Source organism: Lissotriton helveticus, chromosome 6 (assembly GCF_964261635.1).
Source record: "Lissotriton helveticus chromosome 6, aLisHel1.1, whole genome shotgun sequence".
NCBI classification, from domain to species: Eukaryota; Metazoa; Chordata; class Amphibia; order Caudata; family Salamandridae; genus Lissotriton; species Lissotriton helveticus.
The window spans coordinates 499,083,012-499,155,100 of NC_136067.1; the positions used below are offsets into that span (position 1 = coordinate 499,083,012).

The 72,089-nt window shown below is 46.2% G+C and overlaps 1 pseudogene; it reads left to right on the forward strand.

Annotated features, from left to right (window-relative positions):
- Nucleotides 1-4,051: 4,051 nt before the first annotated feature.
- LOC144762366 (beta-glucuronidase-like) lies at nucleotides 4,052-55,095 on the forward strand (annotated as a pseudogene).
- The last annotated feature ends 16,994 nt before the right edge of the window (nucleotides 55,096-72,089 follow it).

Here is a 72,089-nt window from a genome sequence, read left to right on the forward strand (position 1 = left end):
TCTCGGAGCTCCTTTTTAACTCCATCAAACGAGCGACGTTCTTGTTGGACCTTCAAAGTGAAATCTGGAAAGAACCAGATCACAGCATTATCTATCCGCAGGTCTCCATTTTGGCGAGCCGCCTGAAAAATGGCGTCCCGGTCCCTAAAGTTGAAGATTCCAGTGATGATAGTCCTCGGGGGGCCTCCTGGGCGAGGCGGGGGGACCGGTGCCTGGTGGGCACGCTCGATGACAAAGAATTTGGATAGCCGCTTCGGTTGAAGGTGTTTTAGGATGAGGTCCTCCAAGAATAGGTCAATGCTTGGCCCTTCCATTTTCTCTGGAACACCTACCACCCGTATATTGTTCCTTCGGGCCCTCCCTTCCTGGTCCTCCAGCCGTGCTGTTGTGAGCTTCTGCTGGTGGCTTAGATGCTGGACCTGCTGCTGCTGCTGTTTGGTGGCGCGTTGGAGCTCCTCAATGTCTGTGGCGTTTCGAGTGGCTTTCTCCGACGTCTTGTTGAGGTCCACCCGTTGCAATGCCAGCTCGATGGCCACCTTGTCGATTTTTGACTCCAGCGTTGTGCCCAGAGTCTTTATTGCCTGCATAATGGTGGTCGGGGACGGTTCCAACCCCTCAGCTACCTTCCTGGGGGTGCTGCCACCCCCTCTGCCCGTCGGAGCCGTGTATTTGTCAATCGTGTTGGCCTGGGTGGCAGTGGAGGAGTTGGGTTTAGTGACGTTTTTTGATTGAAGCCCAGGGGCACCAGCAGTGCCACCCCGTGTTCCTGAGCCCTCAGCATCGCCCCTCGTAATCCGGCTCTGCGCTCCCGGCACCATCTTGTCAGGCCCCTGTCGCCAACTGGCAGCACCACACTAGCTCAGTGCGGGGTGACCACACGCCACTTAACACTTCCGGGACCCTGCAGTCTTCTCCGCCTCAGCCGTCGGCCCGGGGGCTTCAGGACCCCCCCCGCTCCAACGTTTATCAACCTCCGTTGCAGGATCTACTCTGTCCCGGCAGGTTTCAGGGCCAGGATGTAGTCCCTAAGCCGGCCGGTATTGCCACCTGGAGTATGTCGGGCCCCAGACGTGCTCGGTGCCCGCACTCGTCGTCTCCACCAGCCAAGGGCACTCCAGATGCTATCTTCCCCCTGTGGGTTGGGTGTGGGGGGCTTCCGCCAGCAAGCGCCTTCTGTGCCCTTCAGGCCCCCGCACGCTGTTTCCCGCCCAGCCGGAATCTTCCAATCTCTAGAGCCGCTCTACCCCCGCTGTACTCACTGCGGGACTTCCACAATGCCAGGTGATCCTCCGGGGCCTCAGGGGTGAGTTCTGGACCTGAGGGGCCCCTCCTGTTCACGGCTTGCCCTGGCCGTCGTCAAACTCGTCCGCGCGTTGTCGATACGCAAGGCCGGGATGCACTCGTGGTTCGCCCTGCTCTAGGCCTCTGCAAGGCCCCGTTCGCCGGACCTCGCCGCTCTGGTGTTCGGGGGCGGAGGGAGCTGCGAGAAAGAAGAGGCAGCAGGATTTTGAGCGGATTTCTGGGGCTTTCTGCCAACCCCCGGACGAGCTACGGGACTACGCGGCCATCTTAGCCGCCATCAGGCCACGCCCCCCGACACTTTGAACTTTTAGGCGTCAGTTTTTACCTGAAACTTTAAAATTCATAACTTTGGTTCTACTGGATTGGACTTTTGTTGTCAAATTATTTATTAAAATATTCTATATTTTTCTAAATTGGTGTGGGAATTTTCTTGCGTTGTGTTTCCACTATATTGCTGTTTGGGTGCTGCATAAATACTTTGCATATTGCCTCCAGGTTAAGCCTGACTGCTTTGTGCAAAGCTACCAGATGGTTAAGCATAGGTTAATTTAGTGACATTTCTGAATCACCCTGACAGGGATAGTGGCTGTTCCTTAAGCAGGGTTAACACCCTAATCACCCAGCAACCCAATTTCTCACATTCATCATTTATGGCGTTGTCTGTTACCTGTTTTTATATCAGCTGTGTCTTCAATAAAAATTGCACTTTTCATAATAGCTCTACCGTATTGCTTGTCTATTGAGCCAGAGTCATTAACAGCAATCCTGGTTAGCACTCAAATAACGTGGTTAGGATAATCAAACCGAGATCATATACTTTTAACTGTCATGCTGTTAGCTTCTCGAAGTAAGTCATAGTCCTATGTATGAATAATATCATTGACGACACAGATGCGTCAGAAATAGTGGGCTGGGGACAGCATAAAATTTAACCAGAGGGAATTCTACAGGAAAGGAAATTGAATCATATATCAACAGTTTGATTATTGTTAATTTCTAATAATGTGTCAACTACCACAGAATGAATCATTTTTGCACTTATGTCAACTAGGTTATGCACATTAGGGACATAAGGCTAACTAAATCAAAAGACAGATTAGATAACTTTGTTGGGAACTTCCCCTTGGCCCGTCGTGGTCATGAGGATAGAATTTGTGAGCTGTGATGTTGTAGAGGAAAGAAAAACATGTCATGTACTGTCTCTGCAGCAATTAGACAAGCCGGACCCCTTTCCAGTATAATCCATTCCCTCACTGGGTCATTTTGATGGCTGAGGTGTTTAGAGATCTTGTTAGGAAAGTAATATTTTATGGTCTGCGTTTTCAAAACATGGGGGCCTATTACGATTGCGGTTTTTCCGCATCCTCCGGGCCGGCGGAAGCCACCGCTGGCCCGGAGGATGAGGAAAAACCGCAGCGGACCCACCAAAGACCCACCGCCACATTAGGATGGCTGGTGGGTCCTGGTTTCCGTCTGCAGCTTTTCCGCCGCGGTTGGCTTACAACCGCGGCGGAAAAGCTCTAATATGGTGGCGGTGTCTCTCAGACACCGCCAGCCATATTAGGATGGGCTTTAAAAAATGTTTTTCCGCGGCGGGTTTTCCGCCATGGAAAAGCATGTGGAACTTCACTGAAGGGGCCTGTTGTGGGCCCCCTGGGTGAAGGGGGGATGGGGGGTGCACATGGGGAGTACCTATGGTACCCCCCTGCATTTGTATGCAGAAATCGGCAGGCACCGCACGGTGCCTGCCGCTTTCTGCATACAAATGCAATGTATGCATTTTTACCATTGCGGCGGGTGCAGCTTGAAGCCGCACCCGCCGCAATGGTAAAAATAGAGAATGTGACCGCCAGGGTAGCGGTCACATCCTAATTGGACAGGAGGGAACTCCGCAGGCCATGCGGAGGTTCCCTCCTCCTCTATGGTGCGGACGGACTCAAGTCCATCTGCGATCATAATGGGCCCCTTAATTTGGCATTATCGATGGGAGAACCTGTTTTGATGCTCTAGTGCTTATTGTCCGGATATTTCCAAGCACTGTGCGCCAAAAAACAATTTGAATCATGATTTCGGACATTAAATAAAAAATATCTCCATGTATTCAATGATTTGCTTTAAGCCTCACTAAACAACATAAGCAAAATAGCTGAAAGGAATCCCTACTCTCTTTTTCTACCCTGTCATCCTATAGGCAAATTTGTATCATCCGCTTACTACAACTAAATGGATGGTGGGCAGGGCAACGGCGGGGCTAAAGTTTGATTTTGCCGATGAAAAGCGAACTGGTGACTGACAATATACAGCTCAGCAGGATACCCAGAAACACTAAATAATTGCCTGAAGATTCAGACATTGCCCTGCATAGGTGCACAAGCCCTTCAAGCTTATCTAAAAGTACATGTAGTGCTTAAAGATACCAGCAGCATATTTTTGGCGGCTGAAATATTACAGTAGCATGCTCTATGTCAGCCCACAATGATAAATGGAAGGAAAACAACAAGCTTGATTAAGCCAATGAAGAGTGACCTGGCATCTGGCGATGTTCAACTCAGTTGGATCCACCCGAAACACAAACCAATTGCTTCAATAATTAGATAATGTCCCGCATAACAACATTATCTCTCCAAGCTTCTTTAAAAGTGCATAAACTTCAGTAGCAGGAATTTGGAGGCCAAACGGTCATGGGAATAGGGTGCTCATCAGCCCTGGAGCTACATGGAAGGCAAGGAGGGAAAGAGTAGGCAACAATATGATACAGCCAATGCAGAGTGAACTGGAGAAGCTCAGCTGCATTCTCAGTGTTGGGACTGGAAGGCCTCTTGCATGGTGAGCAGACATATTGCTATGCCCTGCGTACCTGACTGCATGTATCTGGTATCCTAGTTTTTGATTTTGAGCCTAGTTTCACACTAATCTAGTGTCTGCTCATAAGCCTGGACCTGTGACTTGATATGAGTGTGGTCCTGGGTGTGTAGTGGGACCTGAAAGGGCACACAAAGCGTGCCCTCATTATACTACTGTCACTGTCATGTGGAGCAGTGATGGCAGTGCACAGTGTTTTCTGAATCCATGGTTCTGTTCAGACATTTTTATCTGTGTCACTGGCTTGGAGGTCTGCTGGCTCACTCGTGTAATGATTCATCTCTATGCACTAACCCAGAATCTAGCACTAACATAAAGGTAAGTGATCATAACCGATTGAGAAAAACAAAAAAACATGATCCAACAATAGAACAAGCAGCAAAGGAGAGGCAAACGATTTCAAACCATTAAGACACGGAAACACAAGAAATCTCTTTCCTTCTCTCTAAACTGAGATGTAAACTTTCTTAAATCAGAAGATATGTAAGTTCAAAGAAGCATGGATTAATGATGTCAAAGTTAGCATTAATTGCTCTCAGCGACGGTTTTATATGCAGGAATTCATTCTCGTTGCTGCTGTAAACTTAGGGCCTCTTATGAGAAGAAGAGTTTGTTACCGTCCCATTAAATCTTCTTTTTTGTTTTTGCTGACAAAATGACCTTTCATAAATCTATGTTTGGAGGAAGATTTTTGTATTGGCTTGAAACAATGAGCACTTTGAATGTTTAAATGTGTGCCATCTGGAATGTTTAAGACATTAGGAGTACTCAACCTTAAAAAAGCAGTAGAAGAATTTCCTTCAGTTTATTCTGGTAGGCCATACATTGTTAGAATATTAGATTACTCCCCTATTTGTCTTTTAAGAGTTGCTACTTCAGATTAACCCCTTCGATGCGCCCATCGGCCAACGGCCGTCGCAAGCACTACCTCTGTAGTGCTGCGCACATCCGTTGACCGACACGGCCCAGCCCACTCATTTAAACCGCCGCACCTCGGCGGAATTTCTGCCACGGTTAAGCGGTTAAAGATGATCAACTTTAAGTGATTGAGTCTTCTATATCACTATTCTCTGTTCTACATGAGAGACTTTTTTTTATCCTTTGATTCATCTTTTTCATGAATGGTCGGAGAACCATTATTTCATATAAAAGAAATTCCATAGATAAGCCTGGCGTAGTTTTCACTGAAGGAGGCAAATCTTTTGTATGCCTCATTTTCTCAGAATTGGATTCATTAGATGATGTATATAAAGAACAAAAACATTGATACAACAGAAGAAGGAAGTCCTGAAGCAGCTGCATTATCAATGCCAGCATTAGAGGGCTTGTAATCTTTAGTAGATTGTAAAGATTTAGCTACAACATTAAGGCACACTTTTGCAATTCAGATTATATCTTCTGAATGTTCCTTATCTGCCAATAAGAGAAAACTCTCAGCTTAAAATTTATGTCATAAGAAACATATAGTGAAAAGCCCAGACCCTCAATTGTAGGTTTGCATACATCGCTCAGATTAATCAAATGCAAGTAAGATTGGTAAAACATCACAAAGTTTAACTATATATAAGAATTTCTCACCACACATATCCTTGTAGGATGTGTTTATACTGTAGGCCGAACTCGAGGCAAAGAGGCACAGAGTTAAAAATGTTTTTTTTTTTTTCTTTTTTTTACAACTTTAAAGGGAAAGGGCCAAGTCTCACACATCTCCCCCCCAGCCAAAAGCCAGGGTAGACCGATCATTCCCTTGATGGGCTTCCCTGCTTGGGGCGGAAAAAGGTGGACGCAGGCCCAATACCACCATGACATTCTCGCTAATCCAACCACCCCACTGGTGTTCCTAGTGGGATGCGGCCAGGACAGACCTCCAATCCAGATGTCTCTGGCCCTTACTCTCTCTCAGAGTGGGGGGCAGTCGCCCCAGGCCCGTGGTACCTTTTTCCACTCTCCTCCTCAACCTAGGGTCTAAACCCTTAAGTTGAATTGGTGACAGGGGCGAGACCTACCTCTCCCTGCACCCCCTCCCAGGGTTCCGCACCCTCCCACCTGGAGTAGTACCCCTGAGAGTCACAACCGGGGGAACTCTGAATACAGAGATTCCTCCCGCCAGGTCAGGCAACCCCTGAACCTGGCCACCCAACCCAGGATCTGAACCCCGTGGCTGGACCGGTGCCAGAGGAGAGTCCTTCCTCCCTCTGCACCCCCTTCCAGGGTTCCGCACCCTCCTCCCCGGATAGGTACCCCTGGAAGTCACAACCGGGGGAACTCTGAATACAGAGATTCCTCCCGCCAGGTCAGGCAACCCCTGAACCTGGCCACCCAACCCAGGATCTTTAACCCCGTGGCTGGACCAGTGCCAGAGGAGAGTCCTTCCTCCCTCTGCACCCCCTTCCAGGGTTCCGCACCCTCCTCCCCGGATAGGTACCCCTGGAAGTCACACTGGTAGGGTCCATAGTTACTGGTACCCCACCCTCCAGGTCAGGCAATCCCTGCACCTGAAACCCCAGTCCAGGTTCTACACCCCGTGACTGGTCCAAACCCCGAACCTCGGGTACGCTGCCACCATGGAAGTACCTGGCACACATGATTTCAAGGTCTTCAGCTCTGTCTCTGTTTAGCTGAAGCCTGTGCACCAGCTTCACTTCCTTCATTGCAAGGCTCACACTCTCCCTTTTCTGCTCTAACCTCTTTGACGACACCCCCCCCCTTCCAAGGTTCTCTGGTGTGACCGCCTCCCTGGGTGTGACCTGCCCCTCCTGTCCCCATCCCCTCTCCCCTCTGGGTGGGCTCCTACCCGTGCCCCAAAGTGGTACGGAGTTCCTTCTTCCCTCCACCCAACAGGCACCCCCATCCCCTGACACAACACTCCAGTGCCAGGTGAGGACTCAGATAATTCAGGAAAAAGGTTCTAGGATGTGGCGACAGAATGAGGTCCAACAGGCCCTGATACACTCACAGGCTAGACAGTGGAGGGGTCAATTACTAAGGCTTGCACACACAATAATTGTGCAGCCCAATTGCTGTGCACCCTGTCCCAATGGAGGGTGCTGCATGGTCACAGGTCCTGGATCCCACCGCTCGACACCAATATGTTGGAACTGGGGTCACCAGTCCCCTGGGGTAGCATGGCACGAGCGGGTAGGCATCCGAAAGCACATGTGTTAAGCGATCATGCAGCACACACTCACACTGAGACAGAAACCTGGGCACGCAATAAATGACTCCACTCCAGAGCTTGTATAAAAACAAGTGATTTGTATTAAGATAAATAATCAGATAGATAGAGCAGGATCAGGGAAATCATAAATTCATTTAAAATACATGTGTCTCAAGACTTGCAATCAATATTGGATGAATAAATATCCGTTCTGCAATAAATATTAAATATTGGATCAATAAATAGTTAAATACATTTTTAGTGGGACACAGGCCCGACCTACGCCTTGCTTCTTGATCAGTACCTGAAAGGAATACATCTCAAAGTCATAAGAACAACACTGCATTAAGCATCAATATCCATTTCCTCAGGTAAACAAAGGGACAGTTCCATAACAGAAACATCTCCCCGCTGTAGGAATAAACAATTCGTTAAGTGTAGTTCAAACATTTCCTTAAATATGAAACATTTCATTTGCCACAAAAGTATGTGGACGTAACTCTCCTCCTGTAATAGGAATTAAACATTTCATTAAGAATAATTATTCCATATAACAAGGTTGGGCATCCCTTTGGGAGAACTTCTCATGGGGCCCAGCTAACCATTGCATTAGCCAGCACTAACTAGGAGAAAACATTGCAATCTAGGTAACCATCCCCTTGTGCAGGTTTAACTGTATCAGGGCTACACCAACATTCCATCAGGGAAGTAGAAATCCCTACATTGAGCAGGTGTAAGTAGATCTCTGTTATAGCAGGGGTATGAGACCCTTCCCTGGGCAGGAGTAAACATTGTCTCAAATGAGGTCAACACCTTTCATTAGGCGTAAAGTATTTCTTTAGGCATCACACACCATCCTATTACCTGATGCCTGAACAGGCAGGGCCTTCCCCCTATTAATCAGGAGCTTACAGGTAAAACATTTCCTGCAATAGAGATAATCAGTTTAGCAGAAGTAAAACCCTTCACTGAGGGTAAAACATTTCATTAACCATTTCCTTAGGCAGGAATGAAACTCCTATGGCAGGAATAAAAACACGCCACTGCGGATAAAACATCTCATTAGGCAGTGTAACTATATCCTTATAGCATTAACGTTCCCCTACTCAGCAATCAACAGTTAACAACTCTTCAAGGCAGAGAACCATTTTTAACAGGCAAGCCTGAGCTTAGAAGACTTGGTTTATGCATGTAAAGCCTTTTAGTAAATGTAAACATTTCTTTAAAGCAAGGAGCACCTCACTCCATAACTGTGGGCATGTGCTCCACCTTTCAACCAACATGAATAAATGTTTCATTAGTCAGCAGACACAGTTCATTATGCAGCTGTTGGCGTTTCCACCCCAGGCCAGGATCAACATTCTAATTCCTACATTAAGCAGGCATAAACCTCTCAGCACCCAAGAGTAATCCTGTAAATAAGTAGAGGTTATAACACTGGGGCAGGGGTGTAATAAAACTTCTATAGTTCAGAATAATCCTGGTTCCAAGCAGGAATAACCACTTCAAAACTCTTCCCCAATCATAGGTAACATCCCCCTAATCAGGAGTAAACATTACAGGGAAGGAATTAGGCATAGGCATTTCATTAAGTAACTTATAAATAGAACATTACTCATTGCTAGAGAGCAACATCTCATTAAGTAAGCACAGGCCTTGCTTTAGATTAGTAAAACATTTCTGTTAATTAAGGTGAACATTTCAATAAGCAATTCAGTAAAGCATTCTCAATGAGCATTTTACTATGCCTTGGACTCCCCTATGCAGGGCTAAGCCATCGCAGATGAACTCAGTATGTCTTTAGGCCTACGCCGGAACCAGGGCCCAAACTGTTCATGAATGGCAAGCCTGTCCTCAGGCATAAACAGTAACTTAATGGCCTCCACGTCACTAGAGGCACATAGGGGCCAACAGGTGGGCACTTAAGGTCAAAAATACAGCGTTTCTCTGGGGCCTACAAGAGAGCGCTTGGAGGCACAATTACAGCGCTTCTATGGGACATTCAAGAAAGCGCTTGGAGTGAACTTACAGCGCTTCCCTGGGCACTACCTCAGTTCCTCACATGACAGCGCTTGGCCACAGGCAATGCTGGGGACAGCGCTTCAGCAGGCAATCAGGTTTAGATAATAGCACCCTGCAGGTACAGCACTTCACAAGGCAGCAACCCCCTTCAGTACCTCAGCACTCTTCACAGGGACAGCAAAGGAGCGTTGGGGGAGCAGGGAGTCAGCGCTTCAGAAGGCAGCAACTTCTAGAGCCACAGAAGTTCTTGGTGACACAGCGCTTCAGGGGGATAGCGCTTTTCAGGATTCACAGCGCTACGATATAGCAGGCAATTCACAGCAGAGGTAGCGCTTGGCAGACAGTTCATTCCAGGTAGCGCTGCTGAAGGGCACCACAGAATATAGCGCTTCAGGCAGGAATCACGCCCAGGATTCTAGTGCTTCACAGACAGCAGGGTGCAGGGCTATAGCGCTTTGGCCCACACGAGGTGGGGGCAAGACCAGCAGGTCTAATAACATTCAGTTCAGGGTGCTGCTGTTCAGGCAAATATAGCGCTTCAGAAGGCAGCAACCCCCTCCATTACTTCAGCGCTCTTCACAGGGTCAGCAAGGGCAGCGCTAGATATACAGGACAGGTGACACCCCAGTAGCAGGTTAGCAAGGGAGACCCCAGGTGACATCAGGAAACGCAGGGTCAGTACCGCGCCAATACCTGTTAGCTTCTTCAAAAGTCCTGTGATGATTTAATTTCCTCTTAGCGCTTTAGGTTTCTTGCGCCCTTGTAAATAGAGGCTTAGTTTCTTGTTGGCGTGATGTTTCTTGCGCCCTTGTAAATAGAAGCTTAGTTTCTTGTTGGCGTGATGTTCCTTACGCCCTTAGTTTTGTTGCTTGGTTTCTTGTTCCTTGAAGGGGGGAATAGTTTGGTGGCTGGTGTTCCAAGTTCTTCTCAGCCAATCCCTTCAAGTGGTCCCTGGGGGTTCCCTGCCGCGGGGTTAGGTCAGTGGGGGGGGTACAGGATGCCTCAATACTTGTAAAGCAGCACACTAGGCCCTGTCATTCCAGTATCATAAGACCCTGCCCTGACCCCCACTGCCTATCCTCCTGCGTAGGTACTTCCCCAGGTCTCCCCTTAGTCCCTCTGACAGGAAAGTTTACCTTCCTTTCCTTATACAGTGCCAGTTGACAGTTGGCAGTGGCAGTTGGTGTCACCTCACCTGTTCCAGAAGGTTCCAGGGGGTTCTAGGAGGTTCCACCATTCTACCTGTGGGCAGGCTGGCAGGCTAAGTTGATACATTGTTTGGAGGGTTCCAGCCAGGCCCTAGCCACTAGAATGCGCCCACTAAACCCCGCTGCAGCAGCAGTGGTCAGTGGCAGCCATGTTAGGGGTATAAGACACCTGCATCTTAACATCAGTTTCACAGTACACAGGGCTTTCCTCACTACACAAGGCCTATACATTGTTGTTACCATGAGGGCATTCTGATTTAAAAGGGAAATAAAAAGGCGAAAAATTTTGGGGAAAGGGCCAAGTCTCACAAACACAAAATGGCGGAATCAGATGAAGGAGAGTCAAGTTAAAATCTAACAACTCATGCAGAAACTTGGAAGGAATGTAATAATTCATATTTGTGATCTATTTTTCCTGGGTAAACAGGAATCATCTTTTCTGTGAATGGTCGGTAAACCATGATTTCATATAAAAGAAATTCCATAGAAAAGTCTGGTGTAGTTTTCACTGAAGGTGGTAAATCTTCTGTATGCCTCGTTTTTTCTCAGAATTGGATTCATTAGATGATGTATAAAAAGAACAACAACATTGATACAACAGAAGAAGTGTTAGATCTAGGGGTCTCTAGTTGGCAATGGTATTCACCTTTGTCCAAATAGGGATCCTTACTTCTAAGTCAGGATAAGGGAATTACACTCCTTAATAACCCCTGCTCAGCCCATTGGTAACTTGGCACGAGCAGACATGCTTATCTCAGAGGCAGTGTGTTAAGCATTTGTGAATATTCACAGTAATACAGTGAAAACACTACAGATGGACACAACACAGGTTTTATGGAATTAAGTATTCTTTATATAGACTTAACACAAGATCACAGACAACAAAAATCCACAATACTACACTTAAGATTGCGTTAAAGATGCTAAAAGTTACTTAATTCAAGTTGATGATGAATGCGACAAAGTTCTCAACAAAGTACCTGGATGCGTAACACAAAATAAACAAAAGGCTCGCAAAATAGGAGATGCGTCGGTTCCGTTATCCAGGGGAAATGATGCGTAGTGCCTCAATGCTTGCGCAGAGTAGGGGATGCGTCGTGATCCTTACCAGTGCGGAAGTGATGCATAGATTCTCGGCCTGCGGGCCCTTTGCGGTGCGCAAGATGGTGCCTTGATGCGATGTGAAGATCCGGTTGCGATGCGAGAAGATGGCGCCCTTGATGCGGCGAAGCGATGACAATGCATAGACGCCCTGGCAGCCTTGCGACGACTCTGTACTTTGGAGCAGCGACAGGCCCTGCGACACGCTCTCCGGTGATGCGACGGCGACTCTCTCGATGGCGTCATGCTTCTCAGGTGATGCGACCGCAGGCAGCTTCGATGAACACACGCTTCCAGGGAGATGCGGCGAAGGCTCGCTTCTCCGGCGATGCGACAATTTCAGCTGCGGCGGCGACATGCTTCCTCTCGATGCGTCGCGCTTCCAGCTCCCAGCGACACGCAAATGTCTGGAGCTGAGAATTCCCAGCAAGGAAATTCAGAGGGGAGGTGAAGGTGAAGTGCACTGTACTAGGGGCTAGCAGGTAAATCAAATAACCCAATCATGGAATAACCAATTAGTACATCAATTTAACATAGGGAGCACTTGCACTGTGGCCCTGAATGGAAGTGGCACAGTGCCCAAAGCATATAACCAGCAAAAACATATCAAAACAGAGGAGGAAATCTGTCAAAATGGAAGGGAGACTCACGCCAATGATGCCAGATCTAACAAGAAGGAAGACCTTAAGCAGCTGCATTATCAATGCCAGCATCAGAGGGCTTGTAATCTTTAGTGGATTGTACAGATTTAGCTACAACATTAAGGCACACTTCTGCAATTCAGTCTATATCTTCTGAATGTTCCTTATCTGCCAATAAGAGAAAACCCTCAGCTTAAAATTTATGTAATAAGAAACATATAGTGAAAAGCCGAGACCCTCAATTGTTGGTTTACATACATCGCTCAGATTAATCACATGCAAGTAAGATTGATAAAACATCACAAAGTTGAACTATATATAAGAATTTCTCAGCACACATATCCTTTTAGGATGTTGTAGTAAGCAGAGTAAACTTCTCAAGTTGTTTAGAAAATGTATTGCTTAGTAAACAGGTACTACGCAGCAGTCACAGCAGTTCCCAGCAATCACACAACTGACAAGGAGCTACATTCCAACATAGAATCTAGAACGTACATCGTATGGGGTTCTAACTATGGATGCTGGGAGAACAAAGTATCAACATAGCAAACTACTACATTATCTTCTCCTTCCAGAAGTTTAAGAAAAAAACTAAACTAGCAAGATAACCAATAAGTAGAGTTGAAAAATAAAAACAAAATACTAAAAAGAAAACCCTATAAAAAGAAAACTAGCAAGAAAAGGAACAAGTAACAATAGCAGGTAAAATATACAATAAATAACGTTACTGAAATCTCAGTGGAATATTGCAATATCGCTTGCTACTATGAGGAGGAACTAAGCAACTTTCATTCTTTCTTATGGAAGCTGAATCTAAACAATCATTCTTGACAGAGTTACCATGAAACCCATCGACACTTTTTTCAAGCACCTGCTGATTCTTCAACTTAACCTCTCTGGCAATGTTCAACCAGTTCTTGTTATGAACCCTAATGACATTGACAAATACCTTGTCAACAATAACAGGTTCTGAAAACCTAATTTGTCCCTTCCGTGTGTGGATAGGACTTTTAATGCGTACCACATCACCCACACAGATTTTTGAGAAACAGCTTTCTTCCTCTCATCAAAATTGTTTATCTGCTATTCTTGAGCCTTGTTAACATTCAACCTGACAAACTCATCCACATCACCAATAACATTCATCTTGACCCGTTTAGACATCCAACCTGCGCGAATTTTTTGTGGAAGGCTTTCTCCCTCTTAAAAGTTTGAAGGGCCAAATTCTAGGGGAAGAATGTGGAGTCGTGCGGAAAAACCAAAGCATGGAACGTACTGCATTTTGCATTACACACCTGCTGGCAATAGCCTATTGGACACAATTGTTGAAAACTCTATTCATACGCTTAACCAACCCGTTAGCTTGGGGATGGTAAAGCAAACTCTTGTGATGCACAATTCCCCCTTGTTTTCAGAAAATTTTGAAACTCAGCACTGATGAATTGTACACCGTTGTCTGAAATGATAGAAGACGGAAACCCATCTCTTGAGAAAACATCTATTAGAAAATAAATGATGTTCTTAGAGGTAAAACCGAACTTCAGGCCATTTTGTGTAACAGTCGATAGTGACCAAAGCAAACTTAGAAGACACAGGAAGTATATTGAAAGGGCCAATAAGATCAATACAATTGTTTTCCCACGGTCTACTCAGGAAATCAACAGGTTGCATGGGAGGAGTCCTCACTTTGAAGCCTTTTTCTGCACTTCCGCAAACCACACTTTTATCAATAAACTCATCAACTCCCATGTCCATCTGTGGCCACAAAATAACTCTCTCAATCTGCGTTTGGTTAAGATTTTTCCTAAATGCCCTTCATGCGTACCATACAACAAACGCGTCCTTAGACTTTCAGGAGGTACCAACCTCTCTCCCTGTAAAATAATACCATCTTCTACTGTGAGTTCTTGAGAAACTTTCACAAAAGTTTGAAACTTATAAGTAACATTTTTTTTAAGCCACCCTTTTTTGACATAATTCACGACCTATACAAGAAAATCATCTCTCGCTAACTCTCTACTCCATTCAGATTCACTCACTGCGCACATATCTTGTACATCAATCGCGGCAACAAAACAATCATCTTGATCATCATCTTTTTCCAATTCTGAGTTTGACTCTGACACCGGGAGAAAGGGACAGAAAATCGACTCTAACATTCTTAGTCCAGGTAAACACACAACATCTAAATTGTACTGCAACAATTTATTTGAAAGTCTAGCAAATCTAGGTGTGTGCGCTTTAAATTTCTTGCCTGACAGGATGGAAACTAAAGGACTATGACCTGTCCTCAAAACAGAATGGTTTACCTACTAAAGAGATTGAATTTCCAGATAGCCCACCAACAGGCCAACAATTCTTTCTCTATAACTGAAAAGTTTGTATCTGCTCCCCTCAGTACCCTGGAGGCATAACCCACCGTGTTTTCTGTGTCACCATTGACTTGAGTGAGAATAGCTCCCAACCCGAAACCACTGGCATCAACAGTGATGGTACATTTTTTGTTTGGATCGAATGGCTTGAGGAATCTGTCACCAACCAACTGTGATTTGATCCAATCAAAAACCTCTTGACAGCTCTTGTCCCATCTGAAAGGAACCCTCTTCTTCAACATGCTTGTTAAAGGTTGGACTTTTGATGCTTAATCTTTGAGAAATCTTGAGTAGAATTCACAAAGACCAATGAAAGACTTCAACCGTGTCTTTTCAGTAGGTGGACATGCGTCCACAATTGCCTTAACTAAACCTGGTCTTGGCTCCACACCGTGTTGCGACACCACATGGTTCAGATATTTCACTTTCTCCTTGAGGAACAAACACTTCTCATTTTTAAGAACAACCCCTTTGTCCTGCATGATTCCCAAAACCTGTTTAAGAGACTTGTCATGGCTATCTCTAGTCTCACCAAAAATCAAGACATCATCTTGGAAAACTGCAACTCCCGGGACACACTTCAACATATGACTCATCAACCTTTGAAAAACAGCTGACAATGACGCTAGGCCAAACGGCACTCTTCAATATTGATATATTCTACTAGGTGACACAAAAGCTGTTAAATGTCTTAAAGAAGGATCTAATAGCACTTGGTGGTATGCAGAAGAAAGATCCAATTTTGTGAACCATTTAGACCCTTTGGTCAATGCCAATAACTCAGTTATTTTTGGAAAAGATGTGAGTCAATCCAAACTTTCTTATTTAAATTGTGTAAATCCACACAGACATGCAATTCCCCGTTTTTCTTTCTTGCCACAACCAAGGGTGAAAGCCACAAAGAAGATTCAATTGGCTCAATAAATCCTTTTATACACAATTCATAAAGTTATTTTTCCAAACCCTCTCTAACACTAAAAGGCACACTCCTTAATTTGTGTTTCACGGGGATAGCACCATCCTTCACTTTTATCTCATGTGTAAACACTTTATTTTTCTAAAACCCCCACCGAAATCCGTCGGGTATTCGTGAATCAGGTTTTCAGTGTGATCCAATGAATCAACTACACTAATTTGTTCTTTCGCACAAGGTCTGAGAACCATTTGAAACAAACCCTGGTAAAACCAGCCTAAAATAGACAACCCTTTGATAGCAACATATACCTTGCCTAGGATTTTTCAATGAAACCAGCTAATTGAATTTTGTGCCCCTCATAGGAACCTGGTGTCCTGTCAGGGGGGTTGTAAAGAACGATCACACCAAGTTTCTGCAAATAACTCTTGAGTAATCATAGTTATTCTTGTGCCTGAATCGACCAATAACTGTGAGTTTCTTATCTCCCACTTCAATCTTAACATAAGGATCAACACAATTGGAAGCATCTCCAGTAATGACTTGACCGTCATTCAGGACCATACCCATTTCTCTCAAGTAATCTTAGATATTTTACATATTTCCACATTCATTATTGTCATAGTCAGATACGTTTGCCACACCAACAGAACTGCTCTGACCTTTGTTTGGCTGCCCATTACCAGCATGTCTAGCACTTTGACATATTTTGGCAAAATGGCTAAATTTGGCACAATTTTTGCGAGGTCTTAAACCCCTCTTGAAGTTTTTTGAACCCCAACACTCCAGCTTATTGTCCAGTCGACTATTCTATCCCGACTGGACAATGCTAGTTCTTTGCTACTGGGGCCAATCAGGCTGAAATTATCCAGATGCAGCGTGTCCAACATGCTGCGGACAGAACCTTGTTGGGGCTCCCTCGGTTCTGTCCTATTGCTGACACCATCCGGAAATTTTACTGGCTTCCCATGGCGGAGCGGATCCAATTTAAGACTTTATGTCTTTCCTTTAAGATACTGAAGCTCGCTACGCCTAGCCTGCTCTGTAACTTGCTTACCCCCTATACTCCCCCCCACTCGCTGCGTTCCTTAGGGCAGCATTTGGTCATTGTTCCCGATGTAAAACGCTGTCAAGCGGGTGGACGGTCCTTCCGTTGCTTGGCGGCTAAACTATGGAACTCCCTGCCGGTTCAAATACGTGGTTTGGAGGGTCTGTTGGATTTTAGAAAAGCTATCAAAACCTATCTCTTTCCATTAATATAGCTCTCTGGTCTTCATTTTTTTGTTAGAGCAATCCTTCTGTAGTGATCAGGTCCGTTCTCTGATGCCTCAAGCACCGGGATGCCCCTTTGCTGGGGCAGCTGTAGTTAATATAAGCTCCGATAACATAACATAACATAACATAACATAACATAAAATTTTTGGCCCGGCAAAATTAGTTTCCTTTAGAATGAGAAGTATTCCCACACCTATAACACAAATCAGTTTGTTTGAAAAACACTCTTTTATCCGTACGTGGCACCTGGACAGTTTTAAAGTCTTTGACTCTGACAGCTCCTACAGTCTCTTCAGTCTTCTTTTCCAACTCTTTAACTGATACTTTTGACAGTTTAATACTTTTTTCGTATGAACAGTTTCCTCTAATCCAGGATTACCCATAGAAAGTAGCTTCTGTTGAATAGACTTGTCAGCACACTTGCAAACGTACTGATCCCTAATTAACTGATCAGTAAAAGCCTCAAATTGACAATCTGCACTCAATCGTCTGAGCACAGAGACAAATGTGTCCACATATTCTCCAGGCAACTGTTCTCTCTTGAAGAATTCTTGACTAATGATGACTAAACTGACTTGTACATCAAATCATAACTCGAGTTTCCGAACAGTCTCCATATACTCGTCAATGTTTTCTTCGTCTTGACCTCTGACCAAAGGTGGTAAATGTTTGAAAATCAACATTCCTTCGAACCCTAAACAGGGCAATAGCAAACATTTCTTCCTTTCAGGGCGGTATCCAGAAGCACCTATGGCCCCCAGATAAGTAACAAAAGCATCATACAATTTTTCCACACAATAGGTGGGTTTCCTGGTGTCCCTAGGAAAGACGGAGGAGCAGCAACTGATTGCATGCTGATATTTGTCTTGGAAGAACAAAAAAAACTATCCAAAACTGGTTCAATTTGTCAGTTCTCAACTGAACACAACAGCAGTAGGTGAAGTAAATAGCACCGTTATAATACGAGAACTCTGTGACACTCACCTGTCACTCCTTAGAACATTCAAAAGTTATTGAACACACTGAGTGTGCTCATTACACATTAATCTCTCCCAGTACTCTCCCAAAACTGCTTCAAAAGTAGATGTTTGGATGGCCTCGTTGAGACACCTTAAGAGACTAAGACACTTCCAAAATCGGATGTGCGCGCCACTGCGCATTCGATTATATACATCACTGAGTTAAAGGTGTGCGCATCAGCGAGCTGTGAATCATTTGCTTCACGGTCGTTTGCCAGCCACATTCAGGTAGCGTTGCCAACCACGTTCATAAATAGACGTTGAGTGCAGAGTGACACTTGCCTGTATAGTGCTGCGTGCTGCCATACGTCTCTGTTTTACCTTTAACAGCATCTGCCAACCAAATATCGCCTCTTTGCCAACCATTAGAAAATGGCAGACAAGTAATGCAAGCAGCCTCTGCTTTTGAAAGGGCCACTGGGAGAAATGCGATAGAAACACTGCTAATCCTGCATGTTTCATGTAGAGCGCATGCGCCTCCTTGAACCTAGTTATCTCCTCACATCGATCCCCCGTAGCTGCCAGCAAGCCTTCCTGGAACTCACTCCATGACTGTCATGTCGAGATGGTCTATCAGAAAATCGTCTTTAAAATATCCGCTCCTCCTGCAGTACCTGCTCATCGCCATCATAAATGTAGTAAGTAGAGTAAACTTCTCAAGTTGTTTAGAAAGTTTATTGCCTAATGAACAGGTACTGTGCAGCAGTCACAGCAGTTCCCAGCAACCGCACAACTGACAACGAGCTACATTCCCACATATAATCTAGAACATACATGGGGTTCTAACTACGGATGGTTGGAGAACAAAGCATGAACATAGCACACCACTACAAATGTGTTTATACCGAAGGCTAAACTTGAGGTGAAGAGGCACAGAGTTAAAAATGTTGCAACACAAAATGGCGGAGTCAGATGAAGGAGAGACAGGTTAAAATCTAACAACTCTTGGTGAACTTGGAAGGAATGTAATAACTCTTATATTTGTGATCTATTTTTCCTGGGTAAACAGACCTTGAAGTATGAGTCATAAAAAACAAATTGTACCCAACACACTGAAGCTGAGGAGATACATGCTGCAGGAAAATGGTGACCTGGAGACATCGAGGAATGGTAATGAGGCCTCTGAATATATAGTATTAAAGAAAATAGAACAAGAAGCTGTGCTTACTGCCACATCATCCAGGTTTCTGCAATTCCAAGCTCCCTCTGACTGCAGTCTAGGTTCACTATTCCCTATAAGAATCTTCTTATTAAGGCCTGCAACACCACATAGCTTTCCAGAAAGTGGCCTTCCTCCAAAGCACCGAAGCCTGTCATCTTAAACAAGAAGGACTTTATATTCCACTGTATTCTTTTCATATGTATGTTATAGCCATAGAAAGATGTGAACTCCTTCATTATCTAAAACATTTGTCTTAGGATCCGATCATTATTTTCCACATTAAGAAGCAGCATATTCTCACATAGTGAGATTTTCAGAACTTTTAAAAAAATATGTATCATCATCATGTTGCTATTTGGAGATCGAAAAGTATCTGCAATTGGGGTTGCTACATAATCCTTGAAGGCAGGATAGAGGTTCATTTATTGCAATGCATGAATTGATATTTTCATAGTGAGCCTGAATTGCCTTCATATGTTCAATCATCAAGTGTGTGTGCCCAGCCCTGCCTATTGTAGGTTTGTTAAGTGAAAAGCCAGATCTTCAGCTTCCATAGGAATTCATAAATAGATAAGGAGGCTCTGATATGATTGTGCGTCATTCCACACTTTAGGAGCAAAGTGAGAGAACACCAATCTTTCTGATCTGGTTCTATGTATGCTTGAGATTTGTGCCAGTAGGAGTCCCGCAGAGTAGAGATATCTGGGTGGGTAATGATAAGGGATGTGACTGTTCAGTTGTGTAGTGCCTTGGATATGTGTGAGAGGAGTTTGACATTAGAGCATTTGTGTATCGGGAGCCATGGGAGGTCTGGTGGGATTTGAATCCTGTGTGTGAGGTTGAGGATGAGTTGGCTGCCATGTTCTGGATGGCTTTTGTTCTTCTAGTTAATTGCTTGGTGATCCCAGTGTAGAGGGTGTTCTTGTAGTCCAACTTGCTGGTGACTAGGCCATGAATGACAGTTTGTTTTGTGTTGCTTGAGTGCCATTTGAAGATCTTCCTCAGCATTTTCAGATTGTGTAAGCACGACAATGTAACAGCACTGACTTTTGTGCGGTCATGTCCAGTTTACTGTAGGTGATTATTCCAAGGGTCCTGGCATGGGTGCTGGGTGTGGGTCCACGTTCAGCCACCATTTGGAGTCCCACGGTGAAGTGTTTGTGCCCAGGAGCACTACTTATGTCTTGTCGGTGCTGACCTTGAAAAAGCTGGCTTTTATCCAGTTAGTGAATTCAGACATGCAGGCTGTGAATTTATTTCTTGCGTTGGGGGTCTTGTCCGAGAGAGAGTATGCGTTGCCTGTCTTTGCATTGGAGAGGATGTTGAAGTTGTGTACATGGATGAAGTTGGCCTAAGGGATCATGTATGTGTTCAAAAAGGGGGGCTGACCTATGAACCTTGAGACACTTCTCAGATAAGTTTGCAGGTTTCTGTGGAGTAGGGTGCCAGGCCTGTGTTCTATCCATTAGGAAGGAGTATATCACGCAGAGAACAGGTCCTGGAATACCAGTTTAGTGCAGGAGCCTGATGAGGATGGGATATGAGACTGTGTCAAATGCTGAGGAGAGCTGCAGGAGAATGAGGGCTGCTGTGTCTCCTCCATCAAGGATCATGCGGATGTCGTCTGTGGCAGCAATCAATGCTGTTTCTGTACTGTTGTTGGGCCTGAATTGGCACTGCGTGGCATCAAGGAGTGGGTGGTTGCTGAGGTGGTGAGTGAGGCTTTGATTGATTAGCTTCTTTAAGACCTTTGAGATTTAGAATATGAGAATAGAGATGTTTCAGTAGGTGAAAAGCATGGGTGGATCAGCGGATGGTTTCTTTAGGAGGTGCATGACGGTGGCATGTTTCCAGATGTCTGAGAATGTGACTGAGTTGATGGATGCTTTGAGGATAGGTGTTTGTGCTTTGCTGATCAATAAGAGTCCTTTGATGAAGCAACTTAATAGCTTGTAAACGCTTAAATAGTGTCGTGAAGTTGACAATCTATTCCACCCAAGAAAGACTGCAGTCTTTCTTGGGTGGAATAAATTGTCAACTTCATGACACTAGGACCGGCTGGTCCAGTATTTAAGCGTTTACAAGCTATTAAGTTGCTTATACCCCCTTGGAAATCATTTTTCTTCATGTTTTTTATTGTAATATTTGTTGGTTGCGATGTAATTATAATTTTTTGTAATGTTTGATGCAGAAACGTTTTTTAGTGTGTAAATAATGTTTGTTTTTTGATGTATGTACAAAGTGTATTTAGTCTTGTAAATATTCCAATTTGTAGTCCTTTATTCTGTTATGATTTTTTTGAAAATTTGAAAAAAAGCATAAAATGATAGACACTGAGTAATGCTGTCTAAGGGTGGTTACAATAAACTGGTTTCTTACCCTTCTTGAATATTGAATGAGTAATTGTGGTGTGGTCACTGTGTGTTTTTGCAACTTGAATCTAGTGGCACAGGGAAAGATGTTGGATTCAACCCAGATCTGTGACTGGGGGTGAGTATCTGAAAAGTTTCAGCCCTCTGTCAATCATGCTCACTTTGCCACTGGATTCAAGCTAGCCTGGCTGATGAGGGGTGTTACTCCAACACCAGTCTCAGGATGCTTGCTTCTCGCGCAGGGAAGACCTGGCTTGGCAGTTTGAGATGGACTGCTCCCATGAGGAACAAGGTCAAAACTGATGTGCATATGGCTGGGTCCGAACTGGGGTGGTGAAGTAGGCTAAAGAATGATGTTGGATTCAACCCAGATCTTTGACTGGGAGTGAGTGTCTGAAATGTTTCAGCGCTCCGTCCATCATCTCTTTGTGTTTGCTTTGCTTCTACATACATACACAACATTTATGTCCCAGACAGCATGGCAAAATAGATTTACATTGGTATACATTTATGCCGAGGTTGAACTCATATAACTTACTTGCTAGAAAGCTGACGTTACATCAATCAGTATCACATTATTTAGTAATGACTTATTTGTGCGTTCTTATAGACTGCACTCACCTAAAAAGGTATCAGAGTGCTGTACAGTAGAACAACACAATGCATAGCAGTGTGACACGTTCAAAGTAAGAAACTTTGTGACTTGAGCAAATATGTACAAATGATCATCAAACCAACATCATGACTTACCAGTAGAAAGGTGAAACAGGAACACAAGAGGTCTTAAAACAAGTGTGGGGTGGGCAGTAGAAAAGAGGCCAAAACAGGATGTATAGATCAAACTATAGTGCAAAGGAGAGCAACAAGGAAGTACTGTTAGCTAATTAGCAGGATCACCGCTCCAGGTGTAGTTCGTGCAGGAAAGTTTTAAGATTTTTAAAAAAAATGTATTGGAGTAATGTTTCTGAACATTTCAAATCAAGCAAGAGTTCAACTGTGCCAGAAGTTTTTTTTTTTTTTTGAGTCCTCATATATTGCCACCAGAAATATAACTCTAGAAAGGCTTTCTCCGGGCCACCACTTCAGACTTAATTGTTCCCGCCCTGGAGTCTGCAAGCAACCAACGGAGATCACCCAGAGGTAGGTCATTTCCCATCCCACTCCCATTTGCGGTGATACTTGCCCTGCAGGAGGATAGGACCAAAAGAACCTCTGGCATAATCATCGGACTCGGTTCCGAATTAGCTCTCAGACCATGCCTTCAGTGGAGACCATACCATTCTTGCCTTCTCTCCGCCACATAGCAGATCCAATCCACTCACCACCATGATGTTTCTAAGGCAGTCCGCAAATCTCGGAGGACTGGCGGACTTCCACTCCCTACATATTCCTCTTCTAGCAATGACTAGAACATAAAAAATCAATTGTGTAATATTATCTCTAATATCATAGTCTTGAGGGAGGCCGAAAAGTATTAATCTGGTATTGCATTCAACGGGTAATAATGTTACCTGCTCTAAAAAACTAGCAACCTTCTCCCAGTATGTTTCCAATATAGGACACTCCGCAAACATATGCCTATCATCAGCTGCTACTGTCTTGCATCTGGGACATAGATACTCATCTGCAGATATCTTTGAGAGCTTAGATGGAGTCCAATAAGCCCTATATGCTGTATAAAGATGGTTTCTCCTTAGGTTAGAGGACTTTATAACATTCTGTGACAGGACAAAAGAATCTGTCCATAATTGTACCATTTCCCCAGGATCCTCAGTTATTAAGTCTCCCCAGAGTTTAACTATTTCTGCTCCCAAATTATCTTTCTCGTGTGACATTATAATGTACCAGTGTGATATCTCACCCTTCCAGCCCCCTCCCCTGTTAACATGCTCCAACATTACAATCTCTTTTCTATTTCCCCCGCATTGCTCTTCCCACCATGAGGACAGCTGGTAAAACTTAAACCTTGAAATAGCACCTCCTGTAAGGTTGAGAAGAGATTCCCAGCCTATTAGTTCTCCATAATTACACAGGTCACCCCACTGCAAAAAACCTGCAACTTTCAATGGAATAGCTAAACGATCCATTAAGCATTCTGGGGTACCTGGATAATCCCAAATGGGGGCCAAATTATGATAGTAGGGAATATCAAAAATTCTTCGTATCGCCTGCATATAGCGAGCGCGGTTTTCAGAACCTTAAGACGAACCTTTTTAAAAAATGTCTGGTCTCCAAATTTAAACAAGAAAAAATCTAAGCCTTGTGGCAAGTCTGTGAGCATGGCTTGAAAAAGTTTACCATGGGATGACGAGTCCAATTTATTTGTCAGGAGCCTAACATTTTTAAACTGAAAAGCATAACAGTAAAAAAGTAAATCTGGTAAAAGCCAAGCCTCCTAGTTTCAATCTCCTCCTCAATTTTCTCCATGCTATTCTAGGGGATTTAGTAGCCCATATGAATGAGCCTATCCAACCTTGGAGATTAGCTATATCTTTTTTATCAAAGCCCAGAGGAATTGAATTAAATAAGAAAGTTAACTTTGGTAAAATAATCATCTTTACCAGATTCACTCTACCATAGCTAGTAAAAGGCAGAGCGTTCCATCTACTCAAGAGTTTCTTAACTTCCTTTAATACAGCGTTCCAACTGGCCTTCACTACTTCATCCAGGGTTTGAGTGATATGAATCCCCAAATATCTTATTTTTGTTTTCGCCTCTAATATGGGGGACGGGCAATTCCAACACATGATGTCGGTTTTATCTTGGTTTATTCCGTACCCTGACTCTGTACCAAAATCTTTGGCCAATTCTATTAAACGTGGAATAGCCTCATCAGGGTTTGATGTATAAAGTAAAAGATCGTCAGCGTAAAGTGCCGTCTTAAGTTCCAGATTTCCCAGCACAAATGGTAAAATATTGAAGTCAGATCTTATAGAACAAACAAAAGGCTCTATATAGATATCAAAGAGAAGAGGCGACAGGGGACAGCCCTGTCTTTTTCCTCTGGAAATATATAGCCAATCTGTTAAGCTTCCATTAACTAAAACTTTAGCTCTAGGTCGTCTGTATAGAGTCTCAATCCCCCTGATGTGTCTGGGAATCCAAATTTTTCATAGTTTTCCACAGAAACCTCCAATTTACCTGTGCCAGAAGTTGATTGCTTTTACACTTTCTGAGTTCATCATTTCTTAGTTTCTAAAGTTACCTGTTAGAGCCTTCTCAGGTTTCCTCTTTCTCTTGATACCTTGAGAGTAGCATGGAGTTAACTGTGCTGTTGAAGATATATAAGCAATGCAAGATACCTTGACTAGAATCTTCTCTACCAAGGGTAACCAATGAAGGTTTCTGACCACTGGAGGATTGTGGTCATATTTTCTTGTACCAGATATCAACCAGGTTCTTGAATGAACAGTAGCTTTATTATGGGTGAGTGATGAGGCGTGGTACCGATAAGAAGAGGGTTTCCATAGGCAAGATAAGACTGTTTTCTTAACAGAGTTGGCTGAATTCTCTAATGTGACCAGATGCAGGGAAAGGAAAACAAAAATAAACATGCAAACATTATTTAACGTGTTGCCATGTCCTCTTTTTGTGTATGTACCATTATGCAGACTAAAAATTTGAAATACATTTAGTCTCCTATTTTAAGGTGGGACATAGGGTATTGGAATCTTGTCACACAGTCGTAGCCAATCACCTGGCTCTGATTCAGGAAGAATGAATATGTACCCTCAACCCTCAAGACCTGGCTCTTCGAACAGTAGCAGCTGTTGATGTATTCTTTTTATTAATAGCAATTTATTTTGTGTGGAATCATAATCTTGAAGATTTAGAAGAGCTCTGAATCTGCAGAACAGTGGTATGCAAACCTACCATTCTCAAAATCAGGTATTCTTTCTGCTTAAGTATTATTGATTGGTGCCAACAAGGTAAACTACTAATGTAAGTAACATTATGTTTTATACTCACCAAGAGGTTTGGATGGGGGAGATTATGGTATATTTCTTCATACATGAGATTAAGGGGCCCATTAGGATAGCGGGCGGAAAACCACCCCGCACGCCATGGAGGCGGAAAACAACCGTCCGCCATGGAGGAGGTTAAACCGGCGGTCAAATTAGGATCGACCGCCACTACAGACCGACCGCGGCGGTAGCAGTGAAAATTAAACCGCCCGACGTGTGCGGTGATGCCAAAACACCGACCGCGGCGGTCGGAAAAGCAGCAGAAAAGACAAAACCGTCCACAGGGAAAGCGGAGACACGGCACAGGAAATTACGATATCCCCGAGGGTGTCGCGGGCGGGACCGCCGACACCGACCGCCGTGGTCGCAGCCAGGAGTGAATGGGAGAAATGGCGGACAAGCAGCAGCAAAGCCACCGCAGCGGACGAACATGAAATACATGGCGGTCGATGTGAAAGCACCGCATTGATGCCAAATGCTGCATAAACAAAGTAGCCCTGCCCCCAAAATATACAACACACACACACAGATACCTAAATTACTCTAACAAATATAGAAAACTACAGAACCACACCCACAACACACCTGACAACCACAATCCAATTGGACACACCCACACAGCTGAGTACAAAGCCACCCCCTCCACTCACCACACTCCTTTGCATCTTTCCAGAACAGACAGCCATACACCACATCTGAGAGGAGAGGCAAAATAGCACACCACACCCACCCACCACCACCATCAACACCACTATCACACCATCACAAACAAACCCCCAGCACACAACACACCTCATCACCACACCGCTGCACCCACACACCCCTGCACCCACAAACACCTCAACCCCCACACACCATGACATCACAAAAAATGCCAACATTCACCGAGAGTGAGTTGACAGTCATGGTCAACGAGATTGTGAAAGTAGAGCCACAACTATTTGGTAAGCTAGTCCAACAGACACCATTAGCCACCAGGACACAAATGTGGGAAAGGATAGTCCAAAGGATGAATGCCGTTGGGGCCACCCCAAGATCCAAGAAGGAGATCATGAAGTGGTGGCATGATCTCAAGAGGGTTGTCAAGGAGAAGAGGAGCAAGAACTGGACTCTGGCAAACGTGACTGGCAGTGGCCCTCCGATCCCACAGAAGACATTCACACCATGGGAGGAGAAGGTGCTTGCCATCCTGCTACCTGAGAGTCTCACAGGAGTAGCCGGGGGAGCGGAGGCTGGTAAGTACAGACAAATGTTTAACACCACATTGAGATTTACCTCCTTGCAATACCCAACCACCAATACACTGTCCATCCCTACCCAACATGTAGCCAGCCAGTCTGCTGAGGAGGCCTGTATGGGGGAGGAAGGTCAGTACAACAACTCACACCATAGCCCCTGGCCCACAGCCCAGCAGCATGGAGGCATCCCCCACCCAGGAGCAAGTGTTAGCCATTGCACTGTTTAACAAACAAACCTACAGGTAGGTAGCCATCTTCACTTGGAGGGTGTTTGTGGGTGGGAGGCCTGTACCACTACTCCCAGCATGCCCCCTGGCCCACAGCCCAGCAGCAGGGAGGCCTCCCCCACCCAGGAGCAAGTGTCAGCCATTGCACTGTTTAACAAACAAACCTACAGGTAGGTAGCCATCTTCACTTGGAGGGTGTTTGTGGGTGGGAGGCCTGTACCACTACTCCCAGCATGCCCCCTGGCCCACTGCCCAGCAGCAGGGAGGCCTCCCCCACCCAGGAGCAAGTGTCAGCCATTGCACTGTTTAACAAACAAACCTACAGGCAGATAGCCATCTTAACTTGGAGGGTGTTTGTGGGTGGGAGGCCTGTACCACTACTCCCAGCATGCCCCCTGGCCCACAGCCCAGCAGCAGGGAGGCCTCCCCCACCCAGGAGCAATTGTCAGCCTTTGCACTGTTTAACAAACAAACCTACAGGTAGGTAGACATCTTCACTTGGAGGGTGTTTGTGGGTGGGATGCCTCTACCACTACTCCCAGCATGCCCCCTGGCCCACAGCCCAGCAGCAGGGAGGCCTCCCCACCCAGGAGCAAGTGTCAGCCATTGCACTGTTTAACAAACAAACCTACAGGTAGGTAGCATTCTTCACTTGGAGGGTGTTTATGGGTGGGAGGCCTGTACCACTACTCCCAGCATGCCCCCTGGCCCACAGCCCAGCAGCAGGGAGGCCTCCCCCACCCAGGAGCAAGTGTCAGCCATTGCACTGTTTAACAAACAAACCTACAGGTTGGTAGCCATCTTCACTGGGAGGGTGTGTGATGGGAGGCCTGTACCACAACTCCCAGCATGCCCCCTGGCCCACAGCCCAGCAGCAGGGAGGCCTCCCCCACCCAGGAGCAAGTGTCAGCCATTGCACTGTTTAACAAACAAACCTACAGGTTGGTAGCCATCTTCACTGGGAGGGTGTGTGATGGGAGGCCTGTACCACTACTCCCAGCATGCCCCCTGGCCCACAGCCCAGCAGCAGGGAGGCCTCCCCCACCCAGGAGCAAGTGTCAGCCATTGCACTGTTTAACAAACAAACCTACAGGTAGGTAGCCATCTTCACTTGGAGGGTGTTTGTGGGTGGGAGGCCTGTACCACTACTCCCAGCATGCCCCCTGGCCCACAGCCCAGCAGCAGGGAGGCCTCCCCCACCCAGGAGCAAGTGTCAGCCATTGCACTGTTTAACAAACAAACCTACAGGTAGGTAGCCATCTTCACTTGGAGGGTGTTTGTGGGTGGGAGGCCTGTACCACTACTCCCAGCATGCCCCCTGGCCCACAGTCCAGCAGCAGGGAGGCCTCCCCCACCCAGGAGCAAGTGTCAGACATTGCACCCTGCACACTCACCTTACAGGTATGTAACAACCGTAATTCTTCATGAAGTGTATGTGTGTAGAAATCAAATAACTATTGGACGCAATGCATTGACATTCAACCTGTATGACTCCATGATGTCACTCTGCACTATGAAATGTAACACTGTGTTGCCATGAATTGTCCAACTGATGACTACATATATAACAAGTGTACAGACAGATGATGATACGCAGATGACGGAAACACTGACCACTCCCCATCTACTCCACAGGTAATGAAGAACTCACTGCTGGGGACCACACCAACGACCAGCAGAGCCAGTCTCCACCTCCGGCACATGGATTCACAGATGCGGACTCCCAGGACAGTTTGGACGATGAGCTCTAGGCCGGCCCATCTGGTGTGCCACAGACCCAGAGGTCCCAGGCCCCCATCCTCGCCAACACCACCTCTGCTGCAACAACAACGCAGCAGACCCCTGCTGTCACGGCCTCTGCCTCCACCGCAACCACCACCGCCGCCACTGCCACCAACACCACCACTACCACCAGTACCACCTGCAGCACCCTCCCTGTCCCTAGGGATGACCTGCCCACAGCAACACCTGTGGAGGGCAGGGAGGCAGTGCGTGGCGCACCAGTGGTGAGGGAAGAGGTCCATGGCAGCAGAGCAGGTGGGAGGGCCAGGGTAAACACCAGACCTCGGGAGGAGTGGACACCATCCCTGGACCACTTCACCAGAGTTGTGGAGGCCTACCAAGAGGTCCAGGGGCAAAGTGGCCGGTCGGATGAACTATTAAGGGAGCTCATCCTGCTGATGAGGTCCATCGATAACCGCCTGGGACAGATGGTGGACCTCATGGGCCAGCAAGTGGCGTTGCAGCGGGACAGGCCTGTGTCCCAACCACCACCTCCTTCCCCTCCTGTTGTGCAGCAGGATGACAGTCCACCATCCTCCCCTGCGCCAACAGAGAGGGGCGAGTCCTCTGAAGCCGCTGGCCATTCAGCAGGGCCCCCACCGCCAAAAAGATCTAGGGGGCGTCCAAAGAAGAGCCTGGGAGTCTCTGGAGGCAAAGCACCTGCCACACGCCAGTCACAGAGCCAGCCGTGAAGACAACCCTCTCCCCAACTGCATTCACTGTTTGGACTGCCTTTCCCCACATTGCCTTGGCAATGGCACCTGTCTGTTGGACTGGGTCACCACATCCATGTGGTGTCTACTCTTGCATCTCTGCGACCATGACTGTCAACTCACTGCTCATTCCCCACCTTCCTGTAAATATTCCCGCACAATTCACATGTCCACTCCGAAAATAAAATACCTGACACTCCAGATTTTGTGTAGTGAATTCTTTAGTGCAGTATTAACATTGTTGATAATGTCCATGATGTGTAAACATGATGTACAGTATGCAGGGCAGGAACACTCTGTAGCACCTAGGGAGACACAACAGAACTACAGTCACTGGTCTCATCGTGGCAACACACACAGATCACTGCTCCAAAAATATCAAAAATATCACAGGCATACTATTGTCTAGCAGATACGCACAAATATGGTCCAGCATACATCTCCGTACGTAACGTCCATTCCACCAATACCATACATAGGTGGCATAACATGTGGCTATCGGGAACATCTGCGCATATCCATTCACAACAAAAGCAACCACACCAGAGTATGTACACGTTGTAACTCGTCACACACCTTCAAGTGAAGTAGCGTTGGATTAGCTGCTGGCGTAGGTCAACTCCTTCCTCCTCTCCACTGTCCTCATCACTGGGTTCTGGTCCCTGAGCAGGTTGTGGCCTTGGTTCCTCACCATCGTCCAGGAGCAGGGGGACCACCTTGTGGATGACCAGGTTGTGCAGCATACAGCATGCCACAACGATCTTGCACACCTTCCCAGGCGAGTATGCGAGTGCGCCTCCGGTCCTGTCAAGGCACCGGAACCTTGACTTCAGCAGGCCGAAAGTCCGTTCGATTACCCGTCGTGTCCTGCCATGGGCCTCATTGTAGCGGATGTCTGCTGGTGTCCGGGGATTCCGGAGTGGGCTCAACAGCCATGGCCTACTGGGATATGCAGAGTCACCTGTGAATGATAAACACCCATTACAATGTTGTACGGCCACAGTAAAGCCAGTGACACACAGCACGTGATAGCAGTAGTGATACTCACCCACAATCCAGGCACGTTCGGGATGCAGATTCTCAATCATCCGTGGCACCATGCTGTTCCTCATAATGTACGAATCATGGGCCAAACCGGGATACTTTGCACACACATGTGATATTGTCATGTCCGCAAGGCACACCACCTGCACATTCATGGAGTGGTAGTGTTTGCGGTTCCGATAAATGTGCTCCGTCGCCTGCGGTGCCACCAGAGCTACATGGGTGCAATCTATGGCACCGACTACATGTGGGACGCGCCCAAGTGGATTTAAGTCCCCCTTAACGGCAGCCAATTCACGTCCCCTGGAGAAATGTATGTAGCGATTGCGATATATCATCATGGCCTCAAGTACATCCCTCAGCACCATGCTGAACATGGGCTGCGACATCCCCCCCGCGTTAGCCACGGTCTCTTGGTAGGAACCAGTCGCAAAGAAGTGTAGTGCTGCCATCACCTTGTAGGTGGGTGTGAATGCCGTAGGATAGTGACGGCGAGGCTGCAGGTGAGGCTCCAATAGATCACACACGATCTTCAATGTTGGTCTGTCCAGCCTGAATTTCCTGATGATTGCCTCATTCTCCATGTCCTCAAGCACAGTCAACTGACGTAGGAGATTCGGCCTCCTCCTAGTTGAGGAGTAAAATGAATAGGTCAGTGACAAGCATCATGAGATAGCCATAGCACTAAGCATCAATGATGTAACGGGAAAAGAACAAGGGCCAGAGAGATGCATGGCACATCTGGTTACATGGCTGGCCAATAGCTACACACAGAGGGCAGGCCTCTCAAGCGACAATACCCAAGTGACAGTAACACATCGGAGAATGTGAATGCGGATATAATGGTTGAACATTTGACATGTGCAGACATGGTGCAACAAGAACCGCCAATGTAATGTGACTTAACATGTCTGGCATACCCATCTGCTGTACCTGCCACACCTCAATGCATCAGGTACATTCTGCAACCATTCATTAACACAATGATCACAGTAGCAGGGACACTTCCGGTTGTGTGCATGATCAGTTGTGAATGCATAAGTCAGGAACGATACAATGCAGTGACACCAGCCAAGTCAAGGTCTGCACTGACCAACAACACATTAAACGTCACGACATCAATGTAGAGCACCTGACGTCTGTCAATCATCATCAGCCATCAAAACCCTTACAAAAATGGGAGAAACACAGGCAAAAGTGGCTCACAATGAACGTGCGCCCTCCTGTGGATGGCATGGCTGTGTGGCATCGTGTGTGTAATGATGTGCCCTACACCATGTAGCTGCAGGGTGCTGATACAGTGTCCAGGATTGACATACACAGCAATGTGTACGAAAATGGTAGTACCTACCGCTGGTCCCCGGCGGTGTGACCCCGGCACCACCATACACCCAGCCAAGGTAGCCATTGGCACATGGACTTGTGAACATGGCGGTGGGTATGCTCTGCCGCATGAGTCGCGGTACCTACATCCGGGCCCCGGCGGTGTGACCCCAGCACCACCATCTACCCAGCCAAGGTAGCCATTGGCACATGGACTTGTGTACATGGCGGTGGGTATGCTCCGCCGCATGAGTCGCGGTACCTACCGCCGGGCCCCGGCGGTGTGACCCCAGCACCACCATCTACCCAGCCAAGGTAGCCATTGGCACATGGACTTGTATACATGGCGGTGGCTATGCTCCGCCGCATGAGTCGCGATACCTACCGCCGGGCACCCGCGGTGCGTCACCGACGTGGAGCATTGCATACAGCCAATGGCATGGATGATCGTGGTGGCATGATGCAGATTTGAAAATCGCGGAAGCTGGGCACCGCTGCCGCGGAGGCGGTCATTGGATGCTTTTGAATAAGGCAGACCCGGACAACCAATTGTAGCAGCTTTTAAGCTTCCTAACGACCCCAGGGGGCTATAAATCTGTGGGAGTGAGCCTCACATTCCCACTGCTCACAGTGCCTGCTGCCTGGGACCATCTCCTGCTGCTGCTGCTGCTTCAAGAGCCTGCTGCCTGGGACCCTGTCCTGCTGCTTCAAGAGCCTGCTTGGGACCCTGTCCTGCTGCCTGGGACCCTGTCCTGCTGCTTCAAGAGCCTGCTGCCTGGGACCCTGTCCTGCTGCCTGGGACCCTGTCCTGCTGCTTCAAGAGCCTGCTGCCTGGGACCCTTTCCTGCTGCCTGGGACCCTGTCCTGCTGCTTCAAGAGCCTGCTGCCTGGGACCCTGTCCTGCTGCTTCAAGAGCCTGCTGCCTGGGTCCCCTCACAACTCACTTCCGCCACAGGTCTGCCATATCCACAGGGATGTCAAGAACAGATAAGATCCGTGCCAGTCCATTCACGAGTGAGGAGCTGGATGTCCTTGTGATTGAGGTGCTGGCACAGTACCCACGCCTGTTTGGTGGCCCCAATGTCGTGGTAAGTCACCATGAAGGGAGCAGTGGGGCAGGGTGGTGTCAGACATGTAGTCATGATGCTGCAGTATGTGCTTTTGGATGTGGGCTGCTGACAAACACTGACAGACAAGCTGTTTCAAGGTCGAGGGAGTGTGTGTGTTGCATTGTGACTCTGTCCTAGGCCTGTACTTGTATGTGTGAGTGGGTTGTGCTAGTTTTTCGGGCAGACATAACCAACGGTTGTTAGCCTTGTAGATGCCAGGACAGTGTACGCTTGTGATGACATTTCAGGGTGCCCCTGTAGTCGTAGTCAGTGTGACCCACAGAGTAGGTTCAGTGGCTGCACAGCCAAACATTGAACATCAGCCAACTTACATGCTACAGTTGCTTCACACTGATTAGTGGATATGCCACATCAGTGCCCTGTACAATTTCTGAATTACACAGTGCTGTCGATGCATTTGTGTTGAAGCATCATGCTTTAGTGTGATTATCATGGAGACTAGGAACCTCAATGTGTGCATGCATTCACTAATGTTCATGCCATGCAGAGTGGCCTTGTGAGGGTGCCCCCAGTTCTGGAGGGAGGGAGGTTACTGTAAGTCCCGAGACAGTGTCTGGCTGCTGTACTGATAGATGCTGACATATGACATTGTGTAATTGTACATTTGGCCTTCTTTACTCTCATACCTGCAGCTCAAGGTACACCAACGTAAGGCTGTCTGGAGGGCCATAGCAGCAAAGGTGCGAGCCCTGGGGGTATCAAACAGACAACACACACACTGTCACAAGAGGTGGGACGACATCAGCCGGCTGGCTAAGCAAGTGGCAGAGATGACCTTGGGGATGGTACCACGCACAGGGCGTGTGGCCCGGCGCACCATGACTCCGCTGATGAGACGCATACTGGCAGTGACCAATCCAGACTAAAAAACGAAGGAACCTTCATAGGTTCCACCAAGCTGCACAGCCACATCGCTGCCTGAATCCAATGAATCAAATTCATATGTTTAAATCTACTTTTTCCATTTTTTCATCATTCATTTTCATCCTTCTTTCTTGCTTTCAATTCATTTTATTCAATCCATGTTAAACGTTAATGTTCAAGAAGGCTCAGAAGCATAAGGTGGGTTCCATGTCATGATTTATTATGTTTTGACAAACCCAATGCATTTCGGGACTGAATTCCCTTCGTCAGGGGAATCTAAAAATATAAACAAATATATATACTTTTAACCATTATTGTCATCCAAGCATTTCACTAATATTCAAAAAACGCATTAAATATAAACATGAAACAACACATAAAAATGTTAATGATAGGCCTTCTCTATAAAGAGCTGAAAATTCATCTGAGTTTTGTACAAAATATTACCTCTTACAGATTGTGCCTCATTATTCACACATGTTCTACATGACCCGATCACCCCAAGGTTTTAAGTAAGTCCCCCCCTTTGTCATAATTGTAACAGTGCTACTTGTTTAAAAGCAGAAAACATTTTCCAGCTTCTGAACGCTTACCATGACATGCTGATAAATCTTAGAACCTCCATAAACGATTCCAAAATACATTTGTCCTGTTTAAAATGCATGACCTCTCATTTCTCTTCCCCAGCGTGCCGAGGAGTGTGTGTCTTGTTGAAATACAAACTCAGCTCAGTGACCAATCCAGACCTGGATGCACGTCTGAAGGGGCATCAGCAGCAAGAGAGAGATGGTGAGTATCCGGGGAGGGAGAGTTTGTCTGGGAGTGGATGCATGTGTAGAGTGCCTGTGGCAGCGGTGACACATGTGATGTGCGTGTGCTGACATGCTGTGATATGTGATGTGAGTGGCAACTGTGATGTGTGTCTGTATGAGGCATTGGGCCACCATGGCCTTACTGTGCTGCTCCTGCCTGCAGTTTTCAGTTCTTGACAGATTTTTGGTGTCCACATGGTCACTCTTCTTTGTGATGGTGGGTGGAGTCGATATTCTGCCTTACTGCTGTGTCCACTTAATGAGTGTGACACCATGTCTGTCTACTTTGCATGCACCATGATGTTAGAGGCCCACACATCTGACGACAATGTGAACCCTGATTGGCACATGGTGATTGTAATGGCCTATTTGGCAATGTGGCATGTGTAGTCAATACAGGTGTGTGTGGTCCCCTCTGGTTCCCTTTTGGGCTGTGAGTGGTGATGTGTGTTGTGGCTACATCATGTCCATGGGGCAGGTCAATGTGGGCTGGGGGAACACCATCCATGGGCAGGGTGTAGTGCTGTGTGGCATCGACATTGCTCCACTCCTGGCTGTTTGTCCGCATGACAGGCACTGTTGTGGTCTATATAGTGTGTAGCTGCACAGTGATTGGAGGGTGTGGTGGTTACCATGTCGCTCTAGGCTTCTCATGTGCTGCATTGATCTGATATCGTGTGACCAGATGATGACACTTACACAACCCTGTTTCTCTCACTAATGCAGATTCGCAAGACACCACGGCGGAACATGATCCTGAAAGTGGTGGCGAGACCAGCACGACAGCGGCAGCAGAGCAAAGTGAGACTGATCCAAGTGACACTGACCACACCAGCGCTACTGAGGGTGACAGGAGTATGCATGAGGAATCTGTGGCTGAGACACAGAGTACCACTTCATCTGATGGCAGGGGGGATGCGTCCCTGTTAGCAGCCACAGGGGATGGGGAGTCTGCTGCAGCATCTGACAACCAGCGGCCACTGCCCAGCCTCCCATCCACTTCCTCTGGTGCTGCCCGTATCCGTGTCACTAAGAGGGGACGTGTAACATTCACACATGGCACAGCTGCCCCTGCACCTGTCCCCCCTGCTGCCCTCAGTGCAGAGTGTGTAGAGCTCCTGCGCCAACTTTGCGTGGGCCAGGCCGCCCTGCTCAATGCCTTCAGTGCCCACGATAACAAATTAGGACAGGTTTTGGCATTCATGGAGGGCATACACTCTGACGTGGGTGGGCTACATCGTACACTCCAATCATTGTCAGCAACAGTCACGTCAGCCCTCCAACAGGCACATGCTCCCATTGCAGCTCAGGTGCCTGTGACGTCCACCCAGTCAGTGGCCACATCAGATGACAGTGACCACTTGGGACCTACATCAACTAAACGATACAACACTAGGAGCACAGGTCAGACCCAAAGCAAACAATCCCGTCCACAGACTCCATCCCCAAAGAAGAGCAGGGCCCCCCCAATATGCACAGACAAGGTGAAGTCACAGAAGAGCAAGGCCAGAAGATAATTGTGGCAGACATCAGGCTCACATGCTGCAGAGGCATCACCAGAAATTGACTCAGCTATGCCCACAGAGGATGTGTGGGATGTCATGGCTACACCTGGGGAGAGCACAGGGACACAACCACCCACCACATCAACCCCACAACAAAGTACACCGAGGCAGGTGGAGGAGAGCCCTGTTGTGACCAGCCCAGTCATTGTGGCAGAGGAGACCCCTGTTGTGAGCAGCCCAGTGATTAAGGCAAGGGAGGGCAGTGTTGTGTCCAGGCCAGTGACTCAGGTAGAGGAGGTCAGTGTTGTGAGCAGCCCTGGCAAGAAGGGACAGGAGGGCACTGTCGACACCACCCCTGGGGGAAGTGGGAAGGTGGTCACTGTAGGGGGTACACCTTCCCGAGAGGGTAAGGTGGTTCGGAGGCGTAGCCAGCCCAAGCGTTCAGCAGGATCAAGCACTTCTCCAGAGGGAGTGCCAGTGTCTGCCCCTGATGTGGGACAGTTGGGGTGTGTGCCGGCGGTGTCAACGCCACTTCCCATCAACCCCATGACAGGGAAGCGAATTCATATTCCGAAAAAGTGGAAGGGCACCCCTCCAACCTCTCCCACCCACACTGTGTCAAGGGTGAGCATGACTCCACCTCCACGTGCCACGGTGCCACCTGGTCCGCACAGCCCTCCACCTTGCAGGCCCTCTGTTATTACCACATCACATGTCCCTCTGTCACACCAGTCAAGTGGACCTGCAGTCCCTCACACACAGCCAGGAGTGAGTTGTTAACACCCTCATACGCCTGTGCCACACAGAGGTATGCTAGTCAAGACCATTGTTTGCGATCTGGGTGTGTTGCTGGCCCTGTTGCTCTGATGTGCTCTACTCACCCCTGCCCTGCCAAGGACTCTGGGCCTGTTGCTCTGATGTGCTGTACTCACCCCTGCCCTGCCAAGGACTCTGGGCATGTTGCTCTGATGTGCTGTACTCACCCCTGCCCTGCCAAGGACTCTGGGCCTGTTGCTCTGATGTGCTGTACTCTCCCCTGTGCAGCCTCTTATGTACTTGCTGTGTCCTCTGCCAAGGACTCTGGGCCTGGTGCTCTGATGTGCTGTACTCTCCCCTGCCCTGCCAAGGACTCTGGGCCTGTTGCTCTGATGTGCTGTACTCTCCTCTGCCAAGGACTCTGGGCCTGTTGCTCTGATGTGCTGTACTCACCCCTGCCCTGCCAAGGACTCTGGGCCTGTTGCTCTGATTTGCTGTACTCTCCCCTGTGCAGCCTCTTATGTACTTGCTGTGTCCCCTGCCAAGGACTCTGGGCCTGTTGCTCTGATGTGCTGTACTCACCCCTGCCCTACCAAGGACTCTGGGCCTGTTGCTCTGATGTGCTGTACTCTCCCCTGTGCAGCCTCTCATGTACTTGCTGTGTCACCTGCCATGGACTCTGGCCTTCCTGTTTGTGTTTCACCTGTGCATAGTCTCTACCATTTGTACATGATTTTGTGGCTTGCTGTTGTCTACTAATGTTGTATTGCTACATCTGTGCAATATGTGAATAAATACAGTTACTTCTGGTGTGTTTTCTCAGTCTCCTTGCTGATTAAAGTCCTTTTCTTGTTTGCATTTGCTTGTCTGAGTACCATGCTCTATTTTAAAGGTCACCATTGCAAGGCTCTTTGTGGCCATCTGATTTTTAGACAGGGGTGACAGGGTCTTCAGTCCATTCTGGCCCTGCTGATGTTGTACTCTGTGATGGCTATTTTACAGCCCATGCAGTTTTCTTGTTGGTGATTTGCTTGTGCTGCATACACTGTTCACAGGTCACCTTGGGGGACACTGGCAGAACAGGGTGTGCAGCTGTTCAGTGGTTTTGTGGCTGTCTGTCATGTCATGAGGTATGTGTGTGTTTTCCTTTCTGTGTGCCCAGGCGTGTATGTGTATGGTCATCTTGTGTTGGCCCTTAGTACTGGTGGCATGGCTTACATGGCATGTGTGGTGTTGGGTGTGGCAGAGGTGTGCAGTGTTAAGGGTGTTAGTTTGTAGTGTATGTATGTGTGCCCCTGTATGGTATGAGACACACATGTGTCAGCCAGGAGTTGTATGCCTGTTGTTTCTTTTGTCTTGCCCTGTGTGGATGATTGTATGCAATTGTGTGCGCTGTGGGGAGTGCACTGGTGTTGTGTGTTCCTTGTCAGCCAATCCTGCAGTGCCTGTGTCCCTGGTTGTGTGTTGTGTGTTGCAGTGTGTGTGTAGTGTGCTTGTTGTTACAGTGCTTGTTGGTGTGCATGGGGGTGCACGGGATAGGCACCTTGCCTGTGACTAGCTCAGGTGGGGTGCAGTGTTGTTTGGGGTGGTGTGTCCCTGTGATGTTTGTGCCATGCCCATGCCTTGGTGTGGCCCTGCCGTCTGCATAGTGCGCATGTGTTGACCGCGGCAGTGACATGTCCGTGACCGCGACGTTGCTGCAGGTTGGCGGACGTTGTGTGTTCCGGATGCCGTGGGGTGTCTTGTTGTGAGGTGGGTGATGTGTGGGTGCCCATGTGGATGTGTTGTGCCCCCCAGCAGGATGCCAGTGTTGTGCTTGGGCCCTGTGTCGGCATGTGTGTTGTGTGGTGGCGTACCTGCGGCGGCGTCCGCGGCGGCCCATCTGGCGATAGTGTTGCAGCAGGTACATGACCGGATGCATGTGGAGGGCTGGGTCCATGGGGTTCATATCGGGTTTCAGCGTTCGTGCTCCGCTGTCGACTTTCCGCCTGCTTCAGCTGTGCGGTGTCTCCGCTGCAGTGCGTCTGCTTGTTTGGGTCATCCTAATTTGTCGAGCGGGGCGGACGTCATCGGGCGCGGCGGAGGGTCTCGATTGGCTCCCGCCACCGCGGTGGCGGGCGCACCTTGATGGCGGGGCGCGGCGCTCCGCGGCGGACGGGAAATGACCTGTGTTTACCTATCCTAATGTGGCGGACGTGAGTTCCGCTGCTCGCGGGCAGAAAAAGCTGTTTTTCTGCCCCGCCACCACCGCGGTGGTGCCACGGCCCGACATCCTAATGGACCCCTTAGTGTTTTTTACATACCTGAAGGTACAGACCCCTGTTCAAAAAGTAAGTGCTTAAATATTCTTTGAGTCTCACATGAATCCCTTTTTGCCAGGATTCTACCAAGTGATAGCTGATGGCTCTAAATGCATCTACTACTGCAGATTTCAGTGCTATAACTGTGGAGAAATCCACAGTAGTGAATCTCACTCAAGAGGTGGGATATGGGCATTCCACTAAACATGGTAGGAGATTCACTCCAGACATGGGCTATACCAACTCAACTTCCAGGATGGAAGGAAAAATAGATCATCCCCAGATTTGCTGGGCAGAAGAAATTGTGGTTGTTGATTGTGGATGGTGGAAACCTCACTTAATCAACAACCACAATCCTTGTCAGAGTGTACCGAAAAATGAACCTAGGCTTAATTCTCTGGTAGCTTACCACAAAGCAGTCAGACTTAACTCGGAGGCAATGTGTAAAGTATTTGTGCATCACACAACCCGTAATGAAGTAAAAATACTACACAAGAAAAATCCCAAGCCAATGTAGGAAAATGGAGTCACTTTTAATAAATAAAATGAGACCAGAATGACAAACGTCCGATAAGTAGAATCGTAGATATGCAATTTCAAAGTTCTAGGTAGATATAGCCCATAAAAGCTCAAAGCGCCACTTGCTGTCATCTGGTCATACTGGACCGGGAGAAAGTCACCAATTCAGGCTGACCACTATAAAACACAGGCTCGATACAGGGACCAGATTAGTCCTGCTGCAACAGTTACCTTCTCAAAGTCTTGCGGGAAGAGTTCAGTTTACAGAGGAGTACGCTGCAAGGAGCAGGGAGAGCGTCGCGGATGGTTGTCACTATAGCACAAAGTCTGAGTCCTGTGTTGCTGGTTGTCATTGGCAGTCACTGTAGTATGAAGAGTTGTGTTCACTGGAGCTTTGCATTGGTGATTCCACAGGTGGCAGAGTCTCTGCATGAATGAGCCTGACAGCCCAAAACATCAGCATTTCATCTTTCTTTGCAGAGGAGTGTATTCTGATGCCAGCCAAGAGCCCAGCACCTGGATGGGCGCCTCTTGGAGATTAGGGATGTGCTCTAGCACAGTCCAGCAGGGCTCAGGCAGGTCCAGATGCAGGGAGGCCTCTAGAGCTTGTTATGTCCCTGTAACTCAGAAGAGGAGGTCAGCCAACTGATCCTTGGAGTGAGCCAGGTAGCCTGGGACAAAAGGAGCAAGTTTAGTATTCCTTCTCAGAGATCAAGGCAGGCCACAGGCAGCAGGATAGTCCTCTGGGGCAGCAGGCAGGCTTAAAAGACTAGGTCAGTCCTCTGGGGATCAAGGCAGGCCTCAATCAGCAGGGCAGTTCTTTGGGGAACAAGGCAGTCCTTATTCTGTAGAGTCCACAAGTCCAGGAATGTACTGAAGAGTGGCTCTGTGATCCAATGTTTATACTTGGACCTAAAGCTTGAAGTGGTGGTGGAATCCTGGACTACCCCCAATTCTGACTATCGAACGCTCATCCCTTCCCCTGTTAATGCTCCAAGAAGTCTGGGGTGATAATAGGCTGGTGCCAGGTTCCTTTGTGTGTGTGCAGGTAAGTCACTTTGAAGTGGGGGTGGGGCAGGGAACAGTTGTGCACCAAGCCATCTAGGCAGAATGGCCCATCCTGCCTACACTCATTCAGCTTTTTCTCATTGTCTAGCAGGAAAACAAAAACCCCAATATCAGAGCCATTCACAGTCATGTAACCAATGAAACTGGCAGTAGGCACCAAATGGTTATGGCAAGAAAAAGCCTATTATCTAAAAGTGCGAAATACATAATTGTAAATGTAAAATGTAAATGTAAATGGGTTTAATCCATCATTCTTTTGCTCACCACACCACCCCAGTTTGGACCCAGTGATATGCAAATCAGTCTTGACCCTGTTCCTTGCCCGAACTGCCAAGCCAGGTACTCCCTGGACCAGAAACAAGCATCCTGGGACAGCTTTCAGGGCATCACCTTTCATCAGCCAGGCTAGCTTGAATCCAGCGATGTAGTGTGCAAGGGGCCCCCGTCTGGGCACACCCTTCCCACTTAGGGCAACATCTGCAAAAGAAACAATTGATGGACAGAAAGCTGGACAATGCAAACATTCACCCTCAGTCACAAGAATCTGGGTTCAGTCCATCATTCTTTTGCTCACCACACCACCCCAATTTGGACCCAGCCATATGCAAATCAGTCTTAACCCTGTTCCTTGTGGGTACAGTCCAGCCCGAAGAGCCAAGCCAGGTCCTCCCTGGACCAGAAACAAGCATCCTGGGACCAATTTCAGGGCATCGCCCTTCAATAGCCAGGCTAGCTTGAATCCAGTGGTGTAGTGAGCATAGGACCCACGTCTTGGCATACCCTTTCCACTTAAGGCAACATATGCAAAAGAAACAATTGATAGACGGAATGCTGGACAATGCAAAGATTCACCCCCAGTCACAAGGATCTAGGTTTAATCCATCATTATTTTGCTCACCACACCATCCCAGTTTGGACTCAGCCATATGCAAATCAGTCTTGACTCTGTTCCTTGTGGGAACAGTCCAGCCCAAACTGCCAAGCCAGGTCCTCCCTGGACCTGAAACAAGCATCCTGGGAAAGTGGCATTTTCAGAATTGTGACTTAAATTCTGACTTTACCTTCAAAGAGTATTTGTTCCCAATCAAAGGTTAGCACTTACTAAATGCAATAAGGTAAACCACTGCTTTCCAATATGAGAGATAGGCCTTAACGTAGTGGAAAATGAATTAAGGCGGTTATGTTATACTTAAACCCACATTTCCAACACTTTAAATACAATGCACCCTGGCCTATCTGCTTTTAGGGCCTTCCTTAGGGGTAATGTACATGTAATAAAACGAATGATTACGCCTGGCAAAGGGTTTATTTTGCCGGGTTGAATAGGTAGTTTCAAAACTTCAAACACACAGGCTGCAAACGGAAGGCGTGAGACATGTTTAAAGGGATATTTAAGTGGGTGGCACAATGAATGCTGCATGCCCACTTGTAGCATTTGATTTACGGGCCTTGGTAAATGTAGTATCATACAATATGGACTTATAAATAAATGAAATATGACAGTCAGCTGTAAGACATATGTACTATATTTTAGAGAAAGAGCAAAAGCGCTTTAACATTAGTTAGCAGCCCTAATGTTGATCATAATGCCAACAAAAAGGAATTCGGAAAACAGGAACAGTGAAGGCAAAAAGTTTGGGTTTGATTCTGCAGAGAGGGCCACATCCAACACTGTGGATTTAGGAAAACTTATTTATTTAAGGGAGAAATGTTTACTCCCGAAAAATAATAAATCTGTATTTGCAAAGGAGGCTCCATATCCCCTCTGCATTGTTCTTCGCTACGCATCACGCTGCACAAGCTAAAAACATAACTTCTAAGAATAGTCATATGACATTATCAGTGGTACGCCTAGAAACCTGTATCTTGCAGAGCTTTCCAGGTGTATAACTATTGAAGAAATTTAAAAAGCACCTTCGGGAAGACATGTAAATCTTCGCCCATAATGTTACGTTTTTACCTGAGTAGGGGCCACCGAGAAGAACACTTCATAGAAATGTGGAGTGGATCTCATTAACATATGATGTTACATTGAAAGCACCATGCAATATGTCGGATATCACTATACCCATTTCAACATAAATGGCCTGGTTCAAGAAACTATTTGTGGCCATAATACTAATTTTATAGCCACCAATGTCTCTATTTAGTGGTGTCAGATACTAAAAAAGTATGTCTCTGGAAGGTGTAAATGGTTTTATTACTGCATAATTGTGTTCCACAAATGGGTACAATTATGCAGTCATAAGTTCCAAACAGAAGTTGAGAGGTGGTTAGGTCAAGCACTGCCTTGAGAGTTTGTGAATGCTAACAAACTTGGGTTTGCTGCCATTTCGAAACTCCATGCTGACCCTTTCCCACCCTGGAGAAGGTTGGAGATTAGTTCAGCAGAGGGTTGCTTTAGCTCGATTTCCAGGGAGGGAAGGCAAACTCAACACTCCAATACTTTGTGGAGCTGATGGGAAGGGGCTTCTTTATATGGGAAATACTTTTCCATCTTGCGAAAAAAGGGAACAGGAAAATAAGTGCATTTGCACACCTGGTTGTCTTCAATCTACAGTTGTAACCTGTGTATACATCTGCATAGAGGAAATGGTAGATGACATGGCATTCCGGTAGCATTCCTTGAACACTGCACCTGGTACCGCTTTCAGGATGAACCTCTTGTACAGGAACGGCCTGTGGAGGTAAGAGCGGTGGGGTGGGGTGGGATGGGTAGGGAGTCGACAGATGTAAACGAGGGAAAAATTAAACAAAATGAAAAAGAAAGCCACTTTCATCAATTTTCCCTGGTTGTCATCTGTCGACTCCATCCCCACCCCGCCCCACCGCTCTTACCTGCACGGCTGCTCCTGCTCTGGTATTGTTTGTAAATTCCCTTAAAGTGTACATTTACTCATGTCTGTAGGAGTATGCAGATCGGTGTAAATATACTAGTTCAGTTTGTGAATCGCGCCCTATATCTAAAGACACACATTTGCAGAATTATATTGGTGGCAATTCACAAAGAAGTAGTAGTAAATCTGTACCCAGAAAAGTGTTCCAGGTTGTCTACTTTTTGGAATTCACAAACAACCCTAGAAGTACACCTGGATAAATGTGCCGGGTGCAAGTTTTCCAGTGACTGATATCAGTGACGGTGACGGAGCAAGTGGGGGGCAGAGGGGTGGCCCACCCCTGGCGGCACGAATTTTGTGGGCCGCTGTAGGCGCCCCCGCTCTTACCTGTGGCCATCGCGGGGTGGCGTTTCTTGGAATCGCCAGCACCCCACCCCCCCCCGCACTTAGATTGGGCCAAATGATAAGGCCTAGCTACGCCACTGACTGATATATTCTCTTGCCTCCTAAATTCCGAATGCATAGATCTACATGCCGTCGATTTAGACACTGGGTAGATGGAGCACTACCAGCTCATGCATATTTTTTTTCTCCCTGGGGAAAAAATGTTTTTTCTTCAGAGTAAATGCTCTCCCAATCTCCTCATAGTTGGTGTAATGATGTTGATGCAAAGTGCCCAGTGACCCAACTGGTCAGGCACTAGGACCGGCCCGAGTGAGGGACGAGGGCAGGCGGAAAGGGAGGAGCTGGGGACTAAGTGGGCAGGAAAGGGCAGTATGCTGTTGGGACTTGAAGAAGGAGGATGACTAATAAAGAAGGTCCATGACCCTACCCCACTGTGTCCGCCTGAGTTATTGGGGCTGGACACGACAACTGGCGACGAAGGTGGGATGAAACCCCAAGCGTGTGGACAGCCACAGCAGCAACCGGCGACCGACTGGCCCGGAGCTCGCCCCACGTCTGGAGGCTCGAGCACGCTGCGAAAAACGCCCACCGAGTGCCCACCTCGGCGGCGGAATAGCGGTCATTCTAGCGCCTACCGAGTGCCCACCTCGGCGGCGGAATAGCGTTAAATAAAGCGCCTACCGAGTGCCCACCTCGGCGGCGGAATAGCGTTAAATAAAGCGCCCACCGAGTGCCCACCTCGGCGGCGGACGCGTGTGGCCAAAGAAAACGCCTACCGAGTGCCCACCTCAGCGGCAGAAGTGAAGGAAATAGAAGCGTGTGGCCAAAGAAAACGCCTACCGAGTGCCCACCTCGGCGGCAGAAGTGAAGGAAATTGCCCTACCTTGATTGGTGACTCAAGCGGTGGACCACGGCTCCGGTGAGTGAAATTGCCGCCTAACTGGCCCCCCCCGCCAAAGAAACGAGCAGAAACGACCGAAATCTCGCTGAAAACGGGATTCCCGGCGGCCATCTTGAAGTCAGGCAATATTGACCAATCCCCTGCGAGGGATCATCGGCGGCCCTTTTGAAGTCAGGCAAAGTGCCTGAAACAGCAAATAAGCACTGACAAGCAACAAACAAGCATTGCAAGTAGCAAACAAGCATTGGCAAATACAACAGCTGTAACAAACAAGCATTGGTAAATGCAACAGAAGAAACAAACAAGCATTGGCAAATGCGACAGAAATAACAAACAAACCTTGGCAAATGCAACAGAAGTAGCAAATAAGCACTGACAAGCAACAAACAAGCATTGGGAAGTAACAAACAAGCATTGGCAAATGCAACAGCTGTAACAAACAAGCATTGGTAAATGCAACAGGAGTAACAAACAAGCATTGGTAAATGCAACAGACGAAACAAACAAGCATTGGCAAATGCAACAGAAATACCAAACAAACCTTGGCAAATGCAACAGAAGTAACAAATAAGCACCGACAAGCAACAAACAAGCATTGGCAAGTAACAAACAAGCATTGGCAAACATAACAGCTGTAACAAACAAGCATTGGTAAATGCAACAGAAATAACAAACACACATTGGCAAATGCAACAGAGGCAACAAACAAGCACTGGCAAGTGCAAAACAAATGGTGTAAACAAACATAACAAGCACCAGATAGTGCAAATCTCGAATGCGACAAACACAGGCAAATGTAACGCTACGCAAAGAGAAGAATTAAAATAAAGGAGGTGAGAAACTAAATGGTCCAGAATCATACCGAGATAGCTGCGGATCTTACCAACCTAAAAGGAAACAGTCCTGTGACCGTAGCAGATCAAGATCTTCCTCCATCATGGCGGTGGGGAAAGCAACCCAACGATCCAATCCCTACATTGAAGTGCCACCCCCAGTGACACAGACTGACATTCAGAGTTTGGGTCCCAAATGGAACCGGTGGCTGGAATCACTGGACGACTTTCTTGACGCCACCGGTGAGCGAAGAGATGGAAAATGTCTGACGTTACTGCTCCAGTTGGTGGGCCATGAGGGCCGACGTTTAATTAGAACATTTTCTGAAAAGGACACAGAGACTTATGAAAGACTACAAGAGACATTACGTGCCCATTTCAACGCAAAGGATGACGTGGATCATGAACGCATCGTTTTCAACACAGCACGGCAGGAACCAGGAGAATCATTGCCAAACTTCATCACCCGTTTGCAGAGTCTGGTACAACGCTGCCACTTCAACACATTTACAAATGAGGACGCAGTTCGACTTCGGGTAATCGAAGGCTGTTCAAGGTCTAGTACAAAGCACAAGATTCTTCGAGGGCATTTATCGCTAAAGGAAATAATCAAGAAGGCCGAAGCTGGAGAGCGGGTCAAAGCAAGAGAACTATCAAAAGAACCGCACCTATGTGCAAGACACCAAGATACCAGAAAAGAGACATCTCTAAGGTCGGTGAATAAAGCACAAGAAATAAACAAAACCAGAAACGGGAGGATGAAGACGAATCAGAGACAAGACAACGAGAGAAACAAAGTAACATGAAGTACTCTGAGTCAACAACACAAAAGACCGAGACGATCCAGGAGTACGACAGCGTCACTTATTCAACCTCAAACTCAACATGTAGTGCAAGTGATTATGAAGCAGATGAAGCTTCAAGTGAGACAGATCGCACCAATGGACCAGATGACAGCCTGCCCAACAAATGTGCAAGAAAGGCAAATTATAGAAGTCTGGACCAGTTACGCCAGCACTGGAATTCGGTACATGATCACACCCGTAACACAGATGTCAGTGCACAAAACAAGCGGGAAGGAGAAGAAAACCGGATAAGACAGACTGACTCACTCGGACACCGGGAAGAGGAAGACAAACACATCCACGACATCCGAGACAATGAAGAAACCGAGAGGAGGCCATCATCATCACACGAGAGAGGTAGAAATGAAATGCCAAGAGATCAACCACAAGAGATAGATATACCAAGAGATCAACCACAAGAGATAGATATGTGGTCATCAAACAACCCATCCAGTAAGACGACATCGAAGTCATTTCGAGAAAGGTACCCGGAGAAATATGCCAAAGAGAACTCCGACTCTAGGAGCAGCTCGTCACGGCCTACCTATTTAAAAAATCATCTATTCAAGACACACTCAAGAGAACGGTATCAAAGGACATCGTCAGAAGACTCCTCTGATTCAGAAAGAACGTCTGTTCGATCCCTCGAGTCGACCGAGTCATGGCCCCAACGACGGCCATGGCGTCAACCACCTGAACACACCTCAGAACCAAAGGACATCAGTCACGTCAAGAGTAAAGTATCTCACATCAATGTCCCTGAGTACTCAGTCACTTCACAAGACAACTTGTCATGTCAACAGCAGATACATCAAGATACAAACCATATACCTTCACCACGGATAGGGTCAGCGAGGCTGACCCACAGGGCCTACGGAAAGAAAATAAAGATAGTGGACACTACCAACCGGATAAGAAAGGAATATCCAGTCACCCCGCAAGGAAGACAAGACGTGTTAACAGAGACAGACCATCATCCGATGAGAGAGAAACATGCACAGGCCCAGACGGTCAAAGAGCTCACCAGTCATAAACATGAGTGGGAGTGGTTGAGGCAAACAGAGGCAGCGAATGAGTCCCCGAACCAAAGCAAGATGGTCTTTTCAGATAGCGCCTCACCGTCTGGTATACATGACTCTGAACAGGAAGGCAGTGTTGTCCAGGACCAGACAAGACAAAAGGAAGTACAGTCATACGCGGGTGCTCGGAAAAGAACCCGAACACCCCCTCATGAAGAAAATCAAGCGTCAATCAAACAAGAGCCCCATATGAAGACTGACTGCCGCCATCAAGTTGAGCTTTTCACAGTCACCTCAGAAACTGAAAATGAGTGGATCAGCCAGAAGCTGATTGGAAACCACCACGAACCTGAGCACAAGAAGACCACGCGAGAGAAGCTGATTGGAAACCACCACGAACCTGAGCACAAGAAGACCACGCGAGACGTCTCGCAATTACAAAGACACACTACTGTAACAAAAGATGTTCTCGTCAAAGCAACAGAAAGCCATACAAAAGAAATGGAGATGCATCTTCGTAGCCCAAATAGGCGGCCTGCAGACCCGTGTGGCTGACTGAGGAACCATTAAACATGTTAGACGCTAAACTTATTTTGTCAACAAGGGGGAGATGCAATCGTGTGATGCAGTCCAGCGTTTCAACAAAACGGAACTATAAGAACTACAGAGGCTGACGGAAGACGACTCACCCGCATCGTGAAACCGTAACGAAACTGGAACAGAGAGATCCTGAGACACTGCCAACTGACAGTCAGGCACTGATGGAGACTGCCGCTGAGAATGAGCCCGACAGGCCATACCGTATCACTTCATCGAAGAATTCAAAAGAAAGACAATTTCCTGTTTGCCGTGGTGTATATTATTTTGTTTTCTTTATTCACAGAGGGGGGAGATGTAATGATGTTGATGCAAAGTGCCCAGTGACCCAACTGGTCAGGCACTAGGACCGGCCCGAGTGAGGGACGAGGGCAGGCGGAAAGGGAGGAGCTGGGGACTAAGTGGGCAGGAAAGGGCAGTATGCTGTTGGGACTTGAAGAAGGAGGATGACTAATAAAGAAGGTCCATGACCCTACCCCACTGTGTCCGCCTGAGTTATTGGGGCTGGACACGACAGTTGGGAGAGATCAAACATTCCATGCTGGAAGCAGAGTTACTCCAGCCCTTTGATATTGTAAATCTACTTTTTCCAGTCTGGCACCGGAGTTTGTGAACGCCCGCAAACGTACAGGTGCATACTCTGTATTATGCTTCAAATCTTTCCCAGCTGAGACAGAGATGGATGGACAGCTTTATATGACTGCTGCGTTTTAGTCATATTACTGTTAAAATTGCGTATCCCAAATTGTCCTGCACACCAGCAATTAACTTAAATTAAAATCACGAAGTAAACCCAAAAGCTCAAAACGTCAGTTAGTAATTATGGAAATGAGTGTTTCAATCACTGATTGCTGCAATTATACAAAAATACTGAAATGGTAATTAAACAGCCAGGCTTGATGCAACTGTTTTCGAAATTACAGATTTTATATATTATAAACATAGGAATGCACATGCAGTTTATAATGAAAAATATTATTAGCGACAGCAGTTGTGGCCCGACCTAGAGGTCGTGCTAGACTGTAACAGAAAGTAGTACATACACTTACCTGGGATATAATGTTAATAACACCAAGACATTTGTTAATGGCTTGACTTAGGCTTTGTCCCAAATATAGGGAGATGAAAACCTATTGTCACCAGCAGCTGGCAGATGACCTATTGTGTCGAAATGAAGTGTAACAGCTGAGGGACTGCTGGGGATGGACAGAGAAAATACCTTATAAAAAAAGCGAATTGCCATAGCATGTGAAGCCTTGGCACCACTCGTAAATGCCAGTACCTACTTGACACTGCCATGTAAGTATGCTTATAAAATGCTCAAGCAATGGAGAGCAGCAGGCAAAGTTGCTGCACTCCGTTGCATGATTGGAAGACAGCTGAAAACACCCCAAAAAAATGGCTCTTGTCAGCTCCGTCGTAATGCTGGTGTACTTGTGTTTGCGACAACACGGTCACTCTTATGCCATGCTGCAAAAGTGCCAGTGTTATGGGCAAGATTGTTTTTGTGCAGGAATGAATACCTTCCTGCGCAAAAACAATCTTGTAAGGTAATTTCCTCTTTCTATGCATGATGCGGAATGGCTCATGGATTGAAAGAGGAAGTAACGCAGAGAATTAAAGATGTTTCTACTTGTTATGCCTTGCTGGGATAGGCATAGCATATTGACCCACTTCCAGGTTTACTATAGTTAGTAAATCAAGCAGGCTTCAACATCTATGAGTGCATGCATGGGAACGCGTCGCCTACACCTCTCCAATGGAACTCCTCCCAGGCACAGTGTAACAAGCAGCTCGCAGGGCAATGTTGGGGCACATTATCTTTTCCAAGACAAGCAATGTGACGCATGCAGGCCCTTGTGCGGCTTAGTAAACACCAAATTATATTTTGCACTGTGGCTGTCCCAAAAAAGTGGCACAACCATGATGCAAAAACTTAGTAAATCTTGGCCTAACTGCTCTAGAACTCCTAGAAAATGACCCAAGTCAATTCCCCCATATGCTAAATAATGTATGCAATATCAATGTAGGGGTGTATTTTTGTGACAGGTGCAGAACAGTACGTTTCTTTGACTTTACTGGTGGGGTTAGGAATATAATCAAAGTAAATAACGATTGCCAATAAAGTAATCTCTAATAACATGGGGATTACAGGGGTTCTCATTCTGTCTACCTAAAGTACAATTGTTTTCTTTTGTTATGCATTCAAATACTTTCAGTTGCATGTTCTCTAAATATATATAAAGAAAAGGAGGTACAGGTAGGTAGCTAACAATAAAATGAGGTTCACAAGACAAACGTATAGGACATTGCTATGGAACAGTTAAGGATGAAGTGATATAATTTGCTTAAGATCATTGGATTGGGTAATGCAAATCTGAGATTAAAATATAGTTTTCCTTCTCTAAATATTATATGAAGAAATGGAGGTACAGATAGGTAGCTAACAATAAAATGAGGTTCACAAGATGAACCACATTCCTGTAGAACATTTAAAGGAGGAAGATGTAGAATATGCTTAAGATCATTGGATTGGGTAATGTAAATTTGAGACTAAAATATCTAAAGTTACACTGGATCGCTGAAGAAATTGGATTATTAATTGTACTTTTATTGTGTGCGTGTACACACACACAAACAAACACACACACACACACACACACGCACACCCACGCACATGCACACGCACACACATGCACACCCCCCCCCCCCCACACACACACACCACTAAACACTATGCATTGATTACACATATATACAGTCAGGTAGATGGAAATACCTTTGTGACATGGTGATATCGTGTTACACCCCTAGAGGGTCTTAAGATCTATAATCACAATACCTACACCAGACACAATATAAAAAAAAAGCGGGGTGTCATTATCAACAATGTAGGTCTATTGGCTTTGTCGGGGTGTCACCACATTTATAAAAGCTGCAACAAGTTATAATTCATCATTACACCCCCACCGAAATGAATGAGTTCAGTATCAATATTCATTACATGTAATAATAATCCATTTTTGAAGTCAATGAGGTTAGTACAACCACTCAATAATGTTCTTTATAATATCAGACATTGCACTGTTTCCCATCACCCATGTAAAGAAAAAATTGAATTGAATAACAAGTAACCCACAGTTTGCCTGTTTTTATGCTACTACTGCAGGTCCAGAACCAGACAGCAAGAGTCTACATACTCCAGAGCTTACAAAGAAAAAGTTCCAGGTCCAGGAGTGCTTGAAAACAGCAGCAGCCTCTACCTGGAACAAGGAGTTAATCAATAAAGAGACTTATGGATGCAAGTAGAAGGCACTTTGGGGGATCCTCGAGGGGGCTACCACATTCCTGGCATTCCCCAGAACACTTGGCCATTCATCGGTCATACCACTGCCCTTCCTGGGACACCACAAAAGTAAGTATGCTAATTTGTGGTCCTGCCTCAGGGGATTATGGGTGCCACTTCACCCTAGGCTTCAATAGGAAATAATGGACTTTTTTTGCTGTGGGCACATTTGACCTTTCCCTTTCCAGAGCAGGACACTGTGCTTCATCTCCCCATATCCTTTCTATGTGACACCCCCTCACAAACTCACCCCCGGAGCTCGTAGCTGCCCCTCACCCTGCTATCGTCGTTCACTCAACTTTGTGCTACCATTACCATCTGTCTGCAAGCCATACTGGGCGCCTCCTGGCTGTACCTCGCCGTGGTGAACTACGTCCTCCTCGGAGCCCCGAGCTGGGCCCTGCAAGGGGGTCTCCTCGGCCCCCAGGAGAGTAAGAACCCGGAGCTGAAGGAGCTCATAGGGGTCTGTAGCTTTTGGGCTGACGATTCCTAGAGCCAAAACCGGGGCTTCGAGGAGCTCACTGTGAGAGACTGGGCCTGTGATTTACATGTCAGTTACCGCAAGTTGCAACGACATCACTAAAGAACCAAGTTTGAAATATGTAATTGGATGGGTGTAGTACAAGATGGAGGTGTGGCTACCCATTCGCTGGCTTGAAAGTGATGCTAAAAGAGTGGTTCTCAGTACTGGCACTCCTCACTACTATGCAGTAGTGTGGATCAACAGAAGACATGGAGGAGGCCACCTCTGATTTAAAGCAGAGATTGTGAGGAGAACCGTACCACATCACGATTGCTGTGAACAACACCCTGACATTAAACTGTCGGCCACCAGGATCAATTCAGTACGTGACAAACTTCACAAGGTACCCAAAAGGTTATTTTATTCAAAATATCCATTTCGACTTTTTCAACTACACTTTGCATTCATCGAGCCTTTTATTCTATTTACAACCCCGTCTGTTTATATAGATGCTATCAGCATTGAGGGAGATTTCATTGATGATGTTGGCATTGTGTATTATCAAATATCTGTGATTGATGCAGAAGACTATTCTTTACTTTTGAAGCTGTATAACAGAGAAGGGAAATTTGTTGCGAAAGGATTGCCTTTGCCGAGCAGCTGAAGGTGGTGAGCCACAAACTTTGGTGGCCATATTTAGTGCATGAAAACCCTGGCTATTTTGACTCAATCGAGGTTACAGCAACAGCCCAAGTAGACAGCAGACCTTATGAGGATGTGCTTGTGCTTCCAGTGTGGATCTGCGCAGAAAACCCACACCACAGCACCGAGTTGGTTATGCTCTCGGTGCTGGACGAGCTCAGAAGGATGGCTGACAGTAAGAGACCGAGCGCCCTGATTTTGTTAGATCTATCAGCGGCGTTCGATACTGTCAGCCACTCCCTTCTGTTGGACAGGCTGGCTGGGTTTGGGATTCAGGGCTTAGCTCTTCGGTGGCTGGATTCATTTCTATCTGGGAGATCCCAGAGAATCCAGATGGGAGACAGTGTATCAGGAGTGGGAAGTCTGACTTGTGGCGTCCCCCAGGGCTCAGCATTATCCCCACTCCTGTTTAACCTATACCTGCAGCCCCTGATTAACACACTAGCGGGGATGGGCTGTCGGGTGTTTAACTATGCTGATGACACTCAGCTGCTGCTGGGCATAGATGACACAGTACAAGCCCAGTCACACGCTCAGGACATACTTAGATATACGGTCCACTGGATGTCCACCAACCAGCTTAAAATTAATCCGGAAAAGACAGAGGTGCTGATAGTACCATCCAAGTGCTCCTCCTGGAGTGCCTTGTATTGGCCCCAGGAGCTGGGCCCATCCCCACAGCCAGCAGTCACAGTCAAAAGTCTGGGTATTAAGCTGGACAGTGCCCTTTCAATGACCAACCAGGTTTCCACCGTGGTCGGCACCTGTACTGGTCTTCTAAGACAGTTGCGCAAACTAGTCCCTCTCCTCTCCCAGTCGATGCTACGTACAGTGGTCTCGGCCACTATAGTGTCAAGACTTGACTATGGCAATGCGCTCTACTTAGGCCTGCCAAAAATGCTAACAAACAGACTTCAGGTAGTCCTAAATGACGCCGCTAGACTTATTTTCAACCTTCCGCGGAGAACGCATGCCTCTCCACTATTAAAAAGTCTACACTGGCTGCCAATTGGACAGAGGTCCGTTTTTAAAAGCCTCTGTATAGCCCACAAAGCCATCTATGGGAAGGCCCCGACCTACATCAAGGAACGGATTGAGATATATAGGCCGGAAAGAAATCTCAGGTCCTCTGATGCCAAACTCCTTGTATGTCCTCGTTTCAAACTGGCCACAATGGGAGGGAGATCCTTTTCGGTTCTACTACCGAACCTTTGGAACGCCCTGCCTGAGACACTCCGAAAGGAGGGGAATTTACTCCGTTTCAGGAAAGCCTTGAAAACTAATTTGTTCAGAACAGCACTCAGTTCAGCTTAAGTACTCCACCCTTTTTATATCCCGGATGTTTTGTTTTGTGGTCAAAGCGCCCTGAGACCTGTAGGTGACCCGGCGCTATATAAACCCATAATAACAAATAACAAATAACAAAACAAAAGGTCTCTGGGAACCAGTTCCTTATCAACGGAAAACAGTTTTATTTACGGTGTCAACAAACATGAAGATGCAGACATCCGTGGTAAGGGCTTGGACTGGCCTTTTGTAATGAAGGACTTCAACTTGCTCATGTGACTTGGTGGCAATTCTTTCCGTACGAGTCCCTATCTATATGTGGAGGAGATTATGGACCCATGTGACAAATAAGACATTGTTGTAATTGATGAATATCTCAGAGTGCGTATAAAAGAACCTGAACGTTTTGGAAACAAATCCCTTTCTCACCACCTACTTGTGATGGAAGAACTGGTCCACAGAGACAGAAACAGGCCTTCTGTTGTAAAAAAGTAAAGTCCACATTTGTAAAGCGCACAATCACCCGTAAGGGTCTCTAGGTGCTGGGGGCCGTCGGGAAGATTAAGCGAGCTATTGCCCAGAGTCACATGGTGCTGGGCTAACCTGCCGCCGGAGCCGGGGATCGAACCGTGGTCCCCAGATTCCAGCGTCAGTCGCCCTGGCCGAAGTGGTCTGCAACCAATGAGTCAGCTTCTGAACTTCAGCAAGCTGAGTACTATTTTAAAACTGTGATCACTTATACAAAGGTGCTCTCTACGTGGATGTGGTGTGCTTGAATAGTAACTTCTCTTGGTATCATGACCCTAATAACCCGGAAGCAATTCAACTGCAGCTTGAAGCAGAGTTCAAGAACTCGTACAAGTACCAGAAACCAATAATTCAGAGTGAATATGAAGCAGACATAATCCCAGGGTTCCAGAAGGGACCTCCCCTAATGTTCACTGATGAGCACTAGAAGATTGAATTTAAGCATTATCATTCCTTATTTTACAAGAAAAGGAAACTATATGTGACTGGATAACTAATCCAAAACTTTGCAGATTTCATGACGATTCCACAAACTACTTGTGTGGTTGAGAACCAGAAAGGGATCTTCACATGATAAAAGCAACCCAGCAGGCGCGTCTGTTCTCCTTGATCTATACAGGAAAATTGCCAATGAAACTGGATGTCTTGCCAGAATGGCCGATAATTTTTGGTCTTGGTAAACAGTAAGGGCCTCATTACAATGTCGGTTGTTTGGGCCCTTTGAGAAGACTGTGAGTCTCTGGGAGCTGGAAGCGTGATGCAACAAGGAGAAGCGTGCTGCAGCAGTTGCTGTCGCATCGCCGAAGGAGCGTGCCACCGCTGCAGCTGTTTGCCGTCGCATCATCGACGAAGCACATCGTGCCATCGGAGATGCGTGTCACCGCCGCAGACGTTGCCGTCGCATCAGCGGAGAAGCGTGTCGCAGGGCCTGTTGTGGCTCAGAAGTTACCGAGTTTGCCGCATGGCCGTCGGGCGTGCACGCATTGCATCCAACGTTGTTGCATTGCATCGAGATGCCATTTTCTCGCATCACACCAGATCGTCACATCGAGGTGCCATTTTGTCGCATCGCACCGGATCACAGTAAGAAACCGACGCATCACGTCCTCTCCAGTAAGGAACCGACGCATCACCTCCCCTGTGCTGCAGTAAGGAACCAACGCATCGTCTCCATGTTGTCCTGAAAGTAGGCCACTGTAGCTTCAGCAAACTGTTTAAAACAAATTTACGTATTTGAAGAGGGGTTCAAGTATTGATCCACATCCAGATACTATAAGCCTACCCAGAGGTTTTTTCATACCTTTATTAATCTTGGGTAAAGTCTATATTGTAGGTAATCTCTGTTGTTTTTTATATGGAAATTAATACTTTAGTTCAGTGAGGAAACCCTGATTGAGCGCTTGGTCAGTAATTCTCTTATGGATTCAGAAATCTCTTTGGTGGGATCACCCCTCAATAGATTATAGTTGGTTTCAAAATCCAGTTGTGAAAGAATCCCTGTCTTGTAGTCAGTGGTGTTCTGCACTACTATGACCACGCCCTTATCCGCTGATTTCATCACAGTGTTATTGTTTCTCTTCAATGACTCCAGGGATTCTCGTTCCGTTTTAGATACATTAAAATTGACATATTCCTTTTTGGAGACCAGGTTAAGCACGTATCTTAATAGTACTTGTTCAAAGGCAAGTATTTTATGGGACATGAGATGGGATAAAGGCGTGAAAGTTGAAGGTGGTCTCAGTCCTTTATTAGAAAATTGGGGTCTTGTTGGGATTTTATTGCAATAAAATCTCAAGCATGCTTGGCGAAGGAATTGATGTAATTCCATTTAAAGGCTAAACTCACCAGGTAGCGCAGTAAGTACAAAAGAAAGGTTTTTACTCAGTATGCGTTCCTCATCCGGTGCCAAAGTATAGTCTGAAAGCTTCACAATAGGATTCAATCAGTGATTTTTGGGATCATTGTTCAATGCAAGTTTACTGTTGGGAAGATGATCTGCCATCTGTATTGTTGTTGCTGTGTCCGAATCTCCCTGGAAGCGATAGTTCTGGTAAAAGTTCCCAGAGTTTGTGCCTGGTCTCTCCTTATCCCTATAAGATCCACTTACAAAGGAGGAATCGGAAAAGGTTGTGTTTCTCCTGTAACCCCCCTCTACCTTTGGTTGTGTATAAGCCTTGGGTGTCTTGTTTGTAGTACCCTTCTTGCAAGAATGGGTAAGTAGATTTTGTATTGTAAAACTTTATATCTCTAGTCAGTCTATCAAGTTTATTTTTTGTGTTGTTTTGTGTTGTTATCTCAGAATACCTGATTGCCTTCTCAAGATGTTGCAAGGCCTCTTTTTCATTTACAAAGGCCTTGTCATCTGTGATTTCCTTTTTCAAATCATCTATCTCTTTGAGGGCTTTCTCAACACCCAGGACCGTCCAGTGTCTGGAGCAATTGTTGGCCACAAAGCCAAGGTTCTCCTGGAATTTAGGATTATCTATAAATATTGCAGGTTCATTCTTTACTGGCACCTTAGCATACAGTGAAGATTATATCAATAAATTGACCGAAGGGCATGTTTGCTTCAGTTTTGTGAACACCGCAACTGCCAACATTGTCTGAACACGGAATGACAAGATCACTAAAATTGAAAGATTAGAGAAAAAGTTAGTACGTACACGACTCCATGGTCACTTACTCACTCACTAAGAGGCTCATTACGAAGGCGGATGGAGGCACATTTGCGGTACTGGCGGTGGCGGAAAATGTGCCTTTCCGCACTCCATTGGAGGTCCTCGCTACCGCCGTATTACAATGGACAAAAATAGCCCATCTCCCATCCGCTGCAGAGTTACGTGATCCACCAGAATTTGCCTTCTGCTACAATGGCGGATGGAACCAAAAGAGAAAGACCGCCATGCGGAATGACGTCCCGACCGCCAGACAAATCACTATGCCCCAAACAGCCCATCGCACTGCAGCAGAGAATCCAGCCACACGGAGACGGTGGAAGCACTACTGCGGAAAGTGAAACTACAATCCCGGTCACCAACACGCGCCTCTGACTGCTATGGATCCAGCTCTTCAAGCCCTTCTGCTGCTGTACCTCATCCACTACCAGAAAATAAGACGTAGCCGCGGTCAACACGGCAGGTATGGTAAAACGAATCTCCGCATACAACCACAACACACAACTGCTGTGCTGAAATACGGTTCCTGTCCACATCAGACACTTTAGTGGGGACAGGAACATATTCACCAGTGTACTCACACATGTCCTGTTGGATAGAAATCCACACCTCCGCATCCAGGTCATCGATCAACCGCAAAATCACTGCTATGTCCCGGGCAAGCCACCGCAACGGTGAAGACATGGAAAAACCTGCAAACAGTGTATTAGGCATGGGCATTCTGGCCAGATTCATGGGGCTCCACTTTCACCCTACCCACAGTATGCTTCCCACACCCATTTGGGTACATGCTGCGTGCCCCTCCTGTGCCCTCCCACCTCCATAATTTACCAGCCAGGTGCGGCTAGACCTCGCACCTCACACATCAAAGGGCAAGGTAGATTGACTGGGAAGGTGGGGGTGAAGATGAACACCCTGCACAGAAGGTCATGGGCTGGAAAACCCTCCTCCTCACACCTACCTTCCACTCATGTGAATCAAACTGAGTATAATTAAGAAATGAAGACTCACACTGCATATAAACAACCACTGAACTGTTCACACTGCTTGTCAAGTCCCTCAGAAAGACCCCGCACTGACACTCTGCCACATACACATACCACAGGTCAGCAGCAATGGAGGCCAATACATGTGCTGTCCCAAAGTGAAGTGGACAGCGCTGGAAAGCCACAGAGCAAGCTACATAGCATGTGTACATCGCATGCAAGAGGAGGAACATATCACACCACCCTTAGGCCCTCAAATCAGACATAAATGGCACAGTGTGGGAAACTAACCCACAGTGACCTCTGTGCAACAACTCAGGGTTACATCTATGCAAGCCATGCATAGGCACAGGAATGATAGTAAGTGCCTGAAGTCATACAGTGACCAGCAACACATCTGTGTCAACTTACTTGACATGTGTAAGCCTTCATCACAACACACATGGCTCATTGTCACACACCCTGACTGTCAAACACAAGTAGGACCTTCACACATGCCCCTCATCTACCCACCACACACCTGAGAAACACCCATAATGGTGCAAATGATGTCCTGTGAGTTCACTGACAACCAATCACACACCCTGGGGTGCATCTACAGATATCAGACTTACACTGAGGGATTCTTCAACCAATGCTGACCCAAAAACAATATCTAAACACAAATCTCACAGACAACATCCACAGAAGTCCAACAATCCCAGCCATGTGCAGCCAAATAGTGGAAAGGCAATGTGACCCTAGACAGAACAGGAATACACAACATTGTCACTCTGGACCAATGCACATACACCATACCCCAACACAAACAAGAATTGCCTCCTCAAAAACAATTATGAACAATAACTGGAATCAAGGGGACAAATCAGCTAACCCACACATACACATCACACCAGTCATCAAGTGAATATGGTGTCATAGCGTACCACAAGCACGCACATACACAAACATGACAAGTGACAGCCCAAAAATAGGAGGACAAACCATTATTGTGCAGGTGGCCAGGCGGTCGCGACCGTAAATTGCCATTTTTCAATTGGTGCCAATGACCGTGATTGCGGTGGCAGTGCAGGCATATGGACACAACTGGTGGAGAATGAACAAGACTTTAAGGGCATTTTGACTGCTCCACCACTATTTGCACATACTCGTTCACAAAATCTACGAGAGTTACTAAAACCACCGAAGCAACTAAGGAAGACAAAACATAAGGGCATGAGAAAATTCTACAACTGTGGACAATGTGGAAACGTCATGGTTGGCAATGAATTTAGACATCCACACACAGGCAAAGCCATTGAGTTAAAACACACATCGGATTGCACTACAGAAGGGGTGATATACGCAATTAAGTGCCCCTGCGGTTTAATATACGTAGGGAGAACAAGCAGGATGATTAGGATAAGAATTGTGGAACACAAGAGTCGCATTCGGAATAGAAATATGAACTCATCGTTAGCAGCACATTGGACAACCACCCCTCACACAATACCACAATTGCGTTTCACTATTCTTGAACACATAGAGAAACGCATTGATACAGACATCAACACCATTCTTGCGCGCAGGGAAACATTTTGGATTAAATACCTAGGGACTCTTATCCCAGGGGGGCTCAATGATCATTATGAATTACTGTGTTTCCTGTAAAATGATCATGATGATTATGATTAATTATTGTATTTCTGTAAATTGCCTGGAATAAGATCAGATTGTAAGGGAGCTTACTGATGCACATTTCTTTTGGAGTCTATCCTTTCTCTATTTATTTTTATTTTTCCTTGGTTTTGATTCTTCTGTTTTGATTTACTAATAAGTGTAATTGCATCACATTTTATTAATAAGAGATGTGGTTAGGACAAATGTGGCCGATTCCCATAGTGGGAACAATAAAGTTACAACTTCAAACTCTTCCGTGAGTAGTTTAAACTATTGCGGGTTTATAGTCCGCTTTCTACCTTCTATTTACAGTCCGTCGTTTACCTCTAGGTTCTGCTTTTATTAGCTATCGATAGGAGAATAGAATACACGTGATCCCGTACACTTTATGCACGGCGGCGAGATTGAACATCCCCAGCGAAAGACGAAAGGGTAGGCTAAAATTTTGAAATCAGTCTGATTAACTGTTGGAGTCCCCATATGGGATCCGGTATTCATCAGAGTTATTCCTTACAGATAATTCGACGAGGAGTCACACACATTGAAGCACACAACTGGGCGATTGAAACTAGCGGGTAAGATTTGTTATCGGTGTGAGTACACAACGGCTACTTCACCACTTGTTCGGCAATATACTAAGCCTACCGTACTTTTTGGCAGGTTTCTTTTGACACAGGAGCCCACATTGAAAATACGGAAGGTAGGGTAGCATGTGTCTGCATTAATAGTAGGCATGTCGGGTCACCATTTAGGATATAATTATTCATTACCCACACTCGAGGAGCACAATGCATGATGGTTCTTATATTTTTCATTTTACTTAACACGATATAATATTTTTCTGGACACTTTCTTGTGCTTCTGGTTTGTGGTTCGGTGTTTTCCGTATTTTATTTCAGATCACACTAGTCAGAATAGTTTACTTTGGAATTTATGATTTCCCCTCTGGGTTTCAGTTGCATGAGTTGGATATTGGGTGTTCACCATCACAGTAATGCTCTCAGTATTAACTATGGAAATTTTATGCATGAAACCAAAAACTTTAGGATTTTTCTCAACGTTACTACTACTAAACTGAAAAAAATCCTAATTTTAAGACTTTCGGTATTCACAGAAGGCATTTAGGAGTCCTAAAGTTAGGAGTCCTATCTTTACTACTACTAAATTGAGAAAATTGAGAAAAATCCTAATTTTAAGACTTTCGGTATTCACAGAAGGCATTTAGGAGTCCTACAGTTAGAAGTCCTAACTTTACTACTACTAAATTGGGAAAAATCCTAACTTTAGGACTTTCGGTATTCACAGAAGGCATTTAGGAGTCCTAAAGTTAGGACTCCTAACTTCTGTGAATACCAAAATGAGTAAGTGTCTTCTGTGAATACCAAAATGAGTAAGTGCCTTCTGTGAATACGAAAATGGTAGTAAGTTTAGGATTTGGTCTTAAGTTAGTTCTGTGAATCGGGCCCTTACTTCTTTGGAAGAAGATTCCCTTTGCTATTTACCCAGGAGTGCAACGGTTCCTCTACCTCTTGGCTGTGTCTACTACTCTCAGGGCTGGTGACAGAGGATGTCGGAATGTACCATTTTCCATTCACATATTCAAAATCTGTTTTGGGGGTACTCAGTATGTACATACTGAACACATGTACAACTACTTGAGATCAAGGTGTCTCTGCATGTGACCTGTGCTTGAAGCTGTTGCTTCATTCCAGTCATTGTTGGTGCTGTGTCAGTTAAGACGTAAGATGTTGGACACATCTCATAGGGGAATTTAATTTGACATGTGTCCACTTTCATTTTATGTAGGAGACGACTAAATGTGCATCGTCCTTTCGCATTGCTGGCGGACATGGAGGATGAGGACATCATTCGAAAAGTCTGTTTTGATCGACTTACCCTTCAAGACCTATGTGGTCAGTTGGAGCCCCATCTGAGGCCTTGCAGAACCTATCTGACTGCTTTGACACCAACAGTTAAGGTGATGGGGTCGTGCATTTCTTTGCAACTGGTTCATTCCACTACAGGGTGGCCAGAGCAGGTGGGATATCTCTATCAATGTTCAGCATGGTGCTACATGATGTCCTGTCCGCAATGATGGCATACAAGGACTGCCTCATCCGTTTTCCCAAGAGACTTGAATTGTCAGCTGTGAAGGTGGATTTTCATGACCTTGCCCACATCCCTAATGGTCTTGGTGCCATTGACTGCACACATGTTGCTCTGGTTCCACCACAGGCATGTGAGCACATATACAGGAACAGGAAGCATTTCCATTCCATTCATGTGCAGGTGGTATGCTAAGTGGATATGATAATCTCCCATGCTTGTGCCAGATTTCCAGGATCCGATCATGACTCCTACATACTGCGTAACAGCATCACATCACAGCTAATGGCAAATCTGCATCCGAAGCATGCGTGGATTGTTGGTGAGTATGCAGAGTCAAGTAGTGTGCTGTATGTGTGACATGCTGTCCTCAGCTACTGTTTATATTACAAAATTGGTCTGTGTATCTCACACCTAGGTCAACCGGCCTTGGTTGCTGAGCCCACTGAGGAATTCTAGGACCCCGGGTGAAGTCTGTTACAATGATGCACATGGGAGGATATGTTGTGTGGTGGAGTGTACTTTTGCTCTTCTGAAGTCTAGATTCTGGTGTCTGGACAAGAGCAGAGATGCACTACAGTACTCTCCCCAAAAGGTGTGTCAGATCGTAGTTGCATGCTGCATGCTCCACAACCTGGCCTTGTGCAAAAAAATCCCCCTGCTCCTGGGCGATGATGAGCAGCAGATGCCCTCCCTGCAAACACACACATGTCCAGTGACGACAATAGCGGAGAGGAGGAAGGTGTTGACCTGCGTCAACAGCTCATCAACAACTAATTCCCTTGAGTGTGAGTGACATTGTACAACTGTGACATTGTCTGCTGTCTTTGATGGTAGAGACAAGGCCTAGAAGAGCTTTTTGACAGCTGGCTGTTGTTGCCTCTGTGCTAATGGCTGATGTGTGTGGCACAGGGTAGTTATGACCAGCTACATGATGTCTATGTTGATATTGTTGCTCTTTGTAATGTGTGCTGGTTTGTGTACCTTGATAACTAGTGGTGTGTACTAGCTGTGATGCCATCACCTGACAAGTACATGTCATTCTCTTGTGTCTTTCTAGGTCCCTTCAACCTCTCAATGCCTCGTCACAATCAGAGCTTGTGGTACATTGTAATCTGAGTAGACATTGTACCTACTGTGATAAACATGGAGCTGACACAAAGTCATCAGTGTGTAAAGAGTGTTTATTACAATCAGTATTTGAGACAGAAAAGTGATGATTTGCAAAATGGTGCTAAGTGAACTTATGAGTTGTCAGTGATGGGAAATGAGACAATAGAGTAGTCACCACATTGATGTAGCCACACAATCCAACAGACACCTGCCATCAACAAGACAGTGTGGGTAAGAATAGTTAACAAAGTCAATGTCAAGGGGAACAGAGGCGCCATCATGGCTGGCTCGGCGGCTAGCGTTTGGATGGTGCTTTGCCACGTGATCCTCCCCTGATGTATTTCGGATGGCCCCTTGTGCGTTTAGCAGGGGGGCCACTGCTGGGGGCTCAGCGGTGTCTGAGGAGTAATTTTGTTGCAGCTCACCCTTCTCTGTGGCCGCAGCTGAGGTGGTGGGAGTATCATCTTGCGGGCCACTGGAGGGAGGTTGAGCTGTCATTTGGGCCGCATGTCTGCCCCTCAGAACACCCACAAGCTGGCCCATGAAGTCCACAAGTTGGCCCATATGCGTGTCCATTGACCTCAGCAGCAGGCGGAGCTCAGGCACTTCTTCTACAACCTGGCCCATCTGTCCCTGGATCTGCTCATATGCCCCAAGGACTGTGGCGATGTTGACCAGGGCTTCAGTCCCAGTGTCCTCTCGAATTTGGAAAACAGTTGCCCTCCCACCTGCCCTGCTGTCCCAGACCTGCGGTGTTGGCACTCAACGCTCCTGCTGACTCACAGTGCCCTCCTTTGACTGTGTAGTGGTATTGGTAACCACTGAGGCAGGGAGAGCGTTGCAGGCAGCAGTGATGGTGGTGGTTGAGGCCGCACTGGTTGTTGCAGCAGAGGTTAGCACTGTTGTTGTTGCTTTGCTGGTGGTGGTGGGGATAATGGGACTTGGAACACCCTGGCAGTCCAGATGGGCTAGGTTCTTGCTCCTCATCCGAGAAACTTAGGGAGTCTGCATCCATGGGGTCATGTTCTGTGGGGGGGGGACTGGCTCTGCAGATTGGTGTTGTCTTCTGCAGCAGTTGCTTGTGGATCTCCTGTTGAACAGAGGTGTAATGGTCATTGAAGTGCACTCCATAAGCTTAGTGTTAGACGTCTGGATGTTACATGTGATACACCACGCAGTTTACATTGATATCACTTTATATGGTTTCAAGGTACTGAGCATCATGACATGATGTGGAGGTTCATACATTACTTGTCCATGGTGTGACATATGAAGAGAAACCATGTGCAGATTGTGTGATTACAAGTACATGTCGTCATCTAACAACTTGCAACACATCAACTTTATGTGATGCATCTTTTTGGTTTGCTCTACATGGAAGACGTTTCAGCTGAGCAAGAACTTGCCATTGCAACATTATGCATACATTTACATATTATGTACTTTACTTTGTTTTTCCAATTGACCATGCATGTTTTGTGTTCATATGGGCCTTCATGCTCTGACGCCATGGCACTTACACATAGCATTCAGTGCGCTGCATGATTGGGCCCTGAATTTCTTCAACATGTGACTTGGTGAGTCAAAGTTTAATTTCAGTGACAGTTACGTATGCTTAGCTGTCTGCACACTGGATGTGGCTTTTGGATCTATGCCAAGTTGGATGACATGTGAAGGCTGGTGTGGTCATATGGCTCCATGCTTTTTGAGAGGAATGGCAGGGTGCATGCATTGTCTACCTACTTGTTCTGTGGCACAGTGGAGGGAAATTGCTGCCACATGCTTATGAGTGGGAGAGGTGTACCTTCCTGCTGTGCTGTGGGACAAGGGTGCCTGGTGGGAGTAGGAGTGCTGGCTTGCCACACACAAACACCCCTCCCTGTTTAGATGAATACCTACCTGTCAGTTGGAAGAGAGCAATGAAATAGCTGCCACATAGTTGTGGTTGTGGGGAGTGCTCCATCTTGCTGAGCTGTGGGACAAGGGGGCCTTGTGGGAGTTGGAGTGCTGGCTTGCCACCCACAAACACACCTCCCTCTTAAGATGGCTACCTCCCTGTGAAGTGGAGCAGAGGAAGGTACTAGGTTACACATGGCTCTTGTATGGGGGAGTGTTCCACCCTGCACAGGGGTGGACAAGAGAGCATAAGATGGCTACCTACCTGTGAGTTTGAAGAGAGCAATGCAATAGCTGGCACATGGTTGTGGGTGTGGGGAGTGCTCCGTCCTGCTGAGCTGTGGGACAAGGGGCCTGGTGGGAGTTGTAGTGCTGACTACCCACCCACAAACCCCCACCCTGTTAATATGGCTACCAACCTGTAAGTTTGAAGAGAGCAATGCAATGGCTGCCACATGGTTGTGGGTGGGGGGAGTGTTTCATCCTGCTCAGCTGTGGGACAAGGGAGCCTGGTGGGAGTTGGAGTGTTGGCTTCCTGTACACATAACACCCTTGGAATATTGCTAGCTGCCTTTGGGGTGATTCAGAGGGAGTATATGTTAGATCTGTGAGACTTGTGTTGGGAAGAGTGTGTTTCACATGGGTGCATATGGGCCTAGGAAGTGTAGCTTTGTAGTTGTGCAAGACAGTGCATAGTAGTGTAATGGTAGACATTATTTGTTACTTTCCGGCCTCCACTCCCCCGGGGATTCCCGTGAGACTCTCCGAATGCAGTATGGCAAGCACCTTCTCCTCCCATTCGGTGAATGCCAGTCCTCTGAGCCAGCTCATGGCTCTTGTTGGCATGCTCTTTCACCCTGGTCTTGAGGTCATTCCACCTCTTCCTGATCTCCTTCTGGGTGCCGGGGGTGGTCCCTATTGTATTGACTTTGTTGACTATCCTTTCCCACATAAGATTATGTAGCATCTTGGTTAGAGGTTAAAGGGCCTCATGGTAGTAGTAGTCAGTTCAATCTCACTTTTGCAACACTTGACAAATGGTTATTCTACCATAGCTGTTGGTAACATGCATTTTCTCATACCCCTGGGTCCTGGATTGATATTTTGATGGTAATGCACTTACAGACAGCACTGCAACATGTGGCATGAATTGGCATTTGATACATGTGGTCTTATCTGCAGCAATACACATTGACACAGACAAACCGACATCTCAGATACTTTGAGTATTGCATGTTAGGAAAGTAGATGGAGAAAACAATGACAAAATCAGAGTTGAGAGCAAACAGGAAATTGTGATTGTAGTAATTATTGTAGTCTATCATACCAGAGTCCACTCCCCCTATTCCTGTCAAGCCCTCAGTCTGCAGGATGGCCAAGGCCTTCTACACCGAGGGTAAGAGTTGTAACGGTGCACTGGGAGGGCCACCACCAGTCATTTGAACCTCAAGGTGGTGGCTGTTGTTTGGCACAGACAGAATATTGAGTTCTGAATATCAAAGTGCCAGAATATCCAGTTGTTAATATCGAAGTGGCATAATATCGACTGCAAGAATATCGTTGACCAGAATATCAACTTGAAGGTAACAAATATCGTTTTCTGTAATATTGAATTTTGTTGTTAATAATATCAATATTTATATTAATGTTCTGTCTTTTTTTATGTATGTTAAAAGTATGTGATCTAATTTTTTTGTATAAGTATAGCAGTTTTTTTAATGTACGTCTGAAATTTTTAGAAGTGATTAATTTATGTTGATGAAATTTTGTGTATTTTAGTTTTGCAATGGGTTGTGGGTTTATAGGGGAATAGGGTGGGAAGTAATTTATTTATAATAAAGTCAATATTAATTTCTATTTGTTTGAATTTTTTTTTAAATATTTTTTATTGCTGCATGTTGTCTTAGTTTTATATATGTCGATATTCATCATTCCATAACAATTTAACACTTACACAAATAAAAGAAAAAACGGAAGAAGCATGAATTGTAAATAAATATCATCATGCATAATTATTGGTTTTTACCCACCCATTCACCCCCCTCCCACCCTGCAGGAGTTGTGCACCATTCCTTATCTTTGATTTAATAATATATTACATAAAAAAAAGAAGAAGCAAGAAGGATGGTAGAGTCTTCCCACTGACTGAATCCTCTATCTTTCAAGCCTTTAGTCATTGGTTCCCACATTTTTAGCCCTTTTGACCAAACCCGTGTTCCTCTTTTTTATGAATAGCTTTCTCAAAGTTATAATTAGCCATCAAGCGTGACAGCCATTGAGGAAAATTTGGGGGAGATGGATCCAACCATGCAGAGGCCAGGCATAGTGGCAGAATAGCCATACCAATAAACACCGATTTTTCTCCTGGTTTCCCTTGTAGATCCAAGTCTACCCCAAATCCAATCAGAGATGGAGAGATAAAGAGATCATTACTAAGCACTTCCTTGAAAAAAGTTGAAATCTCTTGTTTTAAATTATTTAGAACACTACAAGTAGCGACCATGTTGTTTAAATCCGCCTGATATAGTGAGCATCTGGTCCCTCTCCCTGTCCCCCATGTTGCTATTTTCTTTGGGGTGTAATAAAGTGAAAAGCAAGATTTGTAATACTGGGCCTGGAGCCAGGGCAGGATTAATATGTTTTTGCTAGTTCTGTTGAGTGGACAAATAAATCTTCAGAGATTCCTATTTCTTCTTTCCACTTTCTTGCACAAGCTTCTAAATAATCTGGCATTAGTGAGTTAAGTAGCTTATAAATAACTCTAATGGGTGGAAACTTAATGACATTGTCTACAATATAATTATTACCAAAACCACTCGGACCTCCACATTTTTTATTTAAGAAATACCATATTTGGAAGTATTTATAACAATCCCTCCTGTCTATATCATACTTTTCCCTCAGATTTTCAAACGCCACTATAACTGTTACTGAGTAAAAATCACCCAATTTAGAGGCAGATTACGATGGAGAATTTTCCGCATCCTCCGGGCCGGCGGAAGCCACCGCCGGCCCGGAGGATGCGGAAAATCCTCTGCGGACCCACCAAAGACCCACCGCCACATTAGGATGGCTGGTGGGTCCTGGTTTCAGTCCGCCGCATTTCCGCCGCGGTTGGCTTACAACCGTGGCGGAAAAGGCCTAATATGGTGGCGGTGTCTCTCAGACACCGCCAGACATATTAGGATGGCTGAGAAGTAATGCTTTTCCGCGGCGGCTTCTCTGCCGAGGAAAAGCATGCGGTTCTTCACCTCGGGGGTCTGTAGCGGGCTCCCTGGGTGAAGGGGGGGTGGAGGGTGCACATGGTGGGTACCTATGGAACCCCCCTGCATTTGTATGCAGAAATCGGCAGGCACTGCACGGTGCCTGCCGCTTTCTGCATACAAATGCAATGTATGCATTTGTAACATTGCGGCGGGTGCAGCTTGAAGCCGCACCCGCCGCAATGTTACAAATAGAGGATGTGACCGCCAGGGTGGACAGGAGGGACAGGAGGGAACTCCGCATGCCCATGCGGAGGTTCCCTCCTCCTCGGTGATCGTGGACGGACTCAAGTCCGTCCGCGATCATAATGGGCCCCTTAGATAGGCCTTTTCCCTTCCACTTTTTGACTATAGAGTCTTTAAAAATTTCCGGCGGATTAGGGTTATTACAGATTGGTGTATAGCAATTTAATCAACCTAATCCCAACATTTTATGTACCAATTTCATAACTTTGAAACCACCAACCAGTCTCTTAAAACACACCTTCTTATAGTGGCAATCATTCAGGAGTCTCCAAACCCTTCCCCATGCCTCTTCACCCATTATAAGTTTGATTAGTGTTGGTATATCCTCTGGAGATCTTTCTTCTGGTTTTTCCCTGATAAGGGTTAGATTACTCAAGAGAGTAATAGCTCAATAATATAATCTTATATTTGGCAGAGCCAGTCCACCCCTTTCTTTTGGGAAAGTTAGGCATTTATAAGCCCTTCTTGGCTTTTCATATGCCCAAATAAATCGTGAAAATAAATCCTCAGTTTTCTTCAAGCAGTTGCTGCTAAATTTTAATGGAATTGCTCTTAAAAAATATAAAAATTTAGGAAAGAAAAGCATTTTGATTATTTTGCATCTGCCTATAATTGATAAATGTAAATTATGCAGCCTGATTAGCTCAGTTTTAGTTTTAAATATCAAAGGGTCAATATTGTCTTCAACAATATTTTCTATAGTAGTCATAATAGTGACTCCAAGATATGTGGCCTTATCAACCTGTCTAATGTCATTATCCATGGCTATATTATTTATTTATTCCTGTTTTTTTGTCCTCATTTCACCGTAAGAGTCTGCAATTTTAACAATAGAGACCCCTTCCAACCTGGGCGCCCTGGGTCTATGTTCTTGCATTCGCTTTAGGCCGACCAGGCCAGTTTCTTTTGTGTGAGGCTTGGTGTAATCATTGGATCATTGAGGCCTTAGACCAGCCTCATTTCCGTACCCCAAGACATTAATGGTGACCTGATGTTTTCCTCACTATGGTCCAATCTCGCCATGCCCAATGCCGCACCCAGCCAGTTCTCATAAAACGGGGATCTGGGTCTTTACGCAATTTACAGATCTCCCTACAAGCTATTAAAATCAGACAGAGAAGTAAACTCATTCGCATAGTAGGGAGTCGACTTATAAGGTCATTATCCATACCAAATGTAACTAGGACGAGGTTAAGGTTCAACTTAAGTTTAAGGATTCCCTCCAGTGCACACTCCACATTCTGCCAAAAGACTCTTAGATGGACACATTAAAAAAACATGTGTAGATCATCCGCCTCCACCAACCACATCTTTGACACTTGGGAGATGGGCTTGGAGCAAATTTTGCTATTTTTTTAGGCGTGTAATACAACCTATTAATAACGTAAAAATGATTCTTTTTTAAAGAAGCTGGCTTGACAAACTTATATAGGTTTTGGAGAGACAGAGCGTAAAGCTTACCAGATATATCTTCCAAGACGGATGAATTCCATACTAAATGGGAGGGAGGAAGCTCTTCGTTCTCCATGCCGAGTAGACTCCTGTACCAAAGCCCAACCTTCTTCTTTCTAGGATTTACGTTTTGGAATATATATTCAACCTCCCAGTTTCCGCCTATATGTTCCTTCTCTGCTGAAAACCAGGAGCATAGTTGCAAATATTTAAATCGGGAAAAAGAGTCTCCTATTTTGGCCCTTAAAACCCCCCAAGGGTGGACACCATCCGAAGATATTAAATCGGACCAGATCGAGATTCCCGCCTTCTTGATAGGGGTGGCTAAGTTATCTTTTAGGCAAGCAGGAAGACCCGGGGAGTCCCAGATTGGGGCAAAGTCGAAGTAGTATCTTAGCCCCCATCTCGCTTTGACATTATGGCCGACATTAAGTGCCGATCTTATTACTTTTAGGCGGACCTTCTTGAGAAATCTAGGCGCGCCAAACTTACAGAGGAATCCAGTGCCCCCTCCCTCAAAGTTGGTCATGACACTCAGGATCCTCCCCCAGTTGGTTTCAGTGGGACTAGAGAGTAAACAGCAAATGTTTTTAAACTGGAAGGCAAGGGAGTACCAAAACACATCTGGAAGAGCAAGACCGCCCTTTAATAGTCTCCGTTTTAGCTTCTTCCAGGATAGCCTAGAGTTTTTGTTGGCCCAGATGAAACTCCCTATTTTGCTTTGGATTTTACCCAAAAGTTTACCGGGGAAGCCTAGGGGGATAGTACCAAATAGGTGCGTCAATTTAGGTAGGATAACCATTTTGACAAGGTTTACCCTGCCATAAATAGTAAGGGGTAAATTCTGCCATCTCGAAAAAAGGTGGTTGATTTCCTTAGACACTTTACTCAAATTGATCAGGGGAATATCCACTAGATCTTGTGCTTTAGTGATCTCCAAATACCTTAACTCCACACAGCATCTCCCGGCCCAGCCGTCGATGCCCCAGCACATTACCTCAGTCTTGGAGGGGTTGACTGAGTACCCAGAGTACAGACCAAATTCCTTCAGGGTATTTTCTACCCTGGGAAGCACCTCCGCAGGATTATTAGTATAAACCAGCAGGTCATCTCCATATAGGGCCAGCTTACAACTATAATCTGAGACCTGGAAAGGAGTAATTTGTACATCGAGTCTCAGGGCTTGAGCGAGAGGTTCAATATAGATGTTGAACTGCAAGGGTGAAATAGGACACCCTTGTTGTGTTCCCCTTTATATACTGAAACTTGAAGTCAATGAGCCATTTAGGAGGATGACAGCAGAGGCCCCCTCGTAACACCTGATAAGGGTTTCTATAAATGATGGACCAAAACCCATCGCTTTTAAGGTCTCCCAGAAGTAGGCCCAATTGACATGATCGAACGCCTTTGCGGTGTGGTAAGCAGCCACCGCCAAGGGTTCCCACCATGCCACTGCCAGATCGATGCAACCAATTAGTTGTAAAGTTTGTTCTTGAATATATCTTCCCGAAATGAAGCCCTTTTGATCTACATTGATCAACTGGGAGGCAACCCTGACCAACCTCCCTGCCAAAATGCTAGTAAAGATCTTATAGTCTGCATTTAGCAGGGAGATTGGTCTATTAGAGTCCGCTTCAAGCGGGTCCTTTCCGGGCTTCAGGATTAGCACTATTGTTGCTTCCTTCCATGACGGGGGGATCCTACCTACAGGGCTACAGATGTAATTAAACAGCTCACATAATCTAGGCACTATCACATCTTCCAGGGTCTTATAAACTTCGCCCGGGAGAGTGCCTGTCCCTGCAGCTTTGTTATTCTTAATCCTTTTTATATGGAGCTTAATTTCTCCTTCTGAAATGGGGCCGTCTAGCATGTCCCGGCCCTCTCTCATCAATGTTGGTAAGGTTTTACTTTTTTAACCATTCTTGAATTGAGTCAGTACTTGGCACTGTCTCCTCTTAGTAAAGCCTAGAGAATAAGGAAAGAAGGCACCTCTGCATATCCTCCTGATTGCATGAGGTCGCACCAGTCTCGCCTATAATCAATTTGCTGATATTATTCTTAACTCTGTCAGCCTTTACCTTCCATGCTAAAGTGGCTCCTGCTTTTTCCCCATATCCATAATCTTCCATTTTATGGGCTACCCATTGAGCTCTAACTTTTTGATGTAGTTTACCTCTATAGTCTGAACGCAGGCGCTCCAAGTCCCTAAGGACTTGTGACAAATCGTCAGATTGGCAACTCAGTCTGGCTTTTTCTAGCCTGGATATCTTACTTT